The sequence below is a fragment of the Plecotus auritus genome (genome assembly GCF_963455305.1).
Source record: "Plecotus auritus genome assembly, chromosome: 6".
Lineage (NCBI taxonomy): Eukaryota > Metazoa > Chordata > Mammalia > Chiroptera > Vespertilionidae > Plecotus > Plecotus auritus.
In genome coordinates this window covers 39,669-109,383 of record NC_137773.1, presented here as the reverse complement: position 1 = coordinate 109,383, position 69,715 = coordinate 39,669, and the positions used below count along the sequence as shown (strand labels likewise).

At 60.1% G+C, this 69,715-nt stretch overlaps 2 protein-coding genes across 2 annotated transcripts; both read right to left on the bottom strand.

Annotated features, from left to right (window-relative positions):
- Positions 1–6,864: 6,864 nt before the first annotated feature.
- FOXL3 (forkhead box L3) lies at positions 6,865–8,229 on the bottom strand (the record flags this gene model as incomplete). The annotated part of the gene is made up of 3 exons (XM_080673316.1): positions 6,865–7,245; positions 7,617–7,785; positions 8,123–8,229. 3 exons carry the CDS (start codon positions 8,227–8,229, stop codon positions 6,865–6,867), a joined length of 657 nt encoding a protein of 218 aa, XP_080529442.1.
- A 7,729-nt stretch (positions 8,230–15,958) lies between these two features.
- Positions 15,959–46,466, bottom strand: FAM20C (FAM20C golgi associated secretory pathway kinase). The gene is made up of 10 exons (XM_080671739.1): positions 45,763–46,466; positions 44,023–44,201; positions 34,470–34,548; positions 22,605–22,697; positions 21,614–21,729; positions 18,822–19,002; positions 18,062–18,171; positions 17,774–17,855; positions 17,064–17,123; positions 15,959–16,832 (listed from the first exon to the last, which is right to left on the bottom strand). Exons 1-10 carry the CDS (start codon positions 46,341–46,343, stop codon positions 16,574–16,576), a joined length of 1,740 nt encoding a protein of 579 aa, XP_080527865.1. The 5' UTR covers positions 46,344–46,466; the 3' UTR covers positions 15,959–16,573.
- Between the last annotated feature and the right edge of the window lie 23,249 nt (positions 46,467–69,715).

The following is a 69,715-nucleotide window of genomic DNA, read 5'->3' as shown; positions in this document are numbered from 1 at the left end:
GGGACAGTCTCGTTTATTGCCAAACGGCTAACATCCCTAGTCCGCACCCAACACTGCACACACTTCCAGGCTGTGTAAGAACCGAGGCGGAGACCGCAGAGAGCCCGCAGGCACCGCGAGGCGGCCCAGCCCCCGCTGACAGGGCCGCTTCCGCTACACTTGCCCCGAGGACAGGTTCCCACTCCTATCGACACCCCGATCACCCACAGATTCAGTGACTGAGCGGGGCACCTGTTCAGGAAACGCCTGGCATGCGTGCGTAGGAACCCATGTTCACGTTTCCTGAGAAGGCAGAAACCGTGAGGCAGGGCACCACCCAGGCCGGGCGCTGGCTCAGATGCGGGGTCTCTGACCCAGGGCCCACGGCCCACGGCCCAGCTCTCCCCAAGGAACGTGGACGTCGGGCACATGCAGTCACCAGAGATGCACTCACTCCCCCTGAATGGCCGCCTGGTGTGGCATCTCGGGTCGCCCAGCCGTGTGCTCCCTGTGGGACCAGAGCAAGGCTGACTTCCTCTGGGCTTTCCTTACCGACACCAGAAAACTAGTTAGAACCAGACGTTTGCTGGACCACTGGCTCGGCCCTGCCCCTGATTACCTCCAATCACGAGAAGAGGCATTTGACATTTCCCTTTGATTTACTACGAAGCTTTCCCTCCGGGCTGGCTGCTTCCCTCGGCTCCTCCTCGAAACGGGCTCTCCGTGGGGACCCCGAGCACCCTGCCACCTGCCCAGGAGGCGGTCCAGCGGGAGCACCCAAGTGCATGCATTTCCTGGCACCGAAAGGACTGGGAAGATGTTTGCGTTGAGGGACGGGGACACGCTGGTGTGGCTTCACCTGCCCAAGCTTTTCCACAGGCCAGTGCGGGGCTGGAGATTCCTCCTAAGTGAGTGCTGTGGGCAGGTCTGGGGTCCCTCCATTCCAGGACTGGGTAGTGGGGTCCCCTCATTCCAGGACTGGGTAATGGGGTCCCTCCATGCTAGAACTGGGTAGTGGAGTCCCCCATTCCATGACTGGGTAGTGGGGTCCCCCATCCCAGGACTGGATAATGGGATCCCCCTCTTTCAGAACTAGCTGGGTTCCCCTCCAGGACTAGATAGTAGGGTCCCCCAGTTCCAGGACTGGGTAGAGGGGTCCCCTGTTCCAGGACTGGGTAATGGGGTCCCTATAGGGGCAGCCCCTAAGCAGGGAGAGGGAGACTTCCATGCCCAGCGGGAAGTGCTTGGCTCCTGGGCCTGGCTCAACCCCGATCCTGGGTCCAGACCACCCCTGGCAGAGAGGCTGTCAGCCCTGCAGATGAAGCTGGGGTCCCTAGGCCCGCCTGTCACCTCTCCTGGGCTGAGACTCAGCAGCCAGTTCCTGGCCAACACCTGGCCTGGTCAGTGAATTAAATTGGAAACAATTCCCATCGCCTCAGGAACAAAAGACACACGTAGCCCTCGTGGTGCCTGGGACATTCTGCTCCAGGCCCGGACTTCTCGGGATGTGTCCAGGACACACTCACCCTGGGTGCAGGGCCGGGTGCAGGACACGGACCCCACGCCTGCCCCTGGGGTAGTCATGCGGGTACCCCAGCCACCCGACCACACAGCCTGGTGCATCTGTATCCTGGGCGACGTGGCGTCCCGCCCAGTGCTGGAGCCTGTTGTGGCCCCTCCTAGGAGCGTGGGCACCAGGGAGTCCTGGATGGACCTGGCCTGGAAGCCGAGGAGGCCTCTGTGAGGCTGAGCCAATTCTGATGTCTCTCTCTCGCCACCTCCCCCCCCACACACACACACTTCTTCTCTCTCTAAAATCAATGGAAACACGTCCTCGGGTGAGGATTAACTAGTCCAGCCGTGGGCAAACTATGGCCCGCGGGCCGGATCCGGCCCGTTCGGCTGTTCTATCCGGCCCGAGGAGCCGAAAGAGCGGAGGGTTCTCTTGCTCTCCCTTCCGCTCCTTTACTTTGAATTTATATTAGTTCACACAAACACTCCATCCATGCTTTTGTTCTGGCCCTCCGGTCCAGTTTAAGAACCCATTGTGGCCCTCAAGTCAAAAAGTTTGCCCACCCCTGAATACTAGTCTATATATATGTAAACTAGAGGCCCGATGCACGAAAACATGTGCAAGAGTAGGCCTTCCTTCCCCTGGCTGCCAGCACCGGCTTCCCTCCGGCCCGGCTTTGTCAGGAAGACGTCAGGTCTAATTAGCATATTACCCTTTTATTATTATAGAAGCCTAAGTGACCGTTGGACCGAGGGGCCCCACCGGCACATGAATCCGGGCACCAGGCCTCTAGGAAATAAAGACAGAGCAGGCCTGACTTTCTTCTTCTCGCCCCAAACTCGGACAAGAATGTGGTGTCCCCCGGACCAGACCCGCTTTCCTGCTGTCAGGCTGGAGCCTGGGAGCCAACTAGGTTTGGAAGGTGAGGCCCGGTGCGGGGAACTCACTGTGGGGTGATGCAGAGGGTGCCAGCCGGTCCCCTGGGACGAGGGGTACATGTGGTGAGCAGGTGGATGGAAACAGCTGTGTGACACCTGACCCACAACACAGGGTGGCACCGCCGTGGTGACCACCCAGGGACCAGCCGCTGTCCCCTCACCAGTGGGTGCGGGAGAATTCGCCATCCCACACCCTTCCCTGGTGCCCCGTCCCTGGTGCCCGTCTGCGGTGCCCGTCCTCGGTGCCCGTCGGCGATGCTGCGTCCCACAGGGCACAGAGGGGAGTTGAACAAAGTTCGTACGTTCCCACCCAGTTTCCTTTCCTGTCTGAGAACGGCATGCCCCGCATGGCTGTTGATTACAAATCTCAGTGCAGGTTCCAGCCGAGTGAGCATCCTATTTGGACCCTGGGCCCCACGGCACCAGGAGCGGCAGAAGTCAATCTCACAGAGCGCACGGGGATGCTCATTTGGGCAGCAGCCCCGACAAGCTGCGCCCGTGGGTGTGAGGACCCGTCTCTCCAGCAAAGCCGCGGAGGAGGCCCATTTACATGCAGCGCACTGGTATTTTTAACAGGTGAGAGCACGTGGGTTTGCAAATGTTTATGAATCGTTCGTGTGGCTGAACACAGAATCACATTGCAGGTATGGACTGTGGGCACTTCCCCTTCTCTGCTTCCTCTGGTCCCAGGGGGGCAGTGTGGACCCCAAAAGGCCACTGAAGGCATTAGGCTGCATGGGGTCCGCATCCTCATCCGGTTCCAGGATGAGGGGTCCCTGGCGCTCAGGGGTCAAGTGGTGGCCACAGCTACTGTATGGTGTGTGAGCTCAGGTAAGTCAGCTGGCATGGAGGCCACATTAACCGAGGTAAAGTGCCCAGGATGTGGGAGGTGGTTGTCCTGCAGGAGATGCATGTCAAAGGTCAAAGAAATGGGGTGTTTGGCTGGACTCAGGTGCTCCTTCCTGCACCTCCTGCCAGCCACGCTGGCTTCGCTCTTTTCTGCAAACCCTCCCCCATTCCTTCCCTCCTCAGGAGTTCCTCTCACTGCCCTCCCCCCGAATGCCCTTTCCTGTGGCATGGCTGCCCCTGCTGGTCCCGGAGGGCCCTGCCAAGCCCCGTCCAGCTGCTATGCCCACGGTGAGCTGCCCCTTCAGCACCTGGGCAGGGCCTGATCCTGGCGGCATGGGGTGAGGAAGTCCGAGTCATTCAGTGGCGGCTTCCCGTGCACATGGCTAGGACACAGTCGGGGTCTCTGGTTCATAATGGCACCCAGCACCGAGCACAGCTCACAGATGTCTGCTGATGGAGTGAAGAAACAGCCCCAATTCGCTCAATTGAGGGAGGAAAGACCCAGGAACCAGGAGGTCACAGTTCGATTCCTGGTCAGGGCACATGCCCGGGTTGTGGGTCGATCCCCAGTGTGGAGCGTGCAGGAGGCAGCAATCAGTGATTCTCTCTCATCATGGATGTTTCTCTCTCTCTCTCTCTCTCTCTTCCTCTCTGAAATCAATAAAAAAATATATTTAAAAAACATATATCCTATGTAATAAAAGCCTAATATGCAAATGGACTGAATGGCGGAACAACCGGGCCAGCCAAGGTGGGTGCCAGTGGGGGCCTCCTGATTGCCCTGCCAGTCGCCCTGCAGAGGGAGGCAACCGGAGGCGGCCTTGGCGGGGGGCATGGGTGGCGAGCAGGCAGTGCTAAGTCAGCCAAGGCAGATGCCAGTGGGGGCCCCCTGATCACCCCATCGGTCGCCTCCCAGATCAGCCCTGACCGCCAGCCAGGCCTAGGGACCCTACCCGTGCATGAATTTCATGCACAAGGCCTCTAGTATGTATATTTATAAAACAAGAAAAGGGGCGGGGGAGGAAGGAACTTGGAGAGAAACGAGGCCTCTCTGCTGCCCAGGGAGATGGGCCAGGACAGCAGATCGGTGTGGCGGGAAGTGGGTGCTGTGGCTGAGGGAGGCCTCCTTGGGGAGCCCCAGGGTCTAGGGAGGAGGCGAGCCCCACCCAAGGCTGGTGCACATTCACACACCTGCCCATGCTATGGACCCTCGGCCCTGCCCCTGCACCTGGGGCAGGTCCCCCTGCCTTCCCAGGAGGGATACGCCCTACCTGGCCCTGCAGCCCCAGCTCCAGAGGAGGGACACCCCACTGTCTCCAGGTCCCAGACCCAAAAACTTTGCTCCGCACGCAGGAACCTGCACGCGTCTCCACTAACTCCCGCTCGCAGCGCCTCCCGACGTTGCTAATGGAAACCTGGTGATCCATGACCGTGAGTGGCAGACACCTGCTCCGGGTAATGTGGCATAATGTACATATCGGTGATCAATCAGCGGATTTGCAAGAGAGGCATAAACTACTTAATTATAATTACACCGGCACATCGGCATGGTGGCGGCGACATTTGAATAGGTCAGAGGCAGCCCTCGCCGTGGTGTTGTTTGGTATTAAATGCCACTCACTCTCGGGGCTGGGAGCCCTTCCGAAGTCGCAGGATACCACGCGCTGGCAAATTGAAAATGTCCCTTCGCTTTTACAAACATGATTGATATCCTCTGCAAAACAAATGTTACACCTTGTAGGGCATGGATCCCGCCGCGGGCCGCCCCTGCTCCGGGCAGCCGGGTGGTGTGCCAGGAACGGGCGGGCGGAGGTGCCCAGCAGCACCCAGCTCCTCCCCAGGCCAGGCCTCCAGGGACGGTCTCTCCCAGGCAAAGGCTGCCCTCACCAGCAAAGCACAGGAACAGAGCAAGAACTCGGGAGGAAAATGCAAATTTTATTTGCTCGCTTGGTAGCAGAAAAATAGATCTTCAGAGGCTCTAGATGCCATAATACCTATGCCTGCTTCATTCACCATCCATGTACATGTATGTACAGCACAATGCGCTTCATTCACCATCCATGTACATGTATGTACAGCACAATGCGCTGTGTTCACCACCCACATACACGTATGTACAGCATAACCTGAAACATGTCACCACCCACGTGCATGTATTTATGTACAGCCTGCTTCGTGTCACCATGCAGATTATATCTGGTGCAGTTTAAAACAATGCTTTTTGCACAGCCAACAAGGGATATACATAAGAAGAACGCGGACAGTCACACAACACACACCTCTGAGGCACACGCACACACAGGTGCACACGCCTGCACCGGGCCCAGCCGCTGCTGTAGACGGGGGACGAGAGTGAGCCTGGCCTCCCAGGCTGGTGTGCAGACCAGCCCGGCGGGCAGATGCTGCAGCTGGCAGGGCCGGGTGGCCGAGGGGTGCTGGTGGGGGGGGTGGGCCGTCACCATGGAGCAGCCTGCCTCTGTTCCGGAACAATTAAAGGAGCACCGGGAGACTCTGTTTACAGGGAAAGGGGGAGTCCTCGACCAGAGGGGAAGTGGGGAGGGTGCCTTCATTTACTCCAGCCGCCTTCCAGAGTTCCACGAAGCGACCAGAATTCCCCGCCTCCTGGGTGTGTTTGCGTTTACAAACTAGCCAATCATCGTCATCAAGTGAATCAGATTAGATGCCATCCACACTCGTGTTCAAATTAAGCCATAGATAGCAATTAACTGCAAAATGGGCTGGTGAAAAAACAGTAAGATTGTTCAAACAGGTTCTCTGTACACAACTGTGGTTTTTTAAATGTCCATCTCTGCACAGTGATTAAATAATTTACATTTACAAATGTAGTGTGCCCACCTCCAGCGCTCGGAATGGTGCACACCGCACAGTGGAGGGGGCTCTGTCTCCGCCGGCTATGATGTCACCACCGGCTATGATGTCACCACCGGCTATGATGTCACCACCGGCTATGATGTCACCACCGGCTATGACGTCACAGGTGGGTGACACCTGACTGAATGGGCACTAACTCCTCTCAGAAGAATCAGGAAAGTGAGCTTTGCCTCCACTTGTCCCGGACTTGGACCCCTGTTTCTCCCTCCCTCCCCGCTCCCTTCTGTCTTGCATGGAAAGTCCTAGACAATCATCAGATACCCTGCCCACAGCCGGAGGTGTGTCCGTCCCTCACAGGGGCACGGCCGAACCCGGCTGCAGTCAGGGCCGTTGGTACCTGACATCCGGTTTGCACTTCGTTGTGACTTTTCTGCAGGAGATGCTCCCAGCTCTCCCGAGAGCGACTGGCGGTCGGTGTGACTGCGTGAGCGGCCCCAGGGCTGTTCCCGTTCCCTGTGCGGACCCTCCGGTGCAGCAGGGACCTCGCTCTGCGGGGCTGAGCCAGCACCGCCCTGCCATGCGCACCTGCCCAGGTCAGCTTCCCTCCAACCCGGGCTCCTGCAGGCCCAGCGCTGCAGGCTTGCAGGGTGCTTGCTGGCAGAGCCTGGCTTCTTGGCTTCCTGTGGGACTGAAATCACCCGAAGACGCCAGGCGGCCGGGCCCAGCCCGCGGGGAGCGAGCAGCCTCGCCCCCTCACAGGGTCCAACAGGGGAGGCTCGTGGGCTGGGCCCCCTGCCCGCCGCGGGGCGACCCGGGCCTGAGGAAGGGGTCGGGGGAGGAGAGGATGTAGTCGATGCTGAACTTGATGTCCTGGTGCGGCGCCTTCCCCGGGGCGGGGCCGGCGGGGGGCGGGGACTCCCCGCGGGGGGCGGGGGACCTGGGGGCGCAGGACGGCCCCTGCGGCCCCTCCCCGCCCCCCGCGCGCGCCCCCCGCGGCCCCTCGCGCGTGGCCCCGTGCCGCCTGCGCCGCCGCCGGTAGTTGCCGTCCTCGAACAGGTCCCGCAGCGACGCGCAGCCGCCCGCGAGCGTCCAGTAGCTGCCCTTGCCCTTCCCGGGGCCCTCGGCCCGCGGCACCTGCGCGGCGGCGGAGACTCAGCGCGGGCTGGCTCGGTGCCCCCCTCCCGCCGCCTCTGGGCGCCCTTAGGGCGCAGGGCACGTCCCTGTCCCTGGGCGGGGGGGGGGGGGAGCGTCGTCCATCAGCAGGTGGGGGAGCCCCGTTTGCTAAGAGTGAACTTGGCAGCAGCTGCCAACCCCCCTCCATCAGAGATGACCTGGCCCAGGTCGGGGGCGCTCAGGGAGCTGGGGGGGGGGGGGGGGCGAGGACGGGGAGGACACAGGAGCTCAGGGGGCGCTCAGGGGACTGGGGTGGCGGTGACGGGGGGGGCGCTCAGGGGGTGGAATGGGCAGGGGCGGGGCGGGGCGGGGGGTGGGGACTGGGGACCCACCTTGACAAAGCAGCTGTTGAGCGACAGGTTGTGGCGGATGGAGTTCTGCCAGGCGCGCTGGTTGGCGCGATAGAAGGGGAACCGGCGCATGATGAAGTCGTAGATGCCCGACAGGGTCACCCTGCCCGCCGGGCTCTGCTGAATGGCCATGGCGATCAGCGCGATGTAGCTGCAAACGGGGCGCGTCAGGCCCGCGGGGCGCAGGAGGGGCCCTCCCGGCAGCCCCTCTGGCCGCGGGTCCCCTCCAGAGGCCACTGCGCTGGTCCTTCCCCCGCGCCCGGTTGGAAGGGGAGGGCGCTGAGCTCTTTGGGGGTGATCCCTGGGGCTCCCTGCTCCCCGCTGTATCCCGACCCCAGAGGCTCCCTCACGGGACCTGGGAAGTTGGGAGAAAACGTGGGGACGGGAGTGTCCCTTCTCTGAGCCCCGCCCCCCGAGGGGAAGCTCTTCCCGCGCCGGGCAGGTCCTGACTGTCCGCGTCCCCGCGCCCGCCACCGACCCGGGGTCACCTGTACGCGGGCCGCGTGAGCCGCTTCTCCTCGTCCGAGCTGCCGGCCGGGTAGTCGTCGGCGTCGTCGTTGAAGCAGTTGTAGGGGTACTGCGAGCTGTCGAACATCCTGGCGCCGCCGCCTCCCCGCGCCCGCCGGCTCAGGTCTGTGCCACGTCCTCCCGGGCAGGCGCGCCGACGGCAGCTCTGCACTGCGGGGTGCTCTCCGCCAGAGCTGGGACCTGGGCTCCGGGGGTCCCCACCCGGCACCACCCTGTTCTCTCGCGTCCAATCCCGGCGCGGGGGAGGCCCCCGCCCCGGTACAGTGGCGGAGGGGAGCGAGCGGGGCTCTCCGTGACCCGCTGACTGGGCAGGAGAGAGGCAGGATGGGCGCTGGGTGGTCCCACGGGCGGGGCGGGGCGGGGTGCGCACCGCGGCCTCCCCTCCCTGCCATTGCGCTTCCCTCCCTGCGCAGCCCGAGTCGGGGGCTGGTCCTCCCCGCTCCCTGCGCCAGCGGATGTCCCCTGGGAGCTCCTTTGTCCCCGCGCCCTGGGCGCCTGGGGACACGTAGGTCTTCCCGCACATCGACCCTGGGAGTGGACCCTCGACTGCCAGGCCACAGCCAGGGCGCCTGCCGTCCTCCCCGCCAGTCTCAACCCCTCTCAGCCCGAGCAGCGGGTCCAGGTGGGAAGGGCGCCCGCAGGTGTGTCCCTGCCTGTATCAGAGCCTGTTCAGACACCTGGTGGGCCTCCCCCAGCCCTGTGTCCCCACCGCGCTGTCTCTTACTGCCCGGAGGGTGCCTGCTCTAGGGACCCCCAGGCCGGGCTCAGCCCGGTGGCTGGGTCTGTGCTGTACCCAGCACCCGTGTGCCTGGGCAGCCACGCCACCAACCACTGCCCTGTCCCTGGTGCCAACGCCCCTGTCCAGGTGTGTGCGGAGAAGGCAGGGGTGTCAGGACATGTGGTGGGACGTCAGGTGGGACCCTACCCGGGCTGGGGGAGCGGGGGCTTTGCCTCACCCTGGCTGTGCCACCCAAAGGCATTTCCACGGGCAGTCTGCAGTGCTCTGAGCGTGTCTGTGAATCTGCCTGAGGCCAGGAAGCCTGGGTAGAATTCTCCGGAAAGGTCTCCCTTCGACACAGCACCCTTAGCTCAGAACGACCGGTGCCCCCAGAGCACCCGGTGCTGCCCTTGGTGTGGAAGGTGGGCAGGCCCCTGGGCTGGTTGGCATCGCACTGGGGTTGGCAAGATGTCAATTGGGAAACGGTAACGGGTCCATGGGGTCTCTGTGTTTTATTTGTTACAACAGCATGGCATCTACAAACATCTCACAATTTAAACCTCAATTTAAAAACCCTGCAGTGCTCCGGGCCGGCTGAGCTCAGTGGTTGGGTGTCATCTCGTGCACCAGGAGGTCACGGTTTGATTCCCGGTCAGGGCACAGGCCGGGGTGTGGGCTCCATCCCCATGGGGGCGTGCAGGAGGCAGCCGATGGGTGTTTGTCATCCATCTTTCTCTCTCTCTCCTCTCCTTTTCTCTCTCTCCAAAATCAATAAAAACAGATTTGAAATCGTTTAAAAAGCAACTAAATAAAATAAAAACCCCGCCCCTTCCAGAGCAGAACCCCAGGTGCCGAGGCTGCAGGGGTGAGCTCCCTAGAGAGCGACACGGGCACCGAGTCACCCGTTAGCGTCTGAGGGACAGAACCCCATCACCTCCCCTCCGTTGGGGTTTCTTTGCTGAGTGGTGATGCCACAGCCGCTCAGCTGCCAGCCCTACCCCCTCCTCTTCCTCTGCTTCCTCCTCTGAGCGGCAGTGAGCTTCCCGGGAGCCCAGGGTCAGGCAGAGCCAAGGAGACGACGGGCGGGAGTCGGCGGAGCACAGGCCTGTCCCCACCCGCCAGCACGTGGCCGCGTGCTCTGGAGTAAAGTAGTGAAGTCAGGACGCCAGCCCCTGCGGAGAGGCAGCGGCACCTGCTACCCTACCCAGGCTCCCAGGTCCTGGCAGTGCCTCCTGGGACCCACCCAGACCAGACCTGGGGGGCGGGGAATCCAAGTTGGCTCACCCGGGGTGTGTTCTGTTCCCCCCACTCCAGGTAAAGCCACCCTGAGCGCAGGCACCTTCTGCACAGTGCTTGTCCTGTCCCCCGTGTGGGAGCCCACCTTCCGCGTCAAGGCCACGCACCGGCCCCTAAGGCACCAAGGACGGAACCCAGGCCTGCCCCACAGCTGCCGGCGATCAGCTCTGACTAGGAGCTGAGCTCTCATTACCAACCGCTACCTTGCCCCCGCCCCCCCTCCCCCCCCCCAGTGAAAAACACTGAGGTAGAAACAGCGGGAGACGAGGTGGTGCCCGCCTCCCAGCTGCCAGCTGTCGGGGCCGGGAACCGGGTCCCGAACCCCATGATGTGCTCCGTGACAGCCCTGGCGGATCCTGCTGCTTGTACCAGGGCGGCTGGTTCTGCCGGAGTCTGTGTGGCACAGGCAGCTGGTCCTTCAGCGGGTGTAGGGCCTTCCGTTGTCCCATCTGGCTGACCCCTGGGAACTGCCTCCACACCTGGGCCTGGGGCCTGGGGGTCTCCTGGGTCACCTGCCAGCTGCTTCCAAACCCACCAAGAGGAAGAGCCGTTTATTTGAGCTCAACAAAGACAGAGCCCCTCAGAGGATGACAGTCACAGGGCGGCCAGCTGAGCTCACCTGCCGGCCCCGCACAAGAAGGAGGGCCAACGCCGGGGTCCCGAAGCCCTTGCAAGCCAGGACGCGCACGGCACGTTCCCTGAGCAATTACCAGGTCAGCTCTGCTCTGAGTCGTTGTTTTTTTAAATATGTGTTTATTGATTTTAAATATACTTTTTTAATTGACTTCAGAGAAGAAGGGAGAGGGCGAGAGATAGAAACATCAATGATGAGAGAGAATCATTGGTTGCTGCCTCCTGCACGCCCCCCACTGGGGACTGAGCCCACAACCCAGGGCTGGGAATGGAGGTGTGTTCCCACAGCCCCTCAGGCAGGTGCTCTGACCAGGAATCGAACCCTGACCTGGTTCCTGGGTCCTCGCTCGGCCATGGAGCCAGGCCACGGGGCTGCTCTGAGTTCTTACTGTACGTGAACCCGCCCGACCCACCGGCACCTCCAGGTGAGCAGACTGCTCAGCGTCGCACCTCGTTCCTGCAAAGCCAGGTTCTCGAACGGACCTTGACCCCTAGAAGAAGATCTGGAGAAGTCGCCCTGAATTAGAACGGTGGTGAGCTCTGGGGAGAGGACAGTGGAGTCTGAACGCATAAGGACAGGGTCCTTCTCGTGTAATGAAGGCTGTGAATTCACTGGTTTCTGTCCTATTTTCTACTGCTTGGCAGCTTCGCCTGCCACCACTGGAGACAAACTCAGCGACACAGCAAGAGCCCTGAGGGCCACCTGCGCCAACCCTGGAAGGCAGGATGGCAGTGGAACTGGGGGCTGGCGGGACCTGCTGGTGGCCGCCTGGGGGCCCATCTGCCCAGGCTGAGGGCCCCTGCATCCTCTGGGCTCTGACATCCTGGCTGCGGACCCCCAAGCAGGGGCCCAGCTGTGGCCTCCCTGCCCTGCATTCCCTGGCTCTCCTCCAGGTGGCGCCAGGGGACTGGGCGTGGGCAGCGGCCCTCAGTGTGGCCTCCGTGCAGGGTGACTGCAGGGCACCTCTGGCCAGTGTAGCTGGGGAAGGCAGAGTCGGGCCCCTGTGGGCCTTGGGCGAGGCTGAATGGAGCCCCACAGCCACCTGCCCCCGACCTGGGCTGGCTCTGGTGTGCACTCCACGCTGCCCGACCCCACAGCCACAGGGACGCAGCTGGCCCCGAGGCCCCTTCCCTGCTGCTGTCATGGCTTCTCCCTACTTACTCCAATAGAGCTGCAGGCCAGGAGCTTCTCCGCCCCTCCCCCTCCGCCTCCCCCCCTGAGATGAGATGGACACTGAGCCCAGTTCCCAGAGGCCTGGGCCCCGGCTGGCCGTTCTCTCAGCCCACAGACCCTTCCTTCCAAATGCAAGTCCCCTCTGTGCATGTGGGAACCCTCCCAACACACATGGGGGGCTTGTCCCTCTGTTCTCCCAACGGAGGCCTGAGGTCTACTTTCCTCCCCACCCACAACCAGGCCTCCCCGCCACCCACAGCAAAGGTTCCAGGCCCCTGGGTGGGGGTGTGGCCGATGGCAGCTGGGCAGGCGGTGCAGGCTGAGGGGAGGCGGTGGGCGTGCAGGCTGAGGGGAGGCGGTGGGCGTGCAGGCTGTGGGCAGGCGGTGGGCAGGCGGGCGTGCAGGCTGTGGGCAGGCTGAGGGGAGGCTGTGGGCAGGCAGTGGGCGTGCAGGCTGTGGGCAGGCGGTGGGCAGGCGGGCGTGCAGGCTGTGGGCAGGCTGAGGGGAGGCTGTGGGCAGGCAGTGGGCGTGCAGGCTGTGGGCAGGCGGTGGGCGTGCAGGCTGAGGGGAGGCTGTGGGCAGGCGGTGGGCGTGCAGGCTGTGGGCAGGCGGTGGGCGTGCAGGCTGAGGGCAGGCGGTGGGCAGGCGGGCGTGCAGGCTGTGGGCAGGCTGAGGGGAGGCTGTGGGCAGGCAGTGGGCGTGCAGGCTGTGGGCAGGCGGTGGGCGTGCAGGCTGTGGGCAGGCTGAGGGGAGGCTGTGGGCAGGCAGTGGGCATGCAGGCTGTGGGCAGGCGGTGGGCGTGCAGGCTGAGGGGAGGCTGTGGGCAGGCTGAGGGGAGGCTGTGGGCAGGCAGTGGGCGTGCAGGCTGAGGGCAGGCTGTGGGCAGGCTGAGGGGAGGCTGTGGGCAGGCTGAGGGGAGGCTGTGGGCAGGCAGTGGGCGTGCAGGCTGAGGGCAGGCTGTGGGCAGGCTGAGGGGAGGCTGTGGGCAGGCAGTGGGCGTGCAGGCTGTGGGCAGGCGGTGGGCGTGCAGGCTGAGGGGAGGCTGTGGGCAGGCGGTGGGCGTGCAGGCTGTGGGCAGGCGGTGGGCGTGCAGGCTGAGGGCAGGCGGTGGGCAGGCGGGCGTGCAGGCTGTGGGCAGGCTGAGGGGAGGCTGTGGGCAGGCAGTGGGCGTGCAGGCTGTGGGCAGGCGGTGGGCGTGCAGGCTGAGGGGAGGCTGTGGGCAGGCTGAAGGGAGGCTGTGGGCAGGCAGTGGGCGTGCAGGCTGAGGGCAGGCTGTGGGCAGGCTGAGGGGAGGCTGTGGGCAGGCAGTGGGCGTGCAGGCTGAGGGCAGGCTGTGGGCAGGCTGAGGGGAGGCTGTGGGCAGGCGGTGGGCGTGCAGGCTGAGGGCAGGCTGTGGGCAGGCTGAGGGCAGGCTGTGGGCAGGCTGAGGGGAGGCTGTGGGCAGGCGGTGGGCGTGCAGGCTGAGGGCAGGCTGTGGGCAGGCTGAGGGGAGGCTGTGGGCAGGCGGTGGGCGTGCAGCCTGAGGGGAGGCTGTGGGCAGGCAGTGGGCGTGCAGGCTGATGGGAGCCGCTCCGGTGGCAGCTGGGTACCACTTAGGCGAGGAGGCACCCCAAGGGGTGGCTGGGAGCCCGGCAAAGGCCCATGGGTCCTTCACCTGTGTGGCCTGAACTTTGGGGGACTGGCCCAGGAGTCTGTGGATTTACCTTCCTCCCAGGTCACTGTGAGGCAGGTACACGTGGGTGCCGGGGAGGGCCCAGCTGTCCACCGCCCGAGGTGGCCATTGTCTGCAGCCGCGGTGGGCGACCCGGGTCCTCGTCCATCTCAGACTTCTGGATGAGGGCTGGGAATGGAGGTGCATTCCCACAGCCCCTCATGCATCCTGTCCCCACAGCCCACAGGGAGGGGTCACGCAGGGGTCACCTTGAGTTACTGTTCATTCTAGCTGCCCTCAGAGCCACCCCTCTGCTGGCCTCTGTTGTTGTTGTTTTTTTTTAATATATTTTTTATTGATTTCAGAGAGGAGAGGGAGTGAGAGGTAGAAACATCCATGATGAAAGAGAATCATGGATCGGCTGCTTCCTGCACGCCCCACACTGGGGATCAAGACTGCAACCCGGGCAGGTGCCCTGACCGGAATCGAACCTGTACCCTCCTGGTTCATAGGTTGATGCTCCACTGCTGAGCCATGCGGCCCGGGCTCTGCTGGGTTCTTGATTCTCCAAAGTGAGACCCAAGCCGACCGAGAGAGAGGGTTGGTTTCATTTCCCCGTGGGGTGACTTACGTAATAATGTTTGAATTCTTACCCACGTGTCTCCCTGGGCCCTCTGGCTAGATGCTGCCCTAATTGTGGACAAAGCAGGCTGCTCAGCTCTCGCAGGGAAGCGTGCGTTCACCACGAGGAATTGGAAAGTCCTTTTCTTCATCTAGTTCGACCCCCTCAGCCCAGGTTCACGTGCCCTCCCCTCCGTCTCTCCACACGGTCCACGGGAGTCCCGGGTGGGAGGCTGGGCGCGCTGGGCTGGCGTTCTTGGGCTGCCATGTGGAGCGGGTTCTTGAATTTGAAGATGGAAAGGGGGTCAGTGTGATGCGACTCATGCCATCCAGCTGTCAGGCAGACAGGTTCCAAATGCCATTCCCCGTGCTGAGCTCAGGGAAGTCCACACCAGTCAGAGCCTCAGTTTAGACAGCTGTAAAATGGGCACAACAGGGTAGCGAGTCCACCGGCCATGCAATTCCAGGAGCAGAGAACACGGCAGGAGGGTGCCTTGATAGCCCAGGCCCCAAGCCGGCGGGAGGCCATGCATCCTGGCCTCACGGCTGACCCCGCCTGGAGGCCCGCCACTCACTCTGACCACCAGCAGCTCTGACTGCATTTTGAACTTGATACAAATGAACACAGTTTAGGGTCTTTGGTAACATTCCAGATGGAACCATGGACAGCAGACCTGTTCCTCCACCTCATCCCTGTTCCTGCAGCGAAATGGGAGACAGGGACCTGGACAGACGGGGACCTGGACAGACGGGGACTTGGACAGATGGGGATGCTCCCCGCTGGGGGCTGGTGCAAAGGAGGCGAGTGCTCGGCTGGGCAGGAAGACGTGGGGACAGGCTCTGGGGCCACTGATCACACATGCCATCCACACACATCACACCATCCACATGCATCACACCATCCACGCCCTTTGGACACTTCCCAGCCTGGTGCTCGTCGGCTCCGCTGTGTGGGTGAGGCTGCCGTCTGAGCTCAGCCCCGGGTCCCAGGGATCCTAAACTGACCTTTGCACCGAGTAACCTGACCCTCCTGAGCCCCCGTTTCCCCATCTGTAAAGTGAAGAAACTAATCTGACCTTGTGGCTCAGCTCAGACCTGAAACGCTTGGGGCCAGGTTGCAGGGGGTGGAGAGGAAGTAAAAGGCGGGAGGGGCTGGGACTTGCAGACTCTGCCCCGGGGACCCTAGTGCTTGGAGAACCCCGAGGCTTACCTGACCCACGGGCTCAGGCCCCTGGTGCCCTGTGCCGGCACCCGGGGGTGCTTTGGCGACCGTTGGAATGAGCCTGGAGCCGCCCAGGCAGGGCTCGCTGCGGCCAGTTGTCCCCCGTGGCCAGCAGGTGAGGGAAGCGTTTCGTTGGAGGCCTGGATCTCTTGGGCCATCCTTCCTGCAGCCACCACTGTCCCTCCTCCACTGGGTACACGCTTGTCCACCCGATGCCACCTTCTGTGGCTGGCCTGTGCTTGGGAGGATCTCCACCACTCTCAGAGCTGGCCCCACCGGGCATGGGACAGGGGGCAGCCCCCATGCCCACCCACGCCCCTGGAGAGAGCTCAGGTGTTACTCTGGGGCCCTCCTGCCAGCCCAGGTGCTTGGCCACCTGGACACTTTGGAAGCCAGGGCTGAGGCCCTGCCCAGCGCCAGGACTTGCTTCTCTGGAGGGCGGGCAGCTGGGTACAGGGTGAGAAGGACCTGAGCCCCAACACACGTTTGCTGTATCTTTATTGCACTTTTATCACATTGCAACTATTCCACAAAAATGCACCGGAGGTAGGGCCCCAGGCAACACGTTCACACAAGTCTCCACCGAAGCTGAGCTGTGCCCTCGGCCGCCACCCGGAAGGTCCCGGGCACTGGAGGGCGGCGCTGAGAAACAACAGCTGGTCATTTTGTCACTGAGACCATGTGAGTGTCCGTCCATCCACGCGAGTACTGCTGGCCTCAGGAGCCGGGGTCTCGGAGGGCCTCCCAGTGCGGCCGGGAAGGGGGGGAGGAGAGTTTTTGTTTTAAGTTAAGTCCAGAGCGTGAGAGCCTTGGCGGGGAGCCTGGTGGCTCTCCTGTGGATCTGGGGTCTAGTCTCTGTTTATATACATATCATCTGTGTATAAATACAAAACAGCAAGTAAAGGCTTCCCTTCCGTACAAAAGGGTGGTCGCCTGCCGCCAGGCCGCCTCTGTCCGTCAGCCGCGTGCTCCCTCCACAGCCGCTTCATCTTGGAAGCGAATGGAACGTGTCCTGCGGACCCACGGCCAGAGGACCCACGGCCGAGTCAGCTTGGGCGTCGTGTCCGTCCCCGGCACCAGCCGGCGGCTGTGGTCACTACCTGTCGGCGGAGCCTCTGTGCCCAGGGTCCAGGGGGTCGAGGTCGTCCTCCACCACGTGGCCCAGCCCGTCCTTCTCCACGCAGGTGCCCACGGCCTGCAGCACCAGGCGCAGCCGTCGGTCCAGGGCCTGCAGGTGCGGCTGGAACAGCACAGGCGCCACCCGGTCCTGCCGCAGGGACTCAGCCATCAGCAGGCTCAGCTTGTACTCCTCCTTGGCCAGCAGCTGCAGCCGCAGGTAAGTGGACTTCCGGATCCTGTGGGAGGGAGCGAGACCTCAGGTGGGGACAGCCGAGAGCAAGGGCCTCCCCAGCCCTCAGCGCGTGGCCCTGCCTCTCAGAGGCACAACCGAGAGGTGGATGGTCCTGTGGGCCCCACAGGCACCCATCACCCCAGTCAGACGCTGGGGAAGCGGGGACGGCCTGCTCACGGGGACAGCGTCCCCACTCGGCTCCGCACATCTGGCCGAGCAGGGCAGAGGCAGGTACCTGCAGCACTGTTGTAAAGGCACCAGAATGGAAAGCTCGTCGTGGGAGTATTTCCCAAACCTGCAGGAAGGAAAGCAGATTGACCCGGGGTGGCCGCAGGAGCCCCGAGCGCAGAGCCTGCGGCCCAGGCAGCCACAGGGACAGGAGCCTGGGGTGAGCTGACGCAGAGCCTGGGGCGGCAGGTGCCTGCATTCTGGGCAGCGAGCCCCAAGGTCCCAGGCAGGCTGAGTGGACAGCGTCGGGGGTCAGCCGGGTCGGCACAGCAGCACCTCTTACAGCTGGGAACGCACGGCCCCCGTCTGTGAGCCTCCAGGGCCCAAAGCTGACTGCTCTGAGGCATCGGGCACACACAGCCTAACCAGCTGAAATGGGGTCCCCACATGCACACCCCTTCCCCGGCACCAGGGACTGCCCCTCATGGCCCCACCGGGAGAGCCGATGTCCCCGCTGCTGCCCCAGGTTCCTACGTGCAGGGCAGACGCCCGGCCTGCTCCTCACAGCCCTGCCTTCGTGGCCAGCATCTCTTTGGGCCTCAGTTTCCCCAGGACAACATGTGATAGAGCAGAGCCCAGGACATGGAGAATTAGGTGAGACACGGTGACGTCATACACCCTCCTGCCCACAGGGCCCTCGTCACAGAGTGGACCTTGGGGATGGCCTGTCCCTCCCGTCCGGGCGGGGCTCCAGGAGGCGGGATGGGCCAGGCTCACCCTCTCCCGTTGTCCAGATGGATGATGAAGGTGTCGTTCCCAAACTTCTCAAAAGTCTCGTAGTGATGGCGATCCATGTTCCCTGCGGAGAAGAGCAACCCGGGGTCACGTCCGACACGGCTTCGAGGTGGCTGCCTTCCCTCCCGAGCCTGACCCCACGCCCTCATCACGAGCTGAAGCAGGGACTCGGGCCTCTTCAAACGGCGGCCGCAGCAGCGTCCCCGCGGCCTGGCCTGCAGCTCTGGGCCGCGTGGCACCAGGGCCGGACGAACAGCCCGCGGGACGCACCCATGAGGAAGTCGAAGATGGTCATGTCTATGATGTCCAGGATGCGGTGGCTGCTGTCGTACGGGGGTGTCTGCTTCACCGCGTTGCAGTAGTCGGGGTCCACTTCCCACCTGCAGGGAGCCAGGGTGAGCGGCCGGCCCGGCCCGGCTCGGGGTAGCGGGGCTCCCACAAAGGGCGGGGCTTGGAGAAACGGTGTCACTATGAAACCAAGTGTCTTCGGACTGACACACCCACGGAGGCTGAGGCTGAGGCTGAGGCTGAAGCTGCGTCACGGGCGGACGGGCCGGGGAGGTGATGAAGCCACGCCTCCCGCCCTGGATTGGCCACCCCGGAGGCTACCTCAGCCCCGGGTGCCAGGCTTTTGGAGGTCACTCTTAAGAAAGAGCCCGGCGCCTCACTCACAGGCCTCGGGGCGAAGAGGACAGGGCATGCTTCCCAGCAGGAGGGACAAGCGGGGCAAGAGGGACGGGCGCCGTGTCTGCACACGGAGGGGCCGTGGTTCCAGAGCCCCAGGGGACAGGCCGCACCCCCTGGAGGCCACATCTAGTTCTCAGAGTAAGGACGCCCCTCTGACCGCCAATCGCGGGGGCTGTCACACACGGGGCAGGGCCCTCTCACACCCATGTGGCCGTGGACGAGGCCCCGGGCCCCTCTGAGCTTGTCTTCCTGCTCCCAGTGGAGAGAAAAGCAAGCCCTCCCTGACCCCCGACAGTCGGGGCCCGGCCCGGGGCTGCCGCGGCCACGCTCCGCCCACACTCACTCCGCCTTCTTGCGCTTGTGGTACGAGCGTCGCCACGGGTTCCGCCACGTCTTCCTCTTGGCCAGGGACAGGTCCGGCAGGAAGGCCGCCAGCGAGCCCTCGATCTGGTCGGGCTTCCCGCACAGGGCGTGCTCCGTGGAGCAGTAGTAGGAGCACTCCCCGTAGAAGCAGACGTTGTTGGCTGGCGGCAGAGGGCGCGGCTGGTTAGGGGGTCCTCGGAGCCGGGGCCTCGCCCGCACTCTCACAGGCATCTCAGCAAACCCTCCGACCCCCGGTTACAGAGAAGGGAGGCCCAGAGAGGGCAGCCCACCTGCCGGGGCCACTCAGCTGTGGGTGTGAGTCAGGGTCTGAACCAGGTCCTTTCTGCTCACCCTCAACATTAAGGGACGAGTGAATGGGAATCCTGGAGTCCGTGTTCAACAGCTTAAAAAAGGCATTCGTTCTACTGAGAACGCGACGAGACAACCCACAGAGCGGGGAGAATGTTTGCAAACCGCATATCTGATCAGGATCCAGTATTTATCACATACAAACAACTCTTGCAGCTCAACGTTAAAAAGATAAATAACCCAATTAACCAATGGACAGAGGAGTTCAGTGGATGTTTCTCCAAAGAAGACCTACAGATGGCCAGCGAGGACGGGAAAAGATGCTCAACATCAGCCACGAGAGAAACCAGTCAAGTCCATTCCGCAGCGAGGCCCCGCTTCACACCCACGCGATCCCGGAGACCATCAGCACAGAGAACAGGTGTCCTTGGGGACGGGGAGACATTAGAACCTAACACGGTGCTGGTGGGAACATGAAACGGAGCAGCCGCTGGGAACGCACCAGGATGTTTCCTCAAAACGTTAGACACAGAGTACCCACCGGACCCAGCACTGCCACCCCCAGGCACACGCCCTGAGACGTGAACACGGGTGTGCACACAGCATGTAGCTGACGTCCATGGCAGCTCTGTTCCCAGCAGTGGAAGACTGGAAACACACCACACGTCCATCAAGTGATGAACGCATACACACAGGTGGTCCATCCACACCACGGAGCACCAGGCGACCTCACACCCACAGCACATGCTGAGGCCACGCAGGGACCGGAGTCTGTGGACATCCTATAAGGTGACCCTATAGGGAGTGAGGCTCACACACTCACTACACGTGAATGAACTTGAAAGCACGGTGCCCAGCAAGCAAAGTCAGACCCAAAAGGGCCGCACGTTGTGTGACTCTATTTATGGGAAATGTCCAGGACAGGCAGATCCAGACAGAAATACTGATGGAGCCAGGGACTGGGGGGAGGGGACAACTGGGGTGACTGCTAACAGGTGGGCTTCCTTCTGAGGGAGGGAAATGTTCTAGAACTGGATTGTGGGGACGGTGTACAGCACCATCGGAAAACCTCTGAATGGTGCACTTCAAATGGTGACGTTTACAACACATGAGTCATCTCTCTATATAAAAGCCTGGCCCTGACCGATGTGGCTCAGTGGATGAAGCGTCGGCCTGCGGACTGAGAAGTCCCGGGTTTGATTCCGGTCAAGGGCATGTACCTTGGTTGCGGGCACATCCCCAGTAGGAGGTGTGCAGGAGGCAGCTAATGGATGTCTCTCTCTCATTGATGTTTCTAACGCTCTCTCCCTCTCCCTTCCTCTCTGTAAAAATCAATAAAATATATTTTTTTAAAAAGTAAAATAAAAGCCTAAGCGACCCTTCAACTGGTAGCTATGACAGGCACTGACCACCAGGGGGCAGATGCTCAATGCACAGGCATGGACACATGGAACAGACGGATGAATCTCAGAGAGAAAGGGGAGGGGGAGAGGGGAAGAATTAACTAAAGATCACATGCATACTAGAGGCCTGGTGCACGGATTTGGTGGGGTCTCAGACTGGCCTGCAGGGACCGGGCCAAAATGGGCAGTCTGACATCCCCCGAGGGGTCCTGGATTGCGAGAGGGCGCAGGCCGGGCCAAGGGCCCCCAGCAGTGCATGGATCCGTGCACCGGGCCTCTGGTGTCTCCATAAAGATGAGTAATTTAGAAACCGCACTTGGCCTGTTGCCCAGACCCACTCGCTGCCACAGCTCTCGGCGTCGCGTCTCTGGTCACGCCGACCGCGCCCACCGGCCTGTGTATTCACTCACGGGGCCCCGTGCTCATGACTCGTCACTTTGTGAGCAACACTCAGGGGCCTGGGGTGTGTGGGAACATGGGAGCCAGAGCCTGAGCACCCTGAACCCCGACACCCACGGCACGTGCTCGGCCCCTCTGACCTGCTCTGCGGACCCTGAGACAGTCTTGCAGGTGCATCTGAGGTGAGAGGCCGACGGAACAGAGACCACGGCTGCCGGGGAAGGATGACGCCGACGGCTGAACTAGGGGCGCCACATGGAACTGGTGTTCCTGCCTTAAGTTTTGAAACTTTAAAATGTGTGTCACTAGAAACATCGCAATAAAAATCGCACAAAGAAGTGGCCAGGAGCAGCCACACAGCCTGGGCAGCGGGGATAGGTGGTCCCGGGTGTGGCCCGGCCTGGACCTGGCTGTCCACTGCGAGGAGATTCCGGGAGCCTGGGGGTTTTCCAAAATGAATTCCTTTTGCCTTTGAACAAAGCAGGTGGTAGATGTCACCTCTATGCCCGCCCAGGGGACAGGCGGAACAGGAAAGCACGTGGGAGGGCACAGGCGGGGTCAGAGGGAACTGCCGGCTGGAGACCGTCCTTGACACAACCCCTCACAGGTCAGGAGCCCCCGTCCTGGTGCAGCCAGCCAGGGGGCTTCCGGGTGCACTTACCTGGGGAGATGAAGAAGGTTCTCCACAGCTTCTTGTCGCGCGTGACGTCCCGGATCTCCCTGGTCATGTTGACCATCCTGCCGGCCACGGGAGGGACACGGCGGAAGTCCAGGATCCTGGCGGGAAGGGCGCGGGAGGGGGTGATATCTGTGCCCCTGTGGCTGCCCCAGGTGGCACTGAGGGAATATGTCTGTCTCTGCCTCGGGCCCTGGTTTCCGTCTGGTCTGTAGGGGACTCTGCATTGTAACCAGCCTGGGTAACGTCACACTGTGGGCCCAGGGCACACACACACGCTGGGGCTCCAGAGGACTGAGTGGGGGGGCCAATCCTCCGGACCCTGGGGCTTACCCCAAAGCCAGGCCCACGAATTGTCCCTGGGGGTGCTGACCGTCCATCCCACATGGAATTGTCCCTGGGGGTGCTGACTGTCCATCCCACATGGTCATACATCGGCCGCCTGTCCACCTCCCCGCAGCCAGGGGCCACGTGGAGCCCAAAGAGGAACCCATTCTGCGGAGGAGGCTGTCCCCAGGACAGGTGACCACGTGGGGGACGGTGTGTGAGACTTGGTCCCTTGTCCCAGCCTCACCTGCCAGAGACATGCACACCTGCAATTCCCTGCGCAACACTCAGCTCTCGGCGCCCCTCCCTCTCCCCTCTTCCCTCTTCCCTCTTCCCGGTGCCCACTGTCTCCCCGCCCCCCCCCCCCAGGAGCTTGGCACCATGGCACTAGGCCAGCTGCTGCTCTAGGTGTGGGAAGCAGGCACATCCACCTGGGCTGTGACCTGAGGGCAGCGAGTACTCTCTCCTGGGAGAGGAGTGGTTCTGAGCGCGAGCAAATCCGACGCCCACAGCGCCCGTGCTCCCCTCTGTATGTGGGGTAGCCCCGGGCCCCACCGCAGGGAGCGGCTAGAGTTGAAGGGTCCAGCTCGAGCTCGGCCCTCAGACCCCGCCACCTGGCCTCTGTGGAGCCGCAGGTGAGTCAGCTCACCTGTCCAGGTGGAAGGCAGCGATCTCCGCATTGTGCCTCTCGTAGTCCGAGAAATAAAAAAAGTCAGGGGGTGTCTCCTGCTCTCTCGTTTGCCTGGAAAAAAGGGGACAAGACAGAAAGGGCTTGAGAAAACCTTCCGGTAGAAGGGCGCGTGCGGCTCATACGGTCTAACTGGGCTCTGGGGCCGGGCCTCCCCACCCTTACTCCTTCTCACCCGGCTTCTTGGTCCCTCCCCGACCCAGGACTGTCAGAAACCTCCTGGTGACTCCCCCAGCCCTGCCCTCCTCCCCGACCCTGCAGCTCTGGTGTCACGAACCCTCTCAGCAGCCTTGCCCATCTCTACATGTTGCCTGTGCTGTGCCCTGCACCCCCTCAGCCCTGCCTTGGCCCCAGGTGCCTTCCTGGCAGTCAGCGAGAAGGCTTCTCCCCTGAGGAGCTTGGCACCATGGCACTAGACCACTGCTTGGAACGCCAGGGCAGGAGAGCCCAGCCAAGCACCTGCTGTAGAACAGGTGTGTAATAAGCAGATGGTCAGAGGAGGGACTGATGGAAGAAGCACAGGGAAGAGGCATAAGCCTATTTGCAATGTCCAGCTCTTTTCACTGTTATTTCTTCAGTTTCCACCATCACCATCATCACCATCACTATCACCATCTCCATCTTCACCACCATCACCACCACCACCATCACCATCATCACCATCACTATCATCACCATCACCACCACCATCACTATCACCATCAACACCACTATCACTATCACCACCACCATCACTATCACCATCATCACCATCACCACCATCACTATCACCACCATCACTATCACCACCACCATCACCATCATTACCATCACTATCACCACCACCATCATCACTATCCCCACCACCACCACCACCATCACCATCACCACCATCATCACCACCATCACTATCACCACCTCCATCTTCACCACCATCACCACCACCACCATCATCATCACCATCACTATCACCACCACCACCATCACCATCATCATCACTATCGCCACCACCATCACCATCTGTTGGAGACCGGGTGTAAGCTGACAAGGTCCTTGCACCTGAAGGGACTAGCAAGGCTGTCCCCTACCCACACAGTTTTCCCAGGCTTGTTTGGATGGCAGTTATCAGTAGAATGAGAGCAATCTTTCATAGCTTACCAAGAAGTCTGTAACTATTTACTGAGATTTGCTGTACTGAGAATTTGTCCTTCTGCTCTGTCTCTCCCTTAGAGATTAAGAGGAACAAAGAATACATTCCTCTTGACAGACCTCCTATTCAGTGTTTTGTGTATAAAAAGCATTACACAGTTAATAAACTTGCTGCAGTCTCTCGATGACCTGCAGTCCTCCCGATCCCGCTTTCCTGTCTTTCTTTCTTTTCTCAATTCCCACCTCCCTACCTCAGCTCGGTTCAACCTGTCAGGCTGGCCCTGGCAACCATCATCATCATCGTCACCACCACCATCACTATCACCACCACCATCACCATCATCATCACTATCACCACCACCACCACCATCACCACCACCACCATTACCTCCATGGCCATTGTCCCTAACACACATTGACCTCTTATTGCCTGATGTGCAGTGGCAATACCTTTCTTTCTTTCTTTTTTTTAAAAAATATATTTTATTGATTTTTCACAGAGATGAAGGGAGAGGGATAGAGAGTTAGAAACATCAATGAGAGAGAAACATCAATCAGTTGCCTCCTACACACCCCTACTGGGGATGTGCCCGCAACCAAGGTACATGCCCTTGACCGGAATTGAACCTGGGACCCTTGAGTCTGCAGGCCGACGCTCTATCCCCTGAGCCAAACCGGATAGGGCAGTGGCAATACCTTTGATGCTAAAATGTGAGCATTTCTAGCTGGCAATGCTTTGACCTTTGTTCCTGCCTCCCTCACCTCTGAGTAGGTCACACACCTGGATGGCAGGTGGCTCTGAGCCCTGTTGCTCTGGGAAGAGTGCAGCCACTTCTTACAGCCTGTGACCGGGCTCCAGGGAAGTTCCTGGTTCCCTCCCTCCTCCTGCTTCGGGGCTTCCTTCCATCCTGGGCAGCCCACAGAAAGGCAGCTCCGTCCCCAGCCCCGAGGCTACACAGGCCAGGCTGTTGTGGCTTCCCGATGCCCCTTCCCCGAATGGCCCCGGAGTGCAAAGAAGTGGCTATGAATGCTTTTTTGTCTGCCTTCACTCCAGAGGCCCTGAGATGCTCTCAGGTTCCCTGCTTGCTGAGCACAACCCCACCCCCGAAGGTGGCTTCTGAGTGGTCTGAAGGCTCCTCCAGACTGGGAGCTCCTTGGGGCAGGGACCCAATTTAACCTGTGAGGCCCCCAGGGCTGAGCTGGGCACTGAGGAACACACCAAGGGGAGGACGCACACAGGTTGGACCCTGGTCAGCCTCCCATCCTCCGTTTTGGCAGACACCCATGGGTGAGAGCAGAGGCCTGGGGTGGGCAGACTGCTTCCAGCAAGGAGAGCGGGGTGAGCGCCCCTACCTTCTTCATCCCGTTTCCCAGCTGTAAAACAGGTCATCTCTGACCTCTGTCCTCACAAGATGCTCAGGCAGGGCTCTTGGGTGTGGCTGGCTGGTACAGCCCTTCCTGTCCTCAGAGTCAGTCCCCACCACCCCCTACACACACACACTCATTCGGGGAGGAGAAAGGAGGAAAGGCCGGGACTCATTTGTAAGGCCCAGTGAGGGGAGGCTGACAAGGGTCATGCACACCTGCGAGCGTGCCCTGCAGGGACAGAAGGAAGGAAGGAAGGGAAGAAGGAAGGAGCAGGCCCCCCAGAGTGTCACCCACCAGTGTTGACCTCCACGCGCCCTCTGCTCAGCTCCCGGCAGCTGTCCCTAGGGTCCATCCATGCCTGGGAACTCGGGGCCTCAGCAGCGTGTTTGCAGCAGGGCCACGCTGGCTCTGCTCAGGGCCAGGCTGCCGAGCAGGGACACATGGGGAGCCCTGACCCCCTGCCACCTCCCGGGCCGTCCTGCAGAATAGGCAGTGCTGTCGCTGACTCCGCCGTTGGGGGAAAACACTTTGGAAAAGTACTGAACCCACTGCCCCAGGCAGGAGTACTGGACTTGGCTGATCCTGGTCACCTGGCAACTTCTCCTTCCTCCAGGTGTCCTGGCTAAAGGTGAGCCCAGGTGCGGGAGGACAGGTGCAGGGCGTGGCCCACCCGGTCTGGGCTTCTCCCTGGGGAGGTGGGGATGGACACGTGGGAGATGCTGTCGGGCACCGGGGTCGGCGGAGCTCCAAGCTGGCACCTGCCCGACGAAGCAGGGAGACCAGAGGCTGGACAAGCATTTCCTGGAGCAGCACCCAGGAGCCCAGTGCCCCACGTCAGGGTCCTCCCTCGACGACAGGGAGGGAGCTGCCCTTTGTGCCAAAGACTCGCTGCTGGTTCCCTGTGGCTGCTGACAGATGCCCACAGGCTGGTGCCTGAGGCATCCTGGGGAAGAGTGTGCCCCTCGGTCTGTTTCCTCCAGCTCTGGGCACGCCACCTCACAGGAAACGCATCGCGTCTAAGAAACGACACGGTCTTGAGGGAAAGAACCGGTTTCCACAGAAGCCAAAGGCAGCACCTGGTCAATGCCAGGCCATCCCTGGCTGCACGATCAGGCCTGGGTCCTCCGGCCCCGACCCTGGCCCCGCCTTACTGACACGGAGGTCGGAGGTCGGAGGTGGAGGAAGAGGAAGACGCGTTTGCAGGACCAGAGGATGGACATGCAGGTCCCGGGTAGGAACAGGTGTCTCTGACCCAAGTCTGCGCTCCTCCTCTGCACCCTCCAGCGTCAGACACTGCAGCTGAGGGTCCTAAGGTCTCTGAGCAGAACAGGCTCCAGGGCCCAGAGCTGGGCGTGCGTGGCCTAAAGCACCGCCGCCAGGTCGGGTGCCAGGCTCAGGGGGCACAGGAAGGGCCTGAGGTCTGGCTGCAGAGTCAGTCCCCGTGTCTGAGAGGCCCTGCTCTGTGGGGGGACCCAGTGAACGACGGGGCTCCGTGGGAGACAGTCACCGCAGAGCCCCATTCCAGCGAGACCCATCCCAGCGTCCGCACTCACCAGACTCCTCAACCTTCCATATGTCACCCCACGCAGCCCCTTCCTTCGGAGGGACAGCCCCTTGGAGTCCCCACCGTTACTGTCAACATCTCAACGTCCTTGAATCTGTGCAAAACTGAGAACTCACGTTTGGGTTAAAAACAAAGGAAATGGCCCTGGCAGGTTGCTCCGTGGTTAGAGCATTGGCCTGGAGAACTGAAGGGTCTTGGGTTCGATTCTGGTCAAGGGCATGTACCTTGGATGCAGGCTTGATCCCCGCCCTCGTCAGGGTGCATGTGGGAGGCAACCAATGGATGTCTCTCTCTCACATGGACATTTCTCTCTTTCTGTCTCTCCCCCTCCTTTCCACTCTTTCTAAAAATCAATGGGCAAACATCCCCGGGTGAAGATTAACAAAAACAAAGCAAAACAGAGCAAACTGGCGGCGTGTCCCAAGGCCTGTGAGGAACAAAAGCCGACATTATCCGGCTCCTACCAGGAGCGGAGTTCCCACTGAGCGTTACGTGACTTCCCTCCTGAGTCCTCGCCCCCGTGACGTGGCCCCACCCCACAGGCAGGGAGACGGCCAGCCAGAGGGCCAGCCCAGAGGCTGACAAGGCCCTGCTTCAGCCCACAGGCGCTGCTTCCAGCACCCTCTGCCCGCTCCCCCGGTTCTCATGGGTGTGACTCAGAAATGAGGTTAAAGGGGAAGTGAGTGGGCCTTCCCCAGAGGCCTGAGGACACAGGGGCCAGGCTGTCCTGCACTGAAGCCCTCGGTGCATCGTTTTATTCAAACGTAATAGGAGTAGAGGTGCCCACTGAGGACGGGACTCGGCGTCAGGATGGCTGCCGTTCCCTCCAGGGGGAGAAGCCCTCAGGGGGCTGCAGGCAGCCGTTCTCCAGGCTGTTCCAGGAGCTCTTGTCTGCAAGGTGCCTCGGGGGCATCACACCTGCAGGGCCTGATCACACCTGCAGGCCTGATCACACCTGCAGGGCCTGATCACACTGCCCCTGAAAGAAACGCCGCCTCCCCGTACATGGAAATGAAGGCTCTAGTTCCTTCCCTGCCTTTTCATCTTCCCTCCTGTTCATGACAACCAGCAAGATACAGAAAGACACGCCCGGTTCTGCTGTCAGGGGAGTGGCTTTGGGGAAAATGACCTGCTGGCTTTGATTTTAAACAAAGGGGATCATCTTTCCCAGAACCCCCAGGGAAGCATTTGCCACAGTGAGCGAGGGGGCGGCTGGATCAGGGTGAGGACGCTAGAGGCCTGGGCCCTGCAAGGTGACCCTGCCCAGACTCAGCTCCCCCATCAATGGGGGTGGGGCGGGTCCAGAACTGCCTCTCGAGGGTCTCACTAAGCGTGCACCCCTTTCATCCCCTGCCTGGGTCTCTGCAGCTGTTATGAACCTATATATACAAAAGGCTAATATGCAAAGTGTCCCTTCGGGAGTTCGACCCGGAGTTCAATCACTTGCTATGATGTGTGCTGACCACCAGGGGGTAGCACGGAGCGAAGGAAGGCCCCCCGATTGGCCCTGATGGCCGGCCAGGCCTAGGGACCCTACCCATGCACGAATTCCATGCATTGGGCCTCTAGTCATTAATAATCCCCTTTCCCTTTGACCCCGTTACACACGGGACTCCCACTGCCACGTGGGAGCAGGTGGGGATGGGTAACTCCTGTGGCCGGCCTGGATAATGCTGTGTGGCTGCAGGTACACGAACAGGGCCATGCACACGGCTGGCACTGCATTACGCAGCTCAGTGGACCCGCCAAGCCACTCCCCAGGCGGCCATGAGGACTCAGAGACCCTGCTGCCCCGTCCATTGAGCCTACACCCTCACGCCCATCTCACCCACCTCGCCCACCACGCCCGAGTGGGCACCTTGCAGTCCTGCTCCTCAGCCCCTCCCGTGAACGCACCTCCTCTGGGTGGGCGGTACTGAGAGCTCAGCTGGCAGGGCAGAGCAAGCCGTGTGCTGAACGGGGGCACCCGGGTCCCAGGGAAGGTCTGCAGTGGCCCCAGGAGCGAAGGGGAGATGACCCTTCTCCAAAAACCCCCACGAAGGCTCCTCCATGCTGTCCTCCAGCAGCAGCCCCGCGGAGCCGGCGAGCCCCACTCTGCCCCAAGGATGCTGCTCCCGCTCGCGCCTCCTCGAGCTCCTCCACGTCCAGCTGGTCCTCACGATGGTGGACTCAGGGTGGACAGCCAGGCAGGGAGCAGGGGTGCGAGGGCCATCGGCCGGTGCAGTGCTGCTGCTGAGTGCCGGGAGGCTCAGGAGGCTCTCCCCAAGGCTGTTACGGGCTGTTGATTTGTTTCTCAACGTGGAAGTCCAGCTTCTTCTATAACAATGATCCACGAAACTGGAGACAAGCGTGTCCCTCAGCTGGGAGCCTGGAGGTGAGTGAGCCTGTGTAGTGTGGCATCTGCTCAGACCGGCCGCCTCCTGTCTGCCCGGGCCTGGGCGGGGTTCCACGCGGGCCACTCCCTCCCTCCTCTCCAGGACCGTGGGGCCCAGCCAGAGGCCTTGCCCGGCCCCGGGGCACCTCTGCCTGAATCCCCTCCAGGGACTCAGCCTCTGAAACGTGTGTGTTTATCTGTGTGCGTGGCTGCCGACTCCCTGTAGAACGGAAGCTCCTCCTGGGCCTGGACACTGCTGAGTACTCGATGTCACGCCAGGTCTGAGTGGGCACTGATGACCGTGCCAGGCAGAGCCCACGTGGGTGCCGGGGAGGGATGAACCCGCATGCCAGGATCTGTAAGGGGAGGCCCACCTTGGCCGGGCCCGCAGCACTGACCAGCCCGGGTGGGCACGGCTCGGGCAGCTTCCTATGGGCGCATGAGGTCTGGCCGAGGAACCTGGCACGGGCCCCACGGAGGATGCTGAGCTCCCGAATCAGGCGGGGGTGGGGGGCTTGGAGGCCAGCCCGAGCTGAGTGTGGACACAAAAGGGTCCTTGTCCACCTCTGGCCAGGCCCAGGTCTCCGCGGGCTCCACACCCTGTGACGGGCTATTGGGCAATGTGTTTGCCTCTGGGCTGAGTGAGGGCAGCAGAGCAGAGGAAACAAGTTATTTATCAGAACAACTCAAATACGTACCCACTCCTAACGGCGCCACCACGGGCCCTGAAAACCCGCACTGCCCCACGGCTTCCTGTGTGGATGCTGTGCCAGAAGCCTTCCCGGCCGGAGACAGCTCCTACCCACTCGGCAACACCAGCTCCACGGTCCCCCGGGGTCGCTGAGCACCCAGAGCGCCTTCCTCCCCACCCAGCCTCGGGCAGCCTCACCCAAGGTCCTGCTTTCACTCGTGCCACCGTCTGTCCACCCACCCCTGAGCCCTGAGCGCCCGCACGGTGAGCACAGGACCAGACCCGGCGTCCAGCGTTGCCCGCTGCCCCGCTCTCGGCCTGCGCCTCCTCTTCGCTGTGTGCACTGGTGCCTGGGGGCCACACTGGTCAGAGCAGGAGCGGCTCGAATTCCTGATTTAGAAGCATTTTCCCCGCAAGGTTTCTGCAGCTGCTTATGTATCTGTGCCCGAGGGACGGGCTCCAAACAGCCGCCACAGAGGGTTTATTTCCGAGACACACGCACACACATGCGCGCACACGCACATGCACACACGCACAAACACACACTTCTAGTCTTTGCAAAAAGAAAGAGCAGATGGCTGTGGGGAGGCTCTGGGCACAGGTCACCCAGCGGAATCGCAGCCTCAGCCACTGGGCCGGGGCCTGGCCTGACAGAGAACCAAGTCAAGGTGGACCAGACACGCTGGGCTGGGGCCCCGCCCTGTGCACCATAAACACAGGGAACAGGAGACAATCGGAATATTTAGGGCCCCTGTGCCCGGTGCAGGGCCCAAGCCCTGGTCTGCGCCCACTCCTTGTTTATGTCAACCCTCTGATCCCAGTGTCTCCTCCTGGAAGGAGAGGGCAGGAGAGTGGGTGGTAAAACCTGCCCTGGGATCGGAAAGGTCAAGTGACTTGATGCGAGGAAGAGCCACCAGCCCCCGCCACCCACTACGCCTGGAGCCGCCGCCAAGTCCTGACAACAACGTGGAGACGAGGAAGCAGCTTCGAGGGGGTGGTGTGTGTGCAGTGTCACAACCAGCAGAGCGGCCTGAGTTTCAGAAAGAAATGGAGGGAAGGAGGGGCAGGCGCTGGGGGCAGCCACACGCCCTCTGCGTCCACCAGCCGCCAGCACGTGTCAGCTCGCAGGGAGGCATGGACGCAAGGCCACAGAAAGGCTGCCAGGCCCGTGCACTCGGCGGGGACACCACACAGAAGGTCAGCCACACAGTTGCCTGCACCGCTACCTACAGATACACGCTTACACGTGGCACCTGCACCACTACCTGCAGACACATGTTTACACACGGCACCTGCACCGCTACCTATAGATACATGCTTACACACGGCACCTGCACCACTACCTACAGATACACGTTTACACATGGCACCTGCACCGCTACCTACATACACACGTTTACACACGGCACCTGCACCACTACCTACAGATACACGTTTACACACGGCACCTGCCCCGCTACCTATAGATACACGCTTACACATGGAACCTGCCCAGCTACCTATAGATACACGCTTACACACGGCACCTGCCCCGCTACCTACAGATACACGCTTACACACGGCACCTGCACTGCTACCTTCAAACACATGCTTACACACAGCACCTGCACCGCTACCTACACATATTTTTCAATACCAAAACTGGTGTGTTAAATGTTACACCAAAATCACAAGCAACAACAAAACAGGTAAAGTAGACATCCTGAAAATTAGAAAGGACACCACACAGGTGTCCGAAATACATGAAGAACTCTTACAGCCGCTTAAAAAAACAACGAAAGAAATGGCAAGAGACCTGAATAGACGTTTCTGCAAAGAAGACAGAGACGGCAACACGGGCGTGGAAGCCGCTGCACGTCATCCGTCGTTGGAAACGCCAGTCAGTCCACAGACGCCCTGCCCGTCGGATGGCGGGAATCCAGGGCTCGGTAATCACCAGTGTCTCATGGAGCGAGGCTGCCGGCAGGCTGCGGCTGGGCAACTGCTGTGGAAGGCAGTTGGCAGTTCCCGAGCAGGTCAAGGTGGTTATTACATGCCCGGCTCTTGCATTCCTGGGCATTTGCCCAAAAGAAATGAAACATACATCCACCCAAAACCTGGTACATGAATGTTCCCAACAGCATTATTCTTAAGGCCAACAAGTGGGAACAGCCCAAATGCCACTGCATGAACATGTATGAGCTGTGACCTAGCCACACGATGGAATATTGTTCCACCTTAAAAAGGAGTCAGGCCCAGTCGGCATGCTCGGTGGTTGAGCATTGACCTATGAACCAGGAGGTCACCGTTTAATTCCCGGTCAGGGCACAGGCCCAGGTTGCGGGCTCGATCCCCAGTGTGGGGTGTGCAGGAGGCAGCCGATCCATGCTTCTCTCTCATCACGGATGTTTCTCTCTCTCCCTCTCCCTTCCGCTCTGAAACCAATAAAATTATTTTTAAAGAAATAGGAGCTAGGCCCGGCACCTGCCACAACTCAATGAGCCTTGAGGACGTGAGGCTGCGGGAGAGAAGCCGCTAGAGAGCAGCATTTCGCGATTCAATGCATTCGAAAGCCCCAGACATGTAGACACGTGGAGACTGACGGGGGCCAGCGGTCGTCCGGCAGAGGAGGGCAAGGAGAAGTGGGGGACAGCAACCTGTCACAGGGCCCCACACAATGCTTTGCTACGTCCTCCCTCGTCCCACCGATGAGCCGCCCTGGGAACCAACTCCTGTTCATACCACAGCCTGCGGCGAGGCGTTTCCTCACCTGTCATTTTGCTCAACGTTGCAGAACCTAGAGGCCGTGAGTGAGTGAGGACTTGGGGTTCACGGCCTCTCTCCGCAGTAATGGGCAGGTCCTAGAACTGATCCTGGTGGCCGACACGCAGTTCGGTGTGCATGCTAACAGCACAGAACTATGGACTTCACATGGGTGACGAGGGTGATATGTGAATTATCTCTCTATATAAAACCCTAACGTGCAAATAGACCGGACAGCGGAATAACCGAACAACCGGTCGCTATGACGTGCGCTGACCACCAGGGGTCAAATGCAGAACATGGTGGGTATTGGCAGCAGGTGGTAGAGCATGGAACATGGCAGGCATCGGCCGTGGCGGGATGGTGGAGCAAGTGAGTAGGGGCACCAGACCACAGCAGGGTGCTGGTCACTGTCATTGGGGTGAGCCTCTGGTGGTTACTGAAAATTCTTTGCTCCCGTGAGCTGCGGTCCTGCCCAGCGCTTGCACCCGCTGCCAGCGCCCGGCACCAGTCCCGATTGCTTGGCACCATCAGTGAGTGTGAGCAGTGGCTGCTGGTCCCGATCGCCCCTGAGGGCTTTTCCACCTCCTCCTGCTCCTAAGGGGAGATCGGGGCAGCAGTTGCTGCTGGCGCCGGCCCCAATCACTCCGTGCCATCAGTGGGTGCGAGTGGGGCCGGTGCTGTCAGCCTGTGGGAGCAGCGGCAGCGGGAGCAGGGCTGCTGGCATACAGGGGTCTGGGTGCTATGGTGGGGGCACAGAGGACGGGCCGAGACCTGCCCCTGTGCCCACCGCAGCCTTGAGGCCCACAGTTCCTTTCAAGATGCACGAATTCGTGCACCGGGCCCCTGTTATCTTGATAAAGCTGTTAAAAAATCTTACTTGAATATCCAGGAACTCCTGGGCTAATGTGTTAATCAGATGCTTCTCGATGCCTCTTAAAAATATATGATCCACCCGGCCAGCATGGCTCAGTGGTTGGAGCTTCGAACTGAGTACCGGAGGGCCTTGGGTTTGATTCCCGGTCAAGGGCATGTACCTGGGTTGCAGGTCCGGTCCCCGCCCCCCAGTTGGGGTGCATGTGGGAGGCAACCAGGCAATGTGATTCTCTCACACCGATGTTTCTCTTTCCCCCCCTCCCTTCTGCTTTTTAAAAAAATCAATGAAAAAATATCCTCACTCCTCGTGTATGTATATCCCTTAAGCTTTTACATCAGCCACACACACTACACGTCCCGGACCCCTGGCTCCACCACTCCTCATCCAAGTAGTTCAGAGTATTCTGCCAACAGTTTACAAAGAAGATACGGTCGCAGAAGGAAGTTTTCATTGAAGAGACTATTCGTCGTGGATTTAATCGTTTAACGGATTCCCTTGGGGCGGCCAGGTGGCCACAGGGTCTGCAGGGCCATTCGGGGCCTCACGTTCACGTGGCAGCGGCGTTCCTGTTTCCTACAGCAGGACGAGCCACGCCCACGGGCTACAGCTGAAGCGTGCTGGAGCACAGCCAGGCCCGTCCGCTTATCGGGGCTGCTTTGGGGCGGGGGCAGCGCTGAGCGGCTGGGACAGGACCACGTGGCCTGCAGACCCTGAAGCGCCCGCCCTGGCCCTACAGGGGACGCTGACCCTGAGCCGTGGGGGGTGGGGTCCTGCCTCCGAGGGGCAGACGGAGCAGCAGTGGGTTTCCCGCTGGGTAACAGGGATGAGGGTGGGACAGCAGGCAGCGGGGAGAAAGCCGGGAGCAGTCGCTGAGTTCACCCCAAAACACTACGGGAGGACACACTGCACCTTCCACCAAACCTGGTGCCTGTGGGCAGCACCAGCCCAGCCCAGTCCCCCTCCGTGCCCTCTCTGCATCCCCTCCCTGCCCCCTCTGCACCCCCTCCCTGCCCCCTCTGCACCCCCTTCGCACCTCGTACCCCTCCTGCCCACACCCCATTGCCACCGGCGCCTGCACTTACTTCATGGGCTTGAACAGGGCCTGCCCGTAGTTCTGGAACGTCATGATGAGCTTGAGCTGAGTGCCCCCCGACTTCATGGCTGCAGGGAAGCAAAGACACAGGGTCACCTGCTGCCCGACCCTCTGCTCCCCACGCGGACCTCACGGCCTGGGCCCCGGGCACAGCCAAGGGCCCCCATTCTGCCTGGGAAGTTTGGGGTTCCTCACAATGATGCCGACACGCCCCCCTCCCCATTCAGATGTTGGGGCAGAATCTCTCCCCAGGCCAACCCACAGACAAAGGGACTGGCTTCTTGAACGGCTGGTGCACACACCTGCCAGCAGTGCCTCCTGACCCAGACACACCCCTCACACCTGGTCACCTGCACACACCTACTCACACACAGACACAGCTACACACACACACAGCTACATACATACCTACTCACACACAGACACAGCTACACACACAGACACAGCTACACACACACACAGTTACACACACATTTATACACACACAGCTACACACATACAGTTACACTCAGAGCTACACACACACAGGAGATGAGCTGGCCAACCAGCCCTGTCACCTGCACGGGGAGGCCCAGGCCACCCAAGACAGGGTGACGTCACGGGTGATGCGAGGCAACATGTCCCCACCAGGGTCCACATTCAACTGGGTGAGACACCGTAACTCACAAGCACCCAGAGGCTTCAGGCTGTGGGGGAGAGGTCCACGCCAGGAGGAGCCCTCAGAGGCCGCCCTGGGGAGACACTGAAGCTGCCCCCACAGAGCAGGGGGTGGTCAGCAAGGCACGGGGCAGGGAGGGAGGAGAGAGCCGGGCACATTGCAGCACCTGGTGGGCTCTGGAGGCCACTGGTCCTGAGGGCAGGAGGGATGGGAGCAGGTGGGTGCTGTCCCCTCCGTGTGGGGAGCTGACTACAGGGCTGAAGGGTGGAGGCCAGCGGGGGTGGGGGATGGCTGGAGGAGATGAGGAAAGAGATGGAGAAAATGAGAAAATTCAAGAACTATCTGGGATAGAGGAGCCATTTGGAGGGAGTGTTGGGGTATGGAGCGGGGAGAAGAGACTAGGGTGACCCCGGAGTTTCAGCTGGAGCAGCTGATGGAGGAGGAACAGCCTGGAGGTGAAGGTGAGGCCAGGTGAGCCTGGATGCCCCAGGACAGACCGGGAGCCGGCCTGAGGCGGCCAGCGTGTGGCGCACACGTGGGGATCGTCCGCACAGACGAGGGAAGGGGCCGCTGAGGGCAGCGTGTGGAGGACGGAGGACCGGAGGCTGCTGCAGGTCAGGGAGGGCTGCAGGGCCCAGGCGGAGCTGAGGTCAGGGAGGGGGGACACGACCTGAGAACACACCAGGGCTGAGGCGGGAGGCCGTCGCCGTGCAGGCGGCCACGCTGCTGGAGAGCTTTGCTGTGGGGCCCTGACCAGAGCACCCCGGGTCCCAGGGGCACACGTGCAGGCGAGGACAGCAGTGTCACCGGGGAAGGCCCCTGCCCTATGCGTGCACGCCATGGGCACTGTGTGGCCCCCCCTCATGGAACCTGCTGGTGTTAACGTGTGTTAACGTGGCACGGGCGTCCCTAATCGGCACGAGGCCTCTTGGTGTGAGCACGTATAGGAGCTGCCCGACCAGCCGGCTGCAGCTGCTTTGTTCGTAAGGAAGCACGTCCCACCTGCCTGCTGTCTTCCCCTTCCCTGCACCCAGAGGGCTCCGTCCGGGCTGAGGAGCTGCCCCCCACCAGCAGCCCTGAGCCTGCCGGTCCGCTCAGCCCCTACGGCTGGGCCCCTAGGAGCTCACGCTCCCTAACCTCCGTGTCCCTTCGTTAAGTGGGGCTCAGGGTGCCACCAGCCTCCTCCATGGGGCCTGGGGGCGTCCAGACCACCAGGAGCCTATTATTTGCCCTGTTGGCTGCAGGGGCCGCTCACCTGTGACACGGGGATGAGACCCACCCACCTCCTCGGACAGCAGCCCCACGAGGGGGTGACGCCCTGACGCCTCGGGAGAGCACCCGACGGGACACCCCGGGACGGCAGGGTGCCACGGGGAGCGAGTTACCTCCCTGAGGTTGTCGGTGGCCCATGGCCCCTGAGCGCCAAGCCCAGACCCTGCCTCCAGGTCCCGCCCCCACCAGCCGACGCCGCCCAATGCAGCGTGTGCTGCGGCCACGCCGGCTGTGTCCAAGGGCCTGGCCCTGGCGTCCAGGACCAAGAGCTCTCAGGCTCCACGATCCCTGTGCCCGCGGGTCCGTCGGTGGCTGTACCAGCCTGCGCCCTCCTCGGGGACACAAAGCCACTTCCCTGCAAAACACTGGAAATACCCGAGGGACCGAGTGCCACGCGGCCTCCCAACATGCCGAGCGTGAAGGACGCGGCAGCTGCCCGTGACTTGATTATTAGCACAGCCCTGCTGGGTGGACGGAGGTTCTCTCCCGAGAGCTGCAGGTGACTTTAATCTTCTCTCCTCTCACCATGAACAATCTCGGCGCCTTTAACAAGATGAGCACAGCAGTGGCTACTGAAACACTGGTGACTCGATGCCCCCCCCCCTCCCCGCAACGTCCCCATTTCCATGTAACGGCTGGGGCCACTGGGTTTAATTTCCCTCCCGGGCCAATCAGAGGCAGCCCCCGCTCTTCCAGGGCTGGTAACGCTGGCTTCTCTTAGTAACAAAACAGTAGGCAAACCTGGCCGCTTTAATCCCTCTTGCTCTGGAAGCCAATCCACAGGCACTGCTGGTCCCCACGGAGCAAACAAGTAACGTATAGATGCAAAAGGCCAAGTGTCCATCGACCGGCAGCTATGACGCGCACTGAACACCAGGGGGCAGACGCTCAACACAGGAGCTGCCGTGATGCGCACTGGCCATTTCAAAACAAACGGCACCACGGACCTGGTGCCGACAAACCAACACTCGGCTTCCCCCACGTGGGACCCAGGCTCCGCCACCACCCCGGAGCAACACCCCACCACATCACAGCCGACGCTGCCAAGACCCCATGGCGCAAAATGCGGCCCACAGCTCCGCCCGGCCCAGCCCCGGAAGGGTCACTGTGGGCGCCGGGTAATGACGTCACATAACACCCGGCTTCCTCTCCCTAGGGACTAGCCTCCTTGGTGTTTCTTCAGCCCAGGAACACGACTTGCTTCAGAGCCAGGTGCACACATTTCACACTGTAACCAAATGTCTGTGAAGCATGTCCCATCCCTCATCTCACTTGATCCTCACAGAAGTCCTGGAGTCGGCAGATAGGAGACTTGGTAGAATTCTGTTTTCTTTTCATTAGCCAGAAAACGGAGATTTAGAAAGCTTAGAAACTTGACCAGACTGAACGGAAGTAAGAAATGGTGGACCTTGAAAGTGACTTCAGGTTCTCTCGCTGCACAGAATGTAGTCAGACACTGCTGCCGTTAAATATTTTACCCTTTGTTCTCCCTGCGTGACCTACAATAATAATCTGCTTCGTGTTGGTATTTCCTGCTGTGTTGCTGACAATTGCCTGAAAGAGAAGTTGGGGTGCTTCACTGGGCTGGAAAAGTTTAGCAAAATCAGAAAGCAGGTCTAATTAAGCAAGTTTATTCTATACTTGAGGCCCGGTGCATGAATTCGTGCACGGGTGGGGTCTGGTCAGCCTGCCCCGATGGGGGCCCATGAGGCCGGGCCAGCGGTGGGGAGGGGCTGCGGGTGGTTGGCCAGCTGGTCCTGCCCCCGAATGGGGTGTTGGGGGTTGACCGGGGGCCAGGCCGGCGGTGGGGGGGGGTCGGGGCAATCCGGGCCCAGATCAGGCTGGTTGGCTGCCGCAGTGCGGTCATAGCCACTGGTCATTCCGCCATTCCAGTCGCTGGGATATAGATATAGATATAGATATAGATATAGATATAGATATAGATATAGACATAGATATAGATATAGGTAATAAAGGCTAAGTTGACTCGCACTTGCACGATACATATAAAGCTCTTGCTGGCGCCAATCACACGTGTGTGTTTCGATCTGTCATTGTCGATTGTGAATTCGGTTGACACTTCTATTATAGAGAAAGGGCGAATAGTGAAGTTAAAATATTCCTTCTAATTAATTTCCTTTCAATGTGCACAGATCCGTGCACCAGGACACTAGTTAGAAATTAAAAGGCGTTCAACTCCACTAAGGACTCCAGAAATGCCAGCCATCACCCCGTCCTGGACACCACCTTTCTCTCCTCTGCGGGCTGCATTCCCACGGCATCCCCCTCTCACGTGGCCATGCTAGGGCCACGAGGAAAGACATTTCAAATTCTGCTCTGAATTCCGGTGTTGTCTCCCTGCAAACCCACACCTCACTGCCCGGGGTCCTGGCAAAGGCCGGCTGGGGAGAGGCAGGTGCCCAGGAGCCTGTGCCCAGATGGGCAGCCCGCTCTCCCTGGCAGGATGGGTCCCAGGAGGTGGCCGGGCTGAGGGCCACAGCAGCGGAGCTGGGCACAGACCAGCCGTGAGCAGGAGGGGTGGGTGGGTTTGGGTTTTCCTCTCACAGACAGACCGAGGCTGGCGACTTCAGGCAACCTTGTCCCAGGAGAGCAAGGCCAATGCGAGGGGGAGCCAGGCGTGCAGGCAAAGGCCTGGGGCGGAGCTGCCAGGGCCCTCACCTGGCTGGGCTCCAGGGTCCCGTGCACAGCGACCTCAGCCCTGGGGAGGGACCCAAGAAGGGTCCCACAGGCAGCAGGCCAGGCACATCCCGCGGCCGTGGCCCTGGAAGTCGCTCTCGCTGACCGCGCCCCTCATCATCTGCCACCTGCTCGCCATCTCCCCAGCCTCCACCCAGTCGCCAGCACACAGGGCATCCGGGCATCCAGGCCGGCTCTTCCACACCCACCCTCGGCCACTCCTTCGCGGTGCCCCCGTGCATGTCCTGCTCTCCAGTCCTCCGGCCACAGACCCTTCGTCCAGCACAGTCATTCCTGGTTACCCTCAAGTCACATCCCCAACTGCATGTAACATGTTAGTAATTAACATTGATTGATGGTCATCAACAACATGCATCATTAATGGCACATGTTAATACACGTTCATAGGTCTCCATGATGCTTTGCAATTCACGGCTCATTGGCACCGAGATGCCCGTGACCACTAACCCACCTGGACCTGCCAGCGCTGCTGACTTCAGGCCACCACCCGCGCCCTCGGAAGGTGGAGCCGAAATCACTGCTGCCCGGCGCCCACTTTCCTGGAAGATGGCTCACTGTTGTTCTGGAAACTTTTTTCTTAAAGGGAACTGAGTGCACTGCCAGGTGGAAACCAGCTCCTCCCTGGGATCCGAGGAACAAGTGGAACAAACCCCCATTGGGTTCGGGGCCACAGCTGCCGTCTGCGCTGAACGGAGCGAGCAGGTGCAGGGCAGGGACGCCGGGTCAGTGCTGGCAGAGCTTTTGTTCTTTTTGTTGTTGTTTAGATATATTTTATTGATTTCAGAGAGGAAAGGAGAGGGGGAGAGAGAGAGAAACATCGATGAGTGAGAATCATGTATCAGCTGCCTCCTGCACGCCCCCCACTGGGGATCGAGCCCGCAACCTGGGCATGTGCCCTGACCAGGAATCGAACCGTGACCTCCGGTTCATAGGTCAGTGCTCCACCCCTGAGCCACGCTGGCCGGGCTGGGCATTTGTTCCTGACCTTGGACCAGAGGCTGCAGGAGCACTGAGGGGCTCTGCTTGTTGCTGCCTTCACGTTCAGCTCAGCCCCCTCGGGGACGACCTATGGCCCCTCAGCGCTGGGCCTGGGGGGTCTGGCTCGTTGGGCATTTTCCGTTCTGTCTCTAGGGTCCGGACACGAGACTCACGGCCGCCTTGCACTGGGGACGGGAGGCGCCCTGTGGCCTTCATGGTGCTGGAAGGAGGCAGGCAACATGCCCCCGGCACCCAGGGCAGCAGCTGAGGGCTGCCCCCGACATAGCCTGTTCCTCCAGCCAGTCAGCCCCGACCTGCTGCCTCGACCAGGGCCCAGGACTTTGTCCCGGGAGGGGGGGGGGGGCGTTCTCCTTGGTTCAGGGACCAGCGAGGGTTTGTCCTGACCCGTGGGCATTTCCGGCAAGAGGCCGCTCCAGTCCTCTCCGGCCACGTGGCTTCTCCTTTGTAAGTCATTCCAAGATCAGAGCCATTAACTGTGTCATTGATTCTTCGCATCTGTGACCGTGCAGAGCGGTGATTTCATCCGCGCGGACGGGAGGTGCCTCACGCCCCAGTCCAAGCTGAACAGAGGAGATGATGTGGAGCCTTCGAAGGCAGCCACGCTGCCCGGAGCCAGGAGCCTGGCCATGAACACAGCCCCACTGGCCACACACGCTTCTGAAGCTGCCGGTGGCTCTCAGCTGGCGACTTTGGGGACCATCCGGTGAGAAAGCGTCGCGAACGTCACAGGAATCACACTCCCCCAAACAACACTGGGGTTCAGGTGTAATAATGTGAACAACGGGACGATTAGAGTGACCGCCCGCCGAGCACAGGGATGTCCCAGCCTCAGGCCAGCCTCCCCTCCCGGAGGCTGTTTCCCTACCTGCAGGGTGGCAGCCAGAAGGCTGGGTTTCTGGCTCTTTAAATCGAGGTCTTTTCTATGCCCTCACTGCGGTCCCTGGGACTTCTGGCTTCCTGTCCTTCCATTTCATGCTCAGGAGGATGGGGATGCGAACCCTTAAATCCTGGCAGGCTCTGGGCTCCCGTAAAGGAGGTGCCATCCAGGGTCCCCATGGGGCCTCGAAGCCGCGCCCCCCACCTCCGGCCACAGCAATGCCGGGCGGGCCCCAGCAGCAGGCAGCTCCCACCCGGACACCCTCGCATCCGGGGACCCCAGTCTCCACACGTGCCTGGCAGGACCTGCTATATGAGGGCCCAGCCAGGGCTTGTCTCAAGCAGCTGGGTTTTCAACCAAATGTCCAGTGGACCTGGGGGCAACACCTCCCAGGAGGGTGGGGTCACGGGAGACACCTGCCGCTGGCCCTGGGCCAGCTCCTCTCCGCTCCCTGCAGAGGCGGCCGGGCCTGCACCCCTGTCTCCTGGACCCCTGGACCCCTGGATGCTGCTCACTCTGCTCACAGGTGGAGGACTCCCTGCTTCCTCAGGCCCAGGGGGCTTTTCACCAACAGGAACTCGCCCGGGAGCACCTCCAGGCCCAGGCAGCGGGAGGGGGCAAGTTTCCGGCCGAGGCCCTTCCCCACGGCAGCCCCGGGTGAGGGGCTCGGGCCCCCCACGGAGATCACTCCACAGAGACCCACCCCGTAGGGACTCGGCCCCGCTGGTCTCATCTCTCCTTTCCTCATGAACCTCGCGATGACCCCGTGAAGTACGTTCCGTGGGTTCATGTCCTCCACAATCTCTGCAGGCAGACATGTTGGTGCTCGGGGATTTCGGAACTTTCAGCTGCCTGGGTCTGGGCAGAGCCGAGAAGCACCCTGACCCACTGCGAGTGAGCCAACATCTCATCGGCTCCGGCTCAGGCTTCCCCAGCAAGTTCAGGCTGAGCCAGGCCTTTGCTATCGAATGGGCTGTTTGGATTTCAGATCTGCAAGCTGGAGGTTACGGTCCAGGTTATCACCACCCGGTGCCCCATGCGCACGAGAGGTCAGTCCGTGTGCCCAAAGCTACTGTGGCTGGCGAATGGCAGAACCAGGCCCATGTTCTATGGAGGGCAGGGCACCCAGTCCCATCGGTGACACCTGTGGCCCAATTAGTACCTGCAGAGTGACCCTGACTGACCCGCCCTCGCTCCGACGGACCCACCGCCCCAGGAACAGACAGGGGAGGACCTTGTAGTCGGGGGTGAGTAGATCAGCTCAGACAGCCCAGGACCCCAACGGGCAGAGACTCTCACCAGGGCACCCTCAGCCAAAACCCTAGAGCAGGGGCACCCCAAGGCCAGGCCCCTGCAGAGATGAGAGGAGGAAGGTGCCCAGGATCAGCAAAGCGGCCTGTGAGCCCTGGAGGTGCCCCCCCCCCAGCAGTGCCCCCGCCACAGCTGCCCCCCTCTCTCCCCGCAGCTGCCCCTGGCTTTGGAGCCCTGCCCTCTGCACCAAGCGTGTCCAGTGAGGGCTGGGAGGTGTCTGCTCTCTGAGGGTGAGATGGCCCAACCTCTGCACCCTCACAGCCCTGACCCTGACCCTGACCTGCATTTGCCCTAGACATGGTGGGGGTGGGGCGTGGGGCATGGAAGCCCAGGCTGCCGAGCACGAGTTACTATTTCACGGCTTGCTCACACTCACCACATTATTAGAATAAGATGCGAACGTCCCGAGAGACGAGCCCACTTGACAGGTGGGGAAACTGAGGCGGAGGGAAGAGCACACAGGCAGCAGCAGGCAGTCTCTCAGCAGGAAGCCCCGCCCACCCCGCCCTTCCTGCCGAGCCCACACTCCGGTAAGTCTCCGGGACACACCGGGACGGGACGGGGTCTATGTGGCGCTTAAAGCGTCTGCTCCTGGTCCGAATGCGTCCTCCTGTCGCCCTGGGACTCTCAGGTCAGGCCCAAGTGCAGGTGGTGCCCACGCACGTCTGCTGAGAAGACGGAGGAGGTGGCAAGACACTGGGCGTCTCCCCAGCAGCCACACTCCTCTCAGAGGGAAGGGGCACCGGCGGAGGCTCTCCCCGACAATCCCCACCGTTCGCTGCTGCCCAGCAAGGCCCGAGCCCTGAACCGGCGGGGTCAGCAGGGAGGCGGGGCGGCGCTGGGCGTAGGAGTGGCTCTGGGGTTCCTCCAGGCAGCACGCTAGGCGAGGAGACCACCGCTTGCTCCAGGGTGAGCCTCTCATGCTGGGAGGAGCCGCCCGTCTGCCTCCCCTCAGCAAGCAGCTCAGGCCTGGCAGAGAGCCCAGAGCAGACTCCAGAGAACTTGGAGCTCACCTGCCTGTCTCAGAGGCCGCACCTAACTGCCCGGTCAGCAACAGGACAGCCCCCGGCGACTGGCGCCCTTCCAGCACCAGGACTGCTGCCCGTGCACAGCGTGGAGACCTCACTCACAGCCCGCTAGGCGGGCACCCGCTGGGAACGGTGCTCCCGCCCAGGGACCTGCCCAGCCCCCTGCATCTCCAGCCGCTGCAGACACTGGGGCCTTCCCGAGGCCCGAGATCAAAGGCTCAGACCTCCACGCGGCAGACACCACTGCTGACACGCTTTCCCGGAACCAGTAACCGCTGCCCTTTCTGTCCGATTCAGCAGATCCCAAGGTGCTCCGGGCGGCTGCCTGCCAACCAGAGTGCGGGGCTGCACCTGCACCCGGGTCGCCGTCCATACGGGAGGGCAGGGCACGGCTAAGCTTGGAGCCGCCCAACCCAGGAGGCGCTGGACGCTCCCGAGCCCCCCACGGAGGGAGGGGCACAGCCCCTGAGGTGTCCCTTCGTTGCTGGTGGTGGGAGCTGTGCCCTCCTCAGCTGGGGAAGGGCTGAGTGCACGTTCCCTCACCTGCACGTGGCCTGACGCCACCTGTCCCCTCCTCCGGGCCTGCAGATGGCAGGTGGGGATGCTCCAGCTGGGGCACGGCCCGCAGCCCCACTGCATGCCAGTCACACGCCCGTAGCACGCACAGCGAGGCACCTACCCACACTGGTTATCTTCTGGGCACCCAGGTCCCGCAGCAGGGCATCGACTGCGGGGCTGTCCCTGGAGTACAGCTCGTACCGGTTGATGCCGATGTGGAACTTGAGCCAGTTGGGGTAGCTGTCCACGGCCGCCTCGCCCGTGGGTGCGAAGTCCTCGCCCTCGGGGCCGTCGTGCGGCCTACGGAGATGAAGGGACCCCAGTCAGCAGGGAGCGGACGGACAACCAGGGGAGGCGGCCGCTGCGGCCAAGGTTTGAACTTGGGGTCTGAACAGACGCAGCTTCTGTGCCAGGTCTGCGTTTTCCTGTGGCTGCTGTTCTAAGGACTAATCACATCTCTAGAGGCCGTAATCCCTACTTACCCCGAGCCCCACAGACAGCTGCAACTAAGCAGAAGCAACCAGAAGCTCAGCGCGAGGCCCCAGCATGTCTGTCCTGGGGTCACCAAGGCCGCCAGACAGCATGACGTCAGCTCAGGGTGCGAGGGGCCTTGGCTCCTGGGTCGGGGGCGGGGGGGAGACCGAGCTCATCGTTGACCACAGACTGTGTGCAAGTCTGACACGCCCAGCCTGTCAGAAACTTTCCCTGGGAACTCTGCTCTGGCTCCGCAACCAGGGCTAAGGCTGACGCAACCGACTAAATTTACTTTTAACGAGGGCAGTCGTGGGTGGAGAGAGGGGAAGGAGGCAGGACTTGCCACCCACGAGGCTGTCCTCACACGCCTGGGGAGAGCAGACCCCACTTCCTGCTGGGCTGGGGGGAAAGGTGGACTTGTCCCAGGTCTAATTCACCTGCACGTGGCCTTCCCGGCCCCAAGTCCCCACCACAGTGGACACAAAGGGTGGGGCTCCCCCCTGACCACTGGCTCTGGGCTCTCTCCCCTGAAGGCCCCCAGCATGCACGGTGGGGCGTTCAGACACCACACACGGCCTGGCCACGTTTCCGAGGAGAAGACTCTTCTGAGAGGGCTGGGCTCCTGGCCGTCCCCGGCTTGGGTAACCTCCCCAGGTAGCTGTTTATTCCGGCCGGCCTCGCTGCTGGTTAATATTTTACCACCCTGCTTGCAGCATCTGCTCAGCTTGCTCTTTGCCGCTGAGGGCCTTGGGGGGAGGGTTTAGACCAGGACAGTTTACAGAGATGCTTCTGGCGGATGCTCCTCCCAGTTTCCGAAGCTGTCACCCCGTGAAGCTGTCACCCCGTGAAGCTGTCACCCCGGCCGCCCCATGCAGCCGGCACTGGCACAGCGGCTGGGAGAGCCCTTCATGAGCCCTTCGGAGCCCGCACACCCTCCGCTAGCTAACGGTCCTCAGTGACAAGTCCGCACAGAGCAGGCTTGGCTCCCAGGCAGGGGCAGGGTGGGCTCTCCCTCACTCCCCCCGCAGCTCATCATTCATTCGGGGCCTGACCCCACTTCCCAAGCCCGGGACCAGGGCCTGGAGGACCCTCCCTTCTCCCCTGCCCAGCGGCCTAGGCGGCAGACCGGGAGCAGCTCCACACCTGCCCCTCTCAGGGACGCAGCCCTTCCCTTCCCGAGACAAAGGCAGCGGGGACAAGAGGCAGGGGTGGCGGATGGGGGCCCACAAGCTCCCTTCCCGCCGTGGGCCTCCGCACACAGTGCCCAGGGCGAGGAAGGGCCTTCTCTGGGGGAAGGCACACGGGTGGGTCTTTATTCTCAAAGGGCGCGTGGCTGCCTGAGGGGCCGGGCCTGCCGGCGCCCACCCCGGGCCCTGGACCCGCTCACCAGTTGGGGTTCTCCGCCGCCGCCTTGGGGTTGAACCTGATGTCGCTGTTCACGTTGAAAAGGACGTCGTCCTCGGTCAGCGGGGGCACGGCAACCCGGTACAGCGGGTGCTCGAACAGCCGGGCCAGGAGCGAGCCGTCCCCGCTGGGGCCGGGCGGCGGTGCGGGCCGCCGGGGGCCGGGGTCTCGAAGCAGAGGCCGGTGCGCCGGGCCGCGGGGTCTGGGCGCCCTGGAATCCTGGCCCCGCACGGCGCCCTCGGCCGGCTCGGCGGGCGGCAGCTTCTCCAGCGAGTGGGACGTGAGGTTGGAGGACGGGTCGGAGCTGAAGTCCTGCAGGATGCGCAGCGTGTGCTTGTGGGGCCAGCCCGCGTCGCCGGCGGCGGAGGGCTCCCCGGGGCGGCCGCGCGCCTGGGCCCAACCGGGCGCCGCCTCGGCCGCCGGCTGCGAGCAGGAGCAGCCGGGCTCCCCCGGGGGCCGCGCGCGCCTTTCCAGCCGCGGCAGCAGGTCCAGCGCGATGTGCAGCGCGCAGGCCACGAGGAACACCATCAGGACGAGCACGCGGAACCGGCGCACCTGGATCATCTTCACGGCGCCTCGGAGCGCCCGCCCGCGTCCTCTAGGCTTGGCTCGGCACGAACGGGGCGCCACACGGATCAAGGTCCATCTGGCTTCCGGCAGCTACCAGCTCCGGGGATGCTCGCAGGCCCGCGCCACGTGGGAAGCGCCCACCGCCCAAGCGCGCGCCGGCCGGGCCATCCCGGGTCGGTCCCTCTCGCCTCTCCGGAGCGGCCGCGCCCTCCGCGTCCGGGCCCAAGGGTCCTCGTCCGCGGAGCTGGGGCCCAGTCGAATGACCGGCTCTGGGCCGGCCGCGCTCATCAGGCGCGCGGGAGCCCCGTGCGGCGTCCCATTCCTGCCGGGGCGCGCGGCCTGGGGATGGCGGTGGCGACTAGGCGCAATCCGATCCGGGCTCCGCTGGCCGCGCCGGGCGCCGGGCCGGGCGGCTCTTTGGGGCAGGGCTGGGCCCTCTCGCGCTGCGGCCCGGAGGCGGGAACCCGGAGGGGAGGCGGAGCGGGCGGGGGGCACACCGAGCGGCGGGCGATCCCCGGCAGGTGCAGCGCTGAGCCGAGCGCAGTGCCCACGGCGGAGCCTCGCGATGCCCGCGCCCGGGCGGGCAGATATCCGAACGCCGCGGAGCCGCCCCCCGCGTCAGCGCCCGCAGATTGGCGGAGCCGCGGCCCCGCGAGTCACTGCCGCCCGGCCGATCGGCTCCCTCTCCTTTCTCCACCCCTCGGCCGCGCCCCGCGATGCCTCTGCAGCTCCGGGCCCGCAAGGAGAGGGCGCCTTCCCACCGTGTTCGCCGAGAGGACGGCGCCGCTCGGGAGAGGACGGAAGGCGGAGCGCGGGCCTGGCTCCTGCCGCGGGAGCGGGTCCCCTCGCCGCGCGCTGTCCCCAGGGCCCTCCAGCCGGTTCGCTGCTCCCCGGACCAGTGCCCGCCCCGAGCCCGGCCGCTAGCTCAGCTCTTCGCCTCCTCCCCGCGCCGAGGGCCAGACCCGGCCAAGTCCCTCCCCGGAGCCGCTGGGCGTCTGCGCCGCCAGACGGCGACCTTGCGCCCCCCGCCCCCGCCGCGGCGAGGGGGAGGGGAGGGGTGGCTGGCTGTCGCCGGAAAGAACGGAGGAGCGCGGAGCGTGGTTTTTGACCCAAATCCGGAGCGGACGCTGGACGGGCGGGGAGCCTCCAGCCCCGGGAGGGTGTGTGTGTGTCTGTCTCACCCTCATTTGCCCTCAGAAGCACAGAATCGGGCACGCACACTCAGGGCCCGTCACTGCTATCTGTGGCCTCTCCTGAGCCCACCCAGCCTCTGGACCCGCAACCCCACAGACAGTGTGACTGTGAATGTCACCCCAAAGCCACAGGGAGGAAGGTAGGAGCCTGGCGGGAATAGTGGCCCCTCCCTGCCCGGAGGCCTCGCCAGTGTCTAAAGCAGGTGGGTAATGCCTGGCCACGGCCTCTCCCGCCAGAGGAGAGGGGATGGAGGGCCAGGTACGCCCCATTCCTCACTGTGCTCCTGGAACCCCACTACCCTGTGAGGACCTCAGCTTTCCCTTCGTGGGTTCAGGGTACATTATCCCTGCCACTCGCCTTGACCCTCACGCCTGCCAGTGCCTGAGGTCAGCAGGGCCCACTGGACACTGAGTAAAAAGGCGTCCCTGCTCACCTGGGGAAATGAGAGGGCTGGACTTGGGGAGGGGGAGGTTGGGGTTGGATGCAGGAGGGATGGACTTGACCAGGAGGTGGACACAGACAGTTTCTTCCTTGGCGCCGAGTCCCCCACCCGCTCACTGGCAGTTCCCTTTGGGTGCACAAGAGGCAACCGCCCCCTCCACCTGGGGGAGGGGAGCAAAGACAAGCCTCCTGGCACAGGGGCTGAGGTCTGGGTCACTCAGCCCAGCCTTGGGGTTTGTGGCCTCCACACCCCACCAGCCATCATGGTCAGTGTCCTCAGCGTGGGCGTGGGTGGGCCGATCCCATAGACCATGGGCAGCAGGTGTGGCTCTCATTGGGGTTCCCCTTGGGAGCTGAGATGGTATTTGGACTCTTCCATGACCCTGCGTGGCTCCCTCGCACGATGTGTGGTTCTTCTCGGCTGCCCCTGGGAACTGATTCTGTCACTGGGTCTCCCTACCCCACCACTCTCCTTTCCTGGCGCAGCCATTGGGTTCTGAGACTCCTTCTCCTGTCCTTTTTTGTTTGTTTGTTTTAATATATATATTTATTGATTTCAGAGGAAGGGAGAGGGAGAGAAAACATCAATGACAAGAAAGAATCGTGGATCGGCTGCCTCCTGTACACCCCACACTGGGGATCGAGCCCACAACCTGGGCATGTGCCCTTGACCGGAATCGAACCCTGGACCCTTCAGTCCGCAGGCTGACACTCTATCCACTGAGCCAAACCAGGTGGGGCCGTCTCCTGTTCTTATGCTCATGCCCCAGGCCTTGCTCAAGCTCTGCCCTGGGGCCGCGCAGACGTGTCAAAGAAGGGACCACCAGCCCCCCTCCAGCCTGGAGTCAGCTGTCACAGGTTAAGGTGACGCAGGTGAAAGAGACTCTGAGAATGGCACACCCACAGGAGGACAGAAAATGGAAAACCCTCGGCCTTTCCTTTATACTTTGCTCCGAGGAGTAATTCGATTGGGTTCAATGGATCCATCCATGGAAATTACAAAACACACACACACACAGATGCACACAAATGTGCACACAGACAATGCACAGTCACACACACACATCAATACACTGACACACGTACATGTACAAACATAGACCCTTGCACACATATAGATGCACACATGTACACACGCACACACACACACCAGAGACCTCTCAGGCCTCTGCCTCGTTGTTGGGCAGACTGGGCCGGGCAGGGCTGGACTCGGAGGGGCACTGGGGGGCTAACATGCAGGCTCGCTGGAGACCAGGGAACGATTCTGGGCTTTCCTCCCAAAGTGGGGGCATGGATCCAATGTGCACTATGTCAGGGGGTGACAGGATGCGTGGAAGACTGCAGCCGGGACGGACTCAGACATCGTGGGGGTCGGGAGGCCCCTGAGAAAGTGACTCTGGAACAGAAGCTGGAATGCGAGGGAACAGGAATGCGGAGGTCTGTGGGACGCTGTCTGAGCACTGGGGCCAGAAATGCCCAGACCCTGGGTGGGGCCCAGAAGAACATGAGGGCCTTGAGGTTGGGGTTGAGGGGGAGGAAGGGGCTGGGACATTCCAAAGCGGGGCGCAGCACAGCCCGTGCACTCCTTCCTCTGCAACACCCCCACACGCCTCTCCCCACGCACCCCTCCTGCCGGGCGTCGAGGGGGCCCAGGGGACCTGCCCACTCGCTCAGGGCCCAGTGCCCACACCTCTCGGATTCTGCAGTGTTTCCCTCAGGATTGCTCATCTGACTCCTGGGCTGGTGACCACAGGCTATTCTGGGAGCCGAGTGGGCAGCCGGCTGCCAGGCGGGCTTGTGCTCCCGCAGCAGAGGGAGGAGGGTCGTGGTCTTCGCTGGGGCCTGTGGCTTAGCCTGGTTGGTGGCACAGAGAACATGGTAGGATTCGTGGCCTCCCCGCTTGCCTGGGCCGTGGCCCACAGCTTGGGGCCGATGGTAATGGGCCTGGCGGCAGGATTTACACGGGATGGAACCTAAAACCAGAGTCCTCTGTGCTGGGTTTGGGAGACCCGGTTTGTGGGGAGTGGGGCACCGTTCTTGGGGACAAGGATGGCCTCATCCCTGAGCCGCCTGCACTGACCCTCTGGCATGTCCATCTCCTTGCCGGTCCCTGGCCCTTTCATTCCACAGCCACAGCCGGGGTGGGGGGAGTGTCTTTGGAAAATAGAGCCTCTTTGTTCTCATTTAAGACGACAGATCAAGAAACCCCAAAACAAGTGAATAACACAATAAAAAGCTTGATATTGCCCTAACCAGTTTGGCTCAGTGGATAGAGTGTCAGCCTGCAGACCGAAAAGTCCCAGGTTCGATTCTGGTCAAGGGCACATGCCCAGGTTGTGGGCTCGATCCCCAGTAGGGGGCATGCAGGAGGCAGCCGATTCATAATTCTCTATCATCATTGATGTTTCTATTCTCTCTTTCCCTCTCCCTTCCTCTCTGAAATCAATAAAAGAATATATTTTTAAAAGCTTGATATTATTTTTCTACATATTGTATCATTCAAGTACATAATTTATATTATTTTCAATCATACATGAAAATAGCCACAAAAACTACTGGCTGTAAGTAACATGTCAAGAATTCCAAAGGCAGATATCCCAAGGCTGTACATACAGATATCTACATACATGTACATACACACATCTGCACACATACAGACACATGTGCATCTACAACCTGCAACCTTTGCTGAACACAATGCAGTTTAATAAAACATAAGCTAAGCTTGGAAAATATTTCTACCTGGGAATTAATACCACAAATAAAAGCACGCTTATGTATAATTTGGGGTTTGAAGGAAACGAAAGGGAAATTACAGACTTTAAAATGAACACAAGCGAGAATGGCACCTCTGGAAACCCACAGGCGCCACCCAAGGGGCTTGAGGAGGCGGGAGTGACAGCAGCGTTTATTCAGAGACGATCGTGCCTGGAACCGAGGGAACTAAGCTCTCCGCCCGAGAAACTAGAGAAGGACAATCACCCAGATAAAGAGGGGATGGATCCGTACAGAATAAGAACAAACGCGGAGGAAGGAAGGTGGCGGAGCTGGCTAATCCTCGAGGACAGACCAGCGACGGAGTCAACGCGGAACCTGATGAGGGAGAGGAGAAGGGAGACAAGGTAAGTGCCTGTAGGAGGGAGAGTGGCCTTAGGCCTGGGAAGGGGGAAGGTTTAAGTTTCAGGGAAGATGGCACCATCCTATCTGATGGTGCAAATGACAAGGGTGTTTTTAAAGAAAAATTCAATTGGCTCAAGAAACACTAGAACATGGAGCTGGACCACTCATCACAGGGGAAACGGGAAAGGGTCCATATTTATCCCTGAAGGCAGAGATTGGGCCAGTTTTTCCAGACAGCTTCCTCGGACGTCCTCTGCAATAAAAGCCTAATATGCAAATTGTCCCCTCAGGCGGTCGTTCCACCGCTCGCTTTGACATGTGCTGACCACCAGGGGCGGCGTGGACCATGGCAGGAGTTGGCGACGCTGCGCCCAGGCAGAGGGCTGCGACCTCTCACCGGCTACCTGAGGGCAGGGGTGACGGTGAGAATGTGGGGTGTCGGCTGAGCTCGCTCTCCCCCTGCTACCCAACCCCGGGACACCAGGGCTCCTCTGCGGGGGAACCCGCCCCCCCCCCTCCCCGCTCAGCCCCCACAACACTCCCTCACGCTCAGGTACCGGGCGCCAGTGAGGAGCACCCCCCCACACCCCCCGCCGTGCGCAGCCTCTTCCGGGTGAGCCTGGCCTGGCCGCAGCCGCTGGGACCACAGGGGCCGGTCGGGTTAGCGGGTTCCCGTAGGAGCCGGGAGAGAGTGTGCGGCCCACCGGCTTCCGTGTGGCACCGCTGGGCGGCCCAGAGGCCCACGCTGCGCCCCGGGCCGTGCTCACCACACCTCCGGGGGGGGGGGGGGGGGAACTCGGGCGCCGTGACTCAGGCAGAGGGGGCGCGGGGGGCCCAGTGCTGCCCAGGGCCCAGAGGTCAGCCGGGACCTGCCCTCCACACCAGCCGCTCGTGCTTTCATTGCCGGCCGGGCCTGGGACCACTCTCGTCATGAATACCATGCGCCAGGCGTCTAGTTCAAGAAGAAAACACTTTGCACGATCCTGATGTTGCTGCAAAGTCGAGGGACGTGGAAGTTTCTGCAGAGGCCGTCCGCCGTCCGCCCGGGTGAGCTGCCCAGGTGAGGCCGGTCACCTGGAAGCAGAGGTTACGTCACGGTCTCCACAGACAACGAGAAAACCTGTGATCAGTCGGTAGGTGCTGAAACCACTTTGTTAAAGTGGTTTGCTCCTGTTAAAAAGTGAGCAAACCATGAACAGCAGGGAATTGTCTCTGACTGGGCACCCCGGGGGCTGCCCACCACGAGTTCTGTCTCTCCCTGGGGAGAGGGGAGTAATTTTAGAAGGTGGCAGTTTGTAACATTAAAACGCATTCACCAGGCATTATTTTATGCGTGAATATAACCTATAGGCTTGTGATTAGAGTGAAATGTGAATGTTAGGAAGTAAGATTCGATATTTAGAGTCCAGAGCAAGGTTCAAATGAGAGGATATTACAGCAAAACATCTTGTCCAGAACAAGAACATCCATGCTGATGAATCAGGGGTGGGGGACAGGGGGCTACCCCTGGGGTTGCAGCTGTGCTGAGGGGCAGGGTCCCCTGCGGCTTTGGGTGGTGCAGCTGCGCGGAGGCTGAGGACGCCACCTGCGCCTCCCCCTGCAGGCCTGTGCTCTGCAGGCTCCAGGCTCTGCCCTGGGCTGTGGCAGGAGGGTGTCTGCCCTCCTTCTCCCTGTTAGCACAGAACCAAGCGGACAGGACCGGGCCGAGAGTCCTCCCTGACCATCTGGAGAGCGTGCAGGGACCCCTGCGTGCAGGTGTGGCAACCGCCTGAACCCAGCGCACCACCCGCCACCTGGAGGGACAGGGCTGCGCCCTCCACCCCGCCACTGCCGCGCAGTCTCACATTTCAGCGCTGCTAATGGGAGGAGCTGCCGAAAGGCCATCGACAAGGAGGCGTGAGAGCGGGCGAGGTGACCGCACACAGAGAGGCCTGCAAACAGCTGCCTGGGTCATCATTTGCATGAGAGTCAGCGTGGAGGTCGTTATTCAGGCCATTTCTTGGCTGAGCTCCAGGACTGCTCCTGGCTTGGCAGAGTGGCGAGGTGTGTTTTATGGGTGACAGGCGGCTTTCATCAATCAACCTCTGCATTAGCGCTATGGCAGGGAGGTGGGGGGCCCTGCACGGTGCGTGTGATTCGAGCCACGAGTCTGGACGGGCGGCCCCCGCTGGTGCTTCATGAGCTGGATCCCCACTCACTGTGGCCCAGGAATGGGGCGCAGCCCAGGGCCCGCTCAGCAGGACCACTGACCCCATGGGTGCAAGGGTGTATTCCAGGCCAGCATGGAGGCATGGGTTCCTCCTCTGCCATCTTATCCAAACCCCATCTGCTTTATCAGGAAATGAACCAAGTCAGTCTTCCTGTTTATCTGACACCGCCCCCCTCCCCCGCCGCCCCGCAGGCCCCTGTGATGGATGCAGGCTGAGCCCCATCGTCTCTGCCCACCCACTGGACCCCACCGTGCCCAGGTCTGGATGTCACTCTGCCCAGGTCTGCTCCGAGCCTTCCCTGGGCTGAACGGGATTTGAAGAGTGGGACTGATTTCCCAGTCCAAGGAAATCACTGCATTCGGCTGAAGGGGGCAAGGCTGAAAGACCCTTGAAACTCGCTCTGGCTCCTTGTCCGCCCTGCTCCCAACCTTTGAAGAAACCCTAGGTCCCACCAGAGAGGGGCCAGCTCCCGGGGCCCAGCTGAGCTGCTAGGACGGGGGGTGCAGGGGGGAGCAGGTAGAGAATGGCCCAGAAGTCAGGCAGCAGAGGGACTGAGCAGGAACAGGGGACCCCAAGGGTGGGCGAGGCAGGCTGCCTTCAACCCCTCCCTGGGAAGCGCAGCCTCCTTGATGGCCTGTCTCCCGTCATGTCTCAGCCCTCCTGGCACCTGAGGATGCAGGTGCAAAGGGGTGAAGGATCTTCTCAGAGGCCTCAGCAATTTTGAAGACACGGATGTTGTAGCGAGAAGTGGAGAAGCAGGAGCCAAAGGAGGGACACCCTGGTGCCCACAATGAGGACCACGCAGTGGGTGACACCAGGCAACTCCACCCCCGCGTCCCGGTGCTGCCAAGTGCAGGTCCCCTGCCCTGCCCACATGCCTTTGCTGTGCCGGTGGACAGGGATGGGGAGCTCAGGATGGGGGCACCCCCAGAGCCTGGCCAAGGCCCCAGGCTGCCAACAGGGGCGGGTGACTGCGCCGGACTCGCTCAGCCCCGACTGTGGCTCAGGCCACACAGACTGCAGGTGCGATGCTCATTCCGGAGTCCCCGGGACGTGCCCTCCGACCCCACGGCTTGTGAAACCACCCTGCACCCCCGGGCTCTGGTGTTTGGAGAGGATGTTGCTCCATGACTGTGGAGACCCCAGAGAGGGAGAGGGCTGCACCCCCACGCCCGCACCCCTTCGGTGAGGCCAGGCTGGTCGAAGTGGTCTGGCTCGGCAGGGCACATCCGACATTGTCTTGGTCAGCTCCGGCTGCCGTAGGAAAATGCTGCAGGCCGGGCGGCTCACACACAGAGCTCCCTTCCTCCTGGAGGCTGAGTCCCGGTCAGGCACCACATCGTCCTTTCCTGTCGCTGGGTGCTGTCTTCTCGCGGTCCTCACACGGCCAGAGGCACAAAGCTCTCTGGGGTCTCTTCTGAGGCCATCAGGGGGGCTCCACCCTCCAGAGCCGATCCCCCAAAGGCCTCACAGCACACACTGCACCCCAGGCTTCAGTGTGTGAAGTTGGGGCGAGGGACGTCTAGCCACAGCTGAAGCGCTCGCTGCAGGCAGTGCTGGGGTCTGGCTCCCACTCACCTAGGCCTGCGAGCTACCCCTCCTCCGCCCGGCAGCAGGTGCCAGTGAGACGGGGCCTCAGCAAGGCTCACGCAGCGTCCACCGCTGGGCAGTGCATGCACACACACCTACACGTGCCTCTGTAGACACATGTGCATGTGCCTATGTGTGCACACAGTGCATAAGTGCCCACATGACAGCAAAAGTGCACACACACAAAGGCAAATGTGTTGTAACATGCCTGCACATGTATTTACACTCACATGCACATACATGTTCACGTGTGCATGCACCATGTGTACATACAGCTACACACCCCTCTTCACTTCAGCAGGAAGCACGCTGCAAACATTGAGTGTGCACAGAAGCTCAGCAGGCAGGACAGCGGTTATGATGTTCATGCCCAAGAGGTCCAGGAATGCACCGTCTGAAGCAGCTGAGGCTGACGCAGAACCGGCCTCAGGAGTAACTTGTAAAGACGAAAAGTTGAACACACCACCACTGGCTCCAGAGCACGCCTGTGCATCCCGCAGGCCGGGTGCCCCCACCTCCCGCACAACCCAGGGCACTCGGCCTCCTCCGGGTGCTGGGGGATCCCTATCTTCTCCACCCCTTTGCAAGGGGACAGGCATGGCTCAGGGGAGCAGGGAGGAGAGGTCGTGCCTGGACATGCTGGCTTCCAGCCAGCACAGCTTCCCACAGCCAGGCCAGGCACAGGCCCCCCAACGACCAGCAGAGCTGTTTAAGCTGAAGCAGCTTTCCAGCTTCCCCTCAGAAAAGACAGACACTTCCCTGTGGGCCAAGTGGACGTTAGCTAAGGACAAAGGCAGCCGATGATCATTTATCACCGCCAGCGGAGAGGGCGCTGGGAGCCGGTGCTGTCCTCGTGGCTCAAGGTCAGAAGCGTCTGCTTTCCCTCATTATTTCTATTTTTAACAATCGCGTTCAGGCCTTTTGCAAAAATAGCAAGAGGTGAGAACATTTCAGGCACTAACATGCCCCCTTTTGTCAGAAAACCACAGGGAGGCAGGGAAAACCGGCCAGCACACAGCCAGTCTCTCCTCCCGCGGCCCCAGGCAGTGCTCTGACCCACCGCGTTGCACACGTGGGTAAACTGAGGACATCAGGGTCAGCACATGCCCAAGGTCATGTGGAGGTGAGGCCCCAGAGCCGTGAGAACGGGCCCCTCCGAAGCGCAGGCCCAGGTGCCGCAGAGCGCCAGGGTCCCGGGAGCGGCGGGCGCAGGCCGTCCACGTGCAGGCCCCCGACCTCCCCAAGAGCCACGACGTGGACACTGTGGTCACTCCCATCTCAGGAGGTTAGGACAAGCCCTTTGGGAGGGAGCTAAGGGATGAAAAATGCACCTGGGACAGATAGGTGTGCGTTATACTATGTATGTATGCAAGAGTCAATGTGTGTGCACATGTATGCACAAGTCCGCATGTGCATGTGTGTGCTAGTATGTGTGTGTGTGTGCTCAGCCGCCCCTCAGGCTGGAGGACAGGGCTACTCTGTGGGGTCTGGAGCCTGCCGGCTCTTCCCCACCTGGAGCCTGGGCGTCAGCCCCCACTCTGGAGCAGCGGGCTCTGCGGAGCCTGGAAGGGCTTCTCCCCTGCCCCCCCCCTGTGCTCCCCACACCCAAACTGCACTTCTTCCTTCTCATCTGCATCTAAAATGCACCCCCTGGGCCCAGGCTGAGCCGACTGGTGCCCCTGGGCAGAGAATGAGGGACGGCCATCTGCTCCCTCCTCGGGAGGACAGACCCGCCGCCACCCAGGCATCCTCGGCCTCTAGGGAGCCATCCTCTCACGCAGGCCGCTGGTTAGCCTCTGGGCCACTCTCCCCGGGGAGGTGAGGAGACACCCCAGGGGCCTGCATGGCCTCAGCCCGGACGCAGGGAAAACCCACGGCTGCGTCCGAGACAAAAACTCACGGTCGAGGGAGAGAGGGATGTGCGCGATCATGGGCCCGAACGGTAAATGGTGTGACAGGTGGGCGGGGCTGGGGCTGACCTGTGCGTGTCCTGCCTCTCAGACCCACGTGTCCCCTTTGCAGACCGAGACCCACAGAGTGAAGCCAGGCCGAGTGACCGAGAGAGTGTGAAGGCCGAAACTCACTCGTGTGTGTCGGAGCCCAAGTGCCTCCGTCAGTGAGCAGGGAGGGGTTGTCACGGTCTTGGAGTGGCCGGAGGTGCCCCTTTGGATTCACTGGCGGCCTCCCCCGCCTGGCCGCGTCCTGGCCTCTGGGGGCTTCCGCCTCGTGCTGGGAGGTCAGCTCCCTCAGAGCCCAGGCTGCCGGACGCGCGCTGCCCCTTCGAGCTGGGGTCACAGAGAGGCTGGCCCCACTCAGAAACACCAACCTGCCATCCACAGCAGCCTGAGGGGCCCGGCCCACTGGTCCCTTGGGGAACCCTGGCCCTTTACGGACTGAAGCCCACGTTGAACTCCTGCGTCCTCGGCCCGTGCGCCTTCCTCCGGCAGAGCCAGGGCCCCCAGGCGCGAGCGCCCTCTGCTCGCTGTGCTCCCCACTCCCTTGTTGGTGGCTCCCAGAGGTCGCCAGAGGGAGGCAGGGCGATCGGTGGCTGCAGACGCACAGGCTTTAGTTAGTGAGACGTTTCACGCGCTTCGGCGGTCACGGAGCTGACAGTCCGGTTCCCGGAAAAATGATTAAAAACAGCGGTCGCCGACCTTTCGGACCTCACGGATCACCCATGGTCCGCGGACCACCAGCTGGTGACCGCTGGTCATGAGACACTTGGTTTGTGCCTCTTGCTCTAAAGATGCCACGAGGGACGCGCATTGTGCAATCGTTCCCAGAATCTTGGTTCCTCCTCTGCTTAGGTCACCCGACTGCAGGGACGAGGGAACCGGCGTCAGGGCTGGATTAATCAGACCAGGAAACCACAGACGCTTTCACAGACCGAAGCACTCAGCCTGTCCCATGACTCCTGACCCCTCACCTTCAATGTTTGCCTTTGAAACCCGATGAAAAACCACCAGGGAGCTCGAGTTTTGCACACTCGCTCCATCTCCCAGGTTGGCGCCAATGAACTGCTCTCATTTCTCCTCTGCAAGACATGGCGTTCAGTTTGTGGCCTGCTGGCGGCCAGTGGGCGGAACGCTTTAGGTTCTGTAACACTGCCCCTCGTGGGGACCTGCTCTGACAGGGCCTGGAGCTGGCCAGACACATCTGACCCCCACGAGTGTCTCACCTGCTCCAGCCTGGTGAATGATTTTCTCCGGTCATTCCTCGTTCTCTAATCCCACGTCCCTTCCCCTAACTCAGTGGTCAGCAAACTCATCAGTCAACACAGCCAGATACCAACAGGACAACGATTGACATTTCTTTTGAGAGCCACATTTTTTAAACTTAAACTTCTTCTAACGCCACTTCTTCCAAATAGACTCGCCCAGGCCGTGGTATTTTGTGGAAGAGCCACACTCAAGGGGCCAATGAGCCGCATGTGGCTCGCGAGCCGCAGTTTGCCGACCGCGGTCCTAACTCTTCAGGAGGCTGCCCGCAGTGGAGCTGTCCAGAGGGGAGTCAGTTTTGCTCCAGCATCTGCTGTGGAGGTCACAGGTGAGGAGACAGGTCAGAGGTGAGGAGACAGGTCAGAGGTGAGCAGACAGGTCAGAGGTGAGCAGACAGGTCAGAGGTGAGGAGACAGGTCAGAGGTGAGCAGACAGGTCACAGGTGAGCAGACAGGTCACAGGTGAGGAGGCAGATCAGGGGTGAGCAGACAGGTCAGAGGTGAGACAGGTCAGAGGTGAGCAGACAGGTCAGAGGTGAGCAGACAGGTCAGAGTTGAGGAGACAGGTCAGAGGTGAGCAGACAGGTCAGAGGTGAGGAGGGCACCAGCCTCTGAGAACCTCCTATTAGGATTTATCCTGATTAAAGAAACAGATCAATGAGGTTAACATTCTCCTTCAATGATGAGGAGAAACTAGTTACTGAGGAGAAGAATGCCTCCAGCTGGCTAAGGGAATGAGCTGTGTCCATGCGAATATTCTCACCACTTCATCAGCTGTGATCAGAAAAGCCAGTGCCTGAGCTCATCGGGATGCTCATCCTCCCCCCGCCCCCGCCCCTGCCCCCCCGCCCCCCCGCCCCAGTCTGGCCATTACTCAGCCGGGGCTTGCGGGCCAGTCACCCATCATCCAGGTCATTTTATGGCCTGTTAGGCGGTGAAGACACCCATTACTGCATCTGGCATTGAGGAGGTTTTTAAACGTATGCACTGCTAATGACGCTGGAATTAACCCAGGCCGGAGCGAGCATTAGTGGAAGTCTTCGAGCATTAATGGAATTCCGACCCCACAGCGAGCGGCCCATTTCCTCCTCCTGGTGATGGTGTGGGCGCTGGAACCGGCACAAGGAGGAACTGGCAGAGGCAGGAGGGTTGCCTAACACATGGTCCCCGGGCAAGAAAGGACAGAGACACCTGTGTTCTCAGGGCTCAGGACAGAGGCAGAACCGACTTAATGGTGTTTTTCTGTGTTTTGTTTTTCTTTTCTTTCTTTCTTTTTCTTTTCTTTTCTTTTCTTTCTTTCTTTTTTTTTTTTTTTAAACAAAGTCTCCATTTAAAGATTCCATAAGCAGAGTCTTCCCTGAGGCAGGGCAGCTTATACCCATTCTCCCTTTGAAGTCATCCTCTTGATTTTTTAACATCAAAACATTGTTTTAGAGTCAATGCTTTTATACCCTATTTTAAAATTATTTTAAATATGTTTCTTTTTTTTAGAGAGACAGGAAGGGAGATGAGAGAGAGAGAGAGAGAGAGAGATTGGCTGCCTGCTGCACTCCCTACTGGGAGCTGTGCCCACCACCCCGGCATGTGCCCTGACTGGGAATCGAACCATGACCTCCTGGTTCCAGGTCGACACTCAACCACTGAGCCACGCCGGCCGGGCTCACCCCAGGCTTGGTGGCCCCGAGGACACAGCGCTGTGGGATCTGAGGGCCCGTAGACTTGGAACACCCAGCCCTGGAAGTTGATTCTGACTTGGGAGGCAAGCGAGTCTCGCCATTGCGAAGTGGATGCCGCCTGCGAGGCGGAAGGTAACAGCCTGCCTTTCACGAACCTGGGCTTTCCTGCCCGGCTCCCCGTGAGCCCTCCCGGCCCCGGTGACCGTGAGTGTCCCAGGCACACATCTGCACGGCACCGGCTGCGTTAGGACACAGACCTGAGCAGGCCGTGCCTCAGCCTGCCCCCAGGTGCCTGCCCTTCCCCCAGGGCCACGGGGACCATGCCAGGCGTCTGCTGGAGAAGGATTCACTGAGCAGCCTGTACTCTGTGAAATAAACATACAAAGTCGTGGCCCTTGTTTGCCAGAAGATAAAGAAATCACAGTTATCAAAGGCAACAAAGCGCTCATTAAGGCCGACACGAGTCTATGTTTACAGCGTCTGAAGGTCCTGACGGAAGCGTTCCAGGGGCATGTCTCTCAGCTGCTGCTGTTGGCCAGCCACACAGAAGCTGACATTTACCTTGAAGAAAGGTCAGGGTTCACGTGCACAGGAGTGCCATGGGGAGCCCTGTGCTAGAACCCACTCTGTGGGCGACATGAGCTGCTCTCTCCTAACAGAGCCCCTCACCTGGCCACCCTGGGGGCCACCTCACGCACCCCAGTACTGGTTTCATTAGCACCCATCTCAGCTTTGAAGGGAGGCTGATTTCTCTCGCTCAGGGAGTGGGTCTGGTCACTGGCCCGGCATCTTACTCAGACTGTCCCCCCCTGGGAAGGTCAGGTCCCTTTGCCAGGACCCATCCCTATGTGCTCTAAGCAGACGCTTTGTAAATGGAGATCCAGGAGTTTCTTGGCAAATGTACACCTCTCGTTGATGCTGTTCTTGAGTCATGGTCGCTACCCAGGGGCCTGGGTCTCCAGAGCAACGCTGGGGTGAACCAAAGTTCTCTATGAGTACACTGAGTCACCAGTTCTCAGTTTAAGCCTCTGATTAAAATCACGGGTTTGAGTAGTAGATCTGCTTGCAGGAAACTGCTTTCCTCTCTGGTCAGAGGCAGAGGTGGGTTTCTGAGCCTCTGGGTTGTGTTGCTAAGAACTCTCCGGTCTGGTACCTGGCGGACGTCTTCTGGAGTTTCATCCTGTGGTCTGACAGCCTGCCTTGTGCCCCCAACAGAATCTGCATCCCTGAGGAGCTGGAGGGACGAGGGCCCTATATCGCCTCTTATGACCCCATCCCCTCCTCACCTGAGCCACCTCTGAGAGGAGCGAACACGCCAGCTGGGAGGCTGAGCTCTGGGCTCCTCTCCGGCCACCGCTTCGCCCAGATGGGCCAACTGTCCCACAGCCCAGGGCTCCAGGGCTCCCCTCGGTGGGTCCCCCCGGGACCGCAGGATGTGACACGGCTGAGCAGTTCTCCCCACAGGCTCGTCCGAGAGCACCCAGGGCCACGGCAGGTGCGTGTAGCCGGTGTCTTTCCAACCGTCATGTCAGACCAGAGAGGGCCAAGGCCGCCCCGCGGTGCTCCCCCCTTGGTCCTGGGACTGTTCACAGCCAAGTCCACAGCCTGCGGACTCAGCGGCTTTGGCCGCAGCTTCCTATTCTCTTCTTTCCTCTTGAAATCAGAGCAGGTGCTCGTCCTCACATCCTGCCCGCCACCAGCCTCACAGTCTCCAGGCCGCAGCCCCAGGTGTCCTTGCCACTGGGAGAGTGGGGGCTGGTACAGGGGAGGGGCAGCGTTGCACCCCCACCTCCTCCCCCTGGCGGCAGCAGCTGTAACCACCCTCGGGGTTGCCGGCAGTGGGAGCTGTGACTGGAGCTGGTGAGCAGGGGGACAGTCCTGGCCTGACAAGGCCCAGGTGCCCTGCAGGGCGAAGCTCCTCAGGCCCGGAGCCGGCCTGCCCGGGAGAGACACGTGCCGCCAGTTCTAAGTGCTCCTGGTGCCTGGGGGCCCGGCCGCCTGTGCGTGAGGCGGCCCCTCCATTCCTCCTCTCCCAGCTCTCGAGGAAGCGTGTGGGTGCTGGGGTGCAAGCAGCCCCTCTGAGCTCCCGAACTGAGGGCCCGGGAAGCAGATGTTGGGGGACGTGGGTAAGGAGACTTGTGGGCTGAGGAAGGGACCTGCCTTGGCTGGACAGGCAGGGGTGCTGGCCCGAGATGGTCCCATTGAAACCGAGGCTCCAGATCAATGGTTGGGAGCAAGACGGGGGAGGGGTGCCCTGGTTTCTTGTTGAACTTGGACCAGAGGGTGTCATCTCGGCAGGCTGCACGCACAGCAATGCCCACATTCGCGGCTCCTGTGTCAGCGCGACTCTCCCTGCCGGACCCGTGGCAGCAGGTGTGAGGTCCTTCCTCCATCTCCCAAGCATACTTCTTGTTCGACCTGCAGCACTCACCACGGGCCCGGCTCCTTCTGGAAGTCTCATTGGCCCCCCGCTCCCGCACTTTCCCGGTTTTGATCATGTAATTGGGCTGCTGGCCTTGCTCCCAGGCGCCTTTCCCGGCTCTGTTCTCACAACCTCCCGCTCGCAGGTCCCGGGCCCTTCCGTGCACGTCCTTCCTCAGTGCCGCCCTCTGCTCCACCCACATGAGACCCCAGTGGGAGGTCTGTGACTCCAGGTCCCATGTGGCTGCCTGTGTGACACCCGTCTTGGTTACTGACTTGCTAACCAAGTACCTTTGCCCCAAGCCCTGCTCCCTGCAGTCTCGCCCCTGCAGTAGCCGGCAGCCACCCTGAGGTACTGCCGCACCTCACATCCGTCCCGTCGCAGGTCCTGTATCCTGTGGTCCCCACCTGTCCACCTGGGCCTTCCTCCTTGGCCTCACCTTTCCGCCAGGTCTCCTCATGGCATGACTGTGGCTGCCCGCCCCCCCCCCCCCCCAAAGACTGTTAGCGGCTAAGCCCACGAAGAACTCACTGCTTTCTAAAAAAAAAAAAAACAAAAAACAAACAACAACAAAAAAAAAACTCACCACATTTATTTTTATTGATTTTAGAGAGGAAGGGAGAGTGAGATAGAAACAGCAATGATGAGAATCATGGATCGGCTGCCTCCTGCACGCCCCCCACTGGGGATTGAGCCCGCAACCCAGGTATGTGCCCTGATGGGAAATTGAACCCTGACTTCCTGGTTCATAGGTCAACACTCAACCACTGAGCCTCACCAGCCAGGCTCTGCTCTCTTTACTGTCACACTCCTCTTCCAGCTCCAAATGTACGGGCTTTCCCCACGCGGTCCACTTTCTCACACCAGCTGGGCCGGGGTCAGCCTCGGTCTCGGTCCCACAACACTGCCCCTCAGACGCCAGCCACACTCCTAGATTGTCACCTGTGCTTCTGATTGACCAGATGTAAGATAGGGGTCCATGACCCCCCACCCCACTACGTTTACTGGTTTGTTATATAATAAGTGAGATGATAAAGACGGAGACACACACGGGTGAGGTCCAGGGGGCCTGAGGCACAGCAGCTCCTGTGCCCACAGAGTGAGGGCCCCCTCCTTCCGGCAGACGCCTGTCTTAGCCACTCACTCGCTCACTCGCTCGAGGCTCGCTGACCCTGCACTATACGGATCAGAATCGCTATGGGGCTTCATCATGCAAACACAGCCAGGCACCAGCTCCATTTCCAGCCCCTCTTTGCTCTGGAGGCGAAACTTCTAAGCTTCTAGTCAGGTTTTGGTCTTTAGGCGACCAGTCCCCAACCTGAAGTGACCCAGACGCACCGAGCGTCGCCCCAGCAGAAAGGGACCCTCCCATCACCGGGAGAGGCCAAGGAGCTGGCAGGAACGGGGTCCCGGTCCAAACACTAAAACAAAAGCTGCTCGTGGCCCCTTCAATACGTAGAAAGCACAAAGGTTGTAGGAGCACTAGGCCTGAGCTGGGGACAAAGGTAAAATGCATATTTATTATATCACAGTATCACACCAGTACCACCTCCTCCTGTCTTCTTTAGTGACAGTTCTCCCAACGTTGGGGTGGACACAGGGTCACCTGAATGACTGATGCATTTCCCAGACTTCCTTGCAGTTAGTGTAGGTGGGACATAAGCAGGAACAGCGTCTGGGAGCCTCTGGAAACCTCCTCGGAAGCCAGGGAGCGGCCAGACGTGAAGGCTGGGCCCAGCAGCCACATTGGGAGGGAGTACGGAGCCACAGCAGCTGGATGGGCACATCCTGGTTCCTAGTGACCCCACTTTGGGTTTCACATGAGCTGGGAATGCCAACCTCCACGCCTCCTTTAAGGGACAAAAATGCACTTGTCTTGTTTCAGCCAGGGTTATTTTGGGTTTCTGTTGATGCAGCTGGGCCTAATCACAGGGAATAAAAACGCTGCCCACACCTGTGGTTATCGCAGGCACTTCTCCCTCAGGATAGCATTGGGTCCAGCCTTCATCAGCCCCCGGTCCCCAGGCTGTGTCTGAGAGGACCTGCGGGTTCCTCTGGCCCTGGGGGGAGGGGGGTGTTCAGGCGGCAGCTCTCACGTGGCTGGGTGTCCACAGCATCGCCTCCGCCTCTCACTCAGAAGTGTCCCTCCCCAGGTAACCTCAAGTCCCACCTTTCTGATCTTGTCAGCTGTAGAAAAGTCCATTGAGTAACCTGGTTCAACACTGGCTGCTCAGCTGTTGGAGTCGGTGAGCCATGGGTGTGCTCACCAGGGAAGAGGTCCTGGGCTGGGTTTTCCGTGCTGCAGACCACACCCCCACCATAGGCCTGTGGGCTGCCCGTCGCCCTGAGATGCAGACAGAACTGGGCAGGTGCAAGTCTTCAGAGAGGCCTGGAGCACAGACACCTGTAGCTGCCACCTGCCTGGGGACCTGGTTTGTGGAGGCTCTTCCCGTGTGGCCCCTCTGAGGTGGGTGCTATCATCCCAGCTTTGGAGATAAAAGGTCAGGCAACAGGTGCCAGCAGCTCTGTCCCTCTTCAACCTGTTCTCTAAAGCTCCGCTCTGTGCCAACCATGGTGCAGCCCATGCCCAGGTTCTGTTGCCGTACACGAGGCCCTGCGCTCGATGGGGGGCAGGGAGCGTAGGTGACAGGACCCCTGGCCCAGCCTAGGCACCTGCACCTGGTTGCCAAGCAGGCAGCCACACAGCCACTGCCCAGGACAAACAGGAGGCAGAGAAGTCTTGCGAGAAGGCAGGTCCGGAATGTTCCAGAGCACTGGGCTGGCAGTGGGACGTGAAGGAAAAAGAAACAAGAGGCTGCCAAGAAAATCCATGTTCTCAGACCAACGTTTTCTGGAGAAATGCCAGGCAATCTTTCTAGACCTTTTGTGTCCCAACAATTAAGCATCTGGTTTATGAACCATTCAGCTGACTGTGCTCACTGATGATACTGTAGGTTTTGTTGAAATTCATGAACTGGTCCATCTTTCCTCAACGAGGGACCATCCATCATGTTTGCAGCTTCAGCAGAGGTTTGTGAGTGGCATGTCCTGTACCATCTCTGGCCGTGTTCATTTTCGCTTTAATTACGCCCTGAGAGACACCCAAGGGGCCCTGGAAGGTGTTTTCCAGAAAAAGTAACAATGAAACAACCCACTGTAGCTGCCACCATGACACCGAAGCTGGATACGTTTGAGCGATTTATCAAAAAATCAGCAATCATTAATTTTAAGCAATAAAAGGTAGCAGTGTAAATATAAAGCAGTGAGTGTGGTGTGATTCTAAAGTAAGAATGGCAAGTAGAAGAAAGAGTATTTGCTCTTGTGTCCACTGGCTCAGGTGTGTCCAGCACAGTATTCACAGACACCAGAGGAGATTTACTTGTGGTTCCTGAACAGTCTATCTTCTCAGCTTCACAATATACAGTAACCATCTGATAGGAGAGGGAGGGGGAGGGAGAGGCAGAGGACCAGGGGCACTAACCTCACCCTGAAGGGTCAGGCCTGTGCAAATTAGTTACAAGGTTGTAACAAAGGACCAGCCACCCTGTGCTATCCCTGGGGTGCGGGTGGGGGGCGGGGGGGCAGGCGGGCAGACTCCTGGGAGGGGCCAGCGGTCCCCTGCTGTTGTTGGGTGGTTTCCAGTTGCTCCTGCCCTGGGCTGCTCCCTCACGTGTCCGCCTTCTCTCTATTCCTTATCTGCCAAAGCCTCTCTGCTAATGCTGAACTCGAAAGCAGCCTTTCTTGATAAAATCCAATTATTCCAAAGCTCTTAGGCAGTGTTATAAATATTGCTTTAAAACATTAGCCAGGGGATGATTGATAAAATAGACATGATTTCCTGAAGTAACGTCATCTGAGAATATGCCAGTTTCCTCTCACTTTACTTTAGTGGAGCCATCAGAGGGAACGCTGGGGCCTGAGTTTCTCATTCCTCTTTCATGTCATTCCCAGGAATTACTCAAGAATAGACGGTGGGTAGGGGATCTTTGACAACAGAGGGGAGTTGTCCATAAAGAAATGTGAATATAAACAGAGCCTCCCAGGTAGGGAAATTGTTTTCTGCATAAATAATTCAGATAAACCAGGACAAGCGGTGTGCTGGGACCAAGCCATGGGGGTGGGGGGAAGGGTCGATATTGCTGGTGAAACTGGAAAAGACCACAGTGAGGGAGTCTGGGAGCTGTTTCATTACGTCTGTCTGCATCCCTTGATCTCTGAAAGCCTCCCAGCTCCCCAGAGCTGAGTTGGAAGGTTTATTGTAGAGGCAGTTTATTGACTGGGCTACTTCACTTAACTCCACAAAAGTTACCAATGAGGAATATGCACTCAATTTCACTCTCCATTTGCAACAGTTAAAATGGCATAATGTCATTGTTAAATATCCCAGAATTATAATTAACTAAGTGGCCTGGTGCACAAATTTGTGCACATTGAAAGAAATTAATTAGAAGAAATATTTTAATATTGCTATTCGCCCTTTATCTATAATAGAAATGTCAGAGATGAAAGAAAATTAGTAAAATGTATATAAAATATATAAATTAATAAAACAACAATAACATGATATAACAACAAAGACATGATATAAAAAGAATGAAAACATGATATAAAAACATTGATAAAAAAATGACTGAGCCCTCACTGGTTTGGCTCAGTTGGGTAGAGCGTCAGCCTGCGGACTGAAGGGTTCCAGGATGGATTCTGGTCAAGGGCACATACCCGGGTTTTGGGCTCAATCCCCAGTGGGGGACATGCAGAAGGCAGCTGATCCATGATTCTCTCTCATCGTTGATGTTTCTATTTCTCTCTCTTCCCTTCCTTTCTGAAATCAATAAAAATATATATTTAAAAAAACAACAACTGATAAATTGATTAAACTTATTCTAACACTGAGGCCAGTGTCAGACGGGGACAAGTCAATTCTTGGAATCAGAACCACCTCCCCTCCACAGATCCTGTCAATACTTCTGCTTTGATTATGTTCGGTCGCAATCTTTTGATAATAAATCTGGCGCCATCACAAAGACCCATTCACTACTAAGATTTCTCAGTAGCATGATGACTGCGTCCACTTTCAATTCTAATTTATGGCACGGCATTCCCGAAGGAGTAATACCACTAAGAAACTCGATGGGAAAATTTTCATTTTCGGCATCATCCGTTGAATCTAGTATTATTGTTGATTACACTGTCGTATCCGAGTGTTAATGCAGTATCTGTTCCCCAGCCTTTTTCACCATGTGGAAAAAGAATAGGATATGTCGTTGCATCTAATGTAGGAAACAGGATACTGATTTGTTTCATTTTAATAGCATTCGGATTATTAGGATCTGGTTTACAATGAATGAGCAAGTTCCTTTCAAAAGGAGGTCCTCCATCTTTGTTTCTGAATATGATGGCAACTTTGGTTACACGGGGATAATTATATCTACCCGGATCACTGTTACAATCATATTTAATTGCCATTGTTACTTCGTGCGCCACCGCCGCTCTCTTTCAGCTTCAGAATGTCAACAAAAACCAAATTCATGATCGACAGTGACAGATCTAAATACACACATGCGACTGGCGCCAGCGAGAGCTTTATGTGTATCGAGAATGTGCGAGTCAACTTATCCTTTTATAGACACAGAACAAACTTGCTTAATCAGACCTGCTTTCTGATGCAGCTAAACTTTTCCAGCCCAGTGAAGGACCCCAACTTCTCTTTCAGGTAATTGTCAGCAACACAGCAGGAAATATCAACATGAAGCAGATTAGCATTGTAGATCACGCAGGGAGAACAAAGGGTAAAGTATTTAACTGCAGCAGTGTCTGACTATATTCTGTGCAGTGAGAAAACCTGAAGTCACTTTCAAGGTCCACCATTTCTTACTTCTGTTCAGTCTGGTCAAGTTTCTAAACTTTCTAAATCTCCGTTTTCTGGCTAATGAAAAGAAAATAGGATTCCACCGAGTCTCCTGTCTGCCTACTCCAGGACTTCTGTGAGGATCAAATGAGATGAGGGATGGGAAAACATTTCACAGATATTTGGTCACAGTGTAAAGTGTTTCCACCTGAAGCTAGTTGTCTCTAGGGAGAGGAAGCCAGGTGTTGCTACTTGATGTCATTACCGGGACGGTTGGGCACTTAGCATATTAGCCTTTTATATAGATAGAGGCCTGGTGCACAAAATTCATGCACTGGTGGGGGGGGTCCCTCAGCCTGGATTGCAAGAGGGCGCAGGGCAGGCCGAGGGACCCCCACCAGTGCAGGATCGGGGCTGAGGAGGGGCTTGGGAGGTTGGCCAGCCAGGGAGGGACCATGGGAGGGCTCCAGAGCATGTCCTGCCCATCTCACTCAGTCCCAATTGGCCGGACCCCAGCAGCAAGCTAACCTACTGGTCGGAGCGTCTGCCCCATGGTAGTCAGTGCACGTCATAGCGAGCGATTGAGCAGCCTTAGCATATCATTAGCATATTATGCTTTCATTGGTTGAATGGCCAACTGGACAACCAGACAGTTAGCATATTAGGCTTTTATTACATAGGATTGTAATTAGCCAATAAAATCTTAGTACAGTAAAAACTTGATTAACCAGAACCAAAATAGCCAGAATTTTCCTGCTGTAATCCTTTTTTAAGAGAAAAAGAGAGATCAAGCAGAAATAAAATCTAAAATCCTATATAATAAAAGCCTAATATGCAAATTGTCCCCTTGACTGGAGTTTGACCAGGGGGTGGGCCTGGTGGCAGCAGGTGGCCAGGGAGAAGGGAGGCTCCCCCAGCCAGCAGCCGCTAGGGACCCTACCCATGCACAAATTTTGTGCACTGGGCCTCTAGTGAAGTTGTAACACAAAATGCCAAGCAACATTCTGGGATTGGCATACATTTAACTTGGTCTAACATTTTCCTTACCTGTAGCGCAGCACACGTTCAAATGTGCCCCTGGGGACCCTGCTTTGGTTGGCTCCTCTGCCCTTCCCACCTCGGGGGTGCAGGTCCTGACCTCTCTCCTGTAGGCCCTGCCACCCAGCCTACATTTCAGCCTGGGCCCAGCCTGCTCCTTCTCATCTCAAACACTGGGCTGTAGGCCTGGCCATGATTCCCGCACCTGTGTTTTTATTGTCTTGTACCAGTACATCACTCCTGCCTGAGAGGTTAGGACAGACATGCTCCCTACCGCCAACACCCCAATACCACAGCCCCTCCAAATCTCAAGAAACACAACTGGTGACAGGTATGCGTGTGGGGGGGAGAGGTGAGTGGGAGCTAAGGGGCCCTACTACGTGCGTGGGCAGAGCCTGGACAGGACCCTCTGAGATCCCACCCCGCCCACTTCCCACCAAAGGGGAAAGGAGGCTGCACTGACAGCATGGAGCTCGCGTGATGGGGTTCCCTCTGCACTCTGGGGCTGACACTCCCACCCTGCATTTTGGGTGTGCAACCCCCCACCGCCCTCCCAGCTGATGTCCAGGGCCCCCTGTCCCACCTCAAAGTCCCTTATGCGCTAAGTCCA

Coding starts and splice junctions, on each gene's coding strand:
- FAM20C (XM_080671739.1), bottom strand. CDS start 46,343: ATGATCCAGGTGCGCCGGTTCCGCGTGCTCGTCCTGATGGTGTTCCTC. Junction 21,730..22,604: donor GCTGCCTTCCACCTGGACAG/GTGAGCTGACTC, acceptor CCTTCCCGCCAG/GATCCTGGACTTCCGCCGTG. Junction 19,003..21,613: donor AACCTTCTTCATCTCCCCAG/GTAAGTGCACCC, acceptor CTCTGCCGCCAG/CCAACAACGTCTGCTTCTAC.